Source organism: Neofelis nebulosa, chromosome 11 (genome assembly GCF_028018385.1).
Source record: "Neofelis nebulosa isolate mNeoNeb1 chromosome 11, mNeoNeb1.pri, whole genome shotgun sequence".
In the NCBI taxonomy this organism is placed as follows: Eukaryota; Metazoa; Chordata; class Mammalia; order Carnivora; family Felidae; genus Neofelis; species Neofelis nebulosa.
This window is the reverse complement of record NC_080792.1, coordinates 83,771,022-83,840,915: the sequence shown is the minus strand read 5'-3', so window position 1 is coordinate 83,840,915 and position 69,894 is coordinate 83,771,022. Positions and strand designations below refer to the sequence as shown.

At 52.1% G+C, this 69,894-nt stretch overlaps 5 long non-coding RNA genes across 7 annotated transcripts; 2 read left to right on the top strand and 3 right to left on the bottom strand.

Annotated features, from left to right (window-relative positions):
- Positions 1 to 15,544: 15,544 nt before the first annotated feature.
- Positions 15,545 to 24,477, top strand: LOC131489300 (uncharacterized). 3 transcript variants are annotated; one of them, XR_009250476.1, is made up of 4 exons: positions 15,545 to 17,254; positions 17,964 to 18,143; positions 19,330 to 19,508; positions 24,176 to 24,477. It is a non-coding gene; the product is annotated as an uncharacterized LOC131489300 (long non-coding RNA). The 3 variants fall into 3 exon arrangements; XR_009250475.1 differs by lacking the exon at positions 24,176 to 24,477 and adding an exon at positions 21,509 to 24,157; XR_009250474.1 differs by lacking the exon at positions 24,176 to 24,477 and having other exon boundaries at positions 19,330 to 19,964.
- Positions 20,352 to 21,466, top strand: LOC131489301 (uncharacterized). The gene is made up of 2 exons (XR_009250477.1): positions 20,352 to 20,802; positions 20,858 to 21,466. It is a non-coding gene; the product is annotated as an uncharacterized LOC131489301 (long non-coding RNA).
- A 9,469-nt stretch (positions 24,478 to 33,946) lies between the features above and the next one.
- LOC131489818 (uncharacterized) lies at positions 33,947 to 34,913 on the bottom strand. Its single transcript, XR_009250765.1, has 2 exons — positions 34,285 to 34,913; positions 33,947 to 34,215 (listed from the first exon to the last, which is right to left on the bottom strand). It is a non-coding gene; the product is annotated as an uncharacterized LOC131489818 (long non-coding RNA).
- An 11,411-nt stretch (positions 34,914 to 46,324) lies between these two features.
- On the bottom strand, positions 46,325 to 48,801 carry LOC131489298 (uncharacterized). Its single transcript, XR_009250472.1, has 2 exons — positions 48,170 to 48,801; positions 46,325 to 47,095 (listed from the first exon to the last, which is right to left on the bottom strand). It is a non-coding gene; the product is annotated as an uncharacterized LOC131489298 (long non-coding RNA).
- A 980-nt stretch (positions 48,802 to 49,781) lies between these two features.
- On the bottom strand, positions 49,782 to 53,326 carry LOC131489299 (uncharacterized). The gene is made up of 3 exons (XR_009250473.1): positions 52,932 to 53,326; positions 51,856 to 52,005; positions 49,782 to 49,975 (listed from the first exon to the last, which is right to left on the bottom strand). It is a non-coding gene; the product is annotated as an uncharacterized LOC131489299 (long non-coding RNA).
- Between the last annotated feature and the right edge of the window lie 16,568 nt (positions 53,327 to 69,894).

The window sequence follows — 69,894 nt, the reverse complement described above, 5'->3', positions numbered from 1 at the left end:
GTGAAGGCAGAGAGAGGCAGTGAGGGGCGAAGGGCAGGACACAGGGCGACGCGGGGGAGCGGGGGTCGAGATGGGTGAGAGAGCAGAGGGGGGAAAAGCAGAGAGTGGACACCAAGTGCAGAGACAGGGCGAGGCGCAGAGATAAACAGAGACGGGGAGACAGAAGCCTCCTTCTGGCGAAATGTGGGGGCCACGGGAGGCGCACGGGGGGGGGGCATGGCCCCGGGGCGACTGGAGAGGCGGCTGGGGGCCGGGGGGCGCACGCACAAGGCCCTGCCACGCCCCGGCCGCCCTCGGGCTCTATTACTTAACGTTTGGAGATAATCGAGCCCAGTATAAATGCCTGCATTAAATCACGATGGAGCTGTTCCGAGTGACCAGTTCCCGAAGTAGCTAGCCTCCAGCCCGCGGGGAATATGGTTTTTCGAAACCACCCAAAGCACCAGATACCAGCAACGTAGCAGATACGTTATCCTTCATTAGGGGTTTCCAGGGGCCCCCTACGAGGCCTTCGCGGTGGGGGTGGGGAGAGCGGGCCGAGAGCCTGGGAGCCAGCGGGGTGCGGGGAAGGCGCTGCGTTTCCCTCTTTTGCCAGTGGCCTGGCATAGAAGCCCCTCTCCTCCCCAGCACGCGGCTGCTCAAACCCACAAGGAGGAGGGTTTGGTTGGTGGGGTCTAGTTGGCCAAGAAGAGGAAGCATCCCCCACTCTCGACCCTCCCCAGTCCTCCTCCAGATTCTCAGAGTGCATTTGGCGAGCCGAAGAGGGGGAACAGCGCCGCGTCCTAGAGGCCCCCTCTGGAGAGGGATGGGGTGCCGTAAGGTGGGATGGCGGGGAGGAGACTCCGCTATTCGCGGGAAGGCAGATCGTTGCTCATGGGGTGGGAGGCTGGTGAGAGAGGAGGAGACGGGTTCCTGCTAGAGAGGAAGCTGGTTAAGGTGAAGGTCTCTTCCCCGACCGATCACTCCAAGCCGAGCAAGGAAGCCAGAGTTCCTCTTCCGCGTACCCTGCCTCTTCCCTTACTGGCCTCCTGGTCTGCCCCAGTGGGGGTTTTTTAAAGAACATTTTCATGGCAGCAACGAAAAAGATTTCTTTTCTCTCCCCCCCCCTCTTTTTTCCTTCCTTTCCTTGCCTTGCCTTTTTTTTCTTTTTTGTTGCAAAGGCTCGTGTTTGCTTTGCCTTAACAAACAGCTGACAGAGTTTGCTGTAAGGGAGCTTTAAAAAAAAATGTACCCACACGGCAGGCCAAGCATTAACTGTGAGCATGCACATTCGTGTGTGTGTGTGTGTGTGTGTGTGTGTGTGTGTTTAGGCCTCTTGAGCGGGCTTGCAGTAATGGGACCTGCTTCAGGTGCAGAAAGCTGGGAGGGGTAGTGGGAAGGAATGCATGGACAGATTTACACCTGTCCCTACAGCTGCCATCAACAACACTTACAGCCTCCAGAAGTGACCCTTGGTGCCGACTTGTCTGGAAGCCATCAGGGCTAGTTTTGAAGCAGGAATCCTCAAGTGGACCAGAGGGCGAGCTTTGCTCCCCCCCCCCCTCCGCCCCCTGTTGCCGTCCTCAAGTGCTGCCCAGTGGAGTAGTCTGGCTGCCTCGGCTGCCCACCAGCCCCTCCCTCCCCATTTCCTCTGTCAGACAAATACCATCATTGACTTTCAGCTGCCTTTGGTCCTGCCGCCTAATGAAGGCTGGGGGTGGGGGTGGGGGTTGCAGCCAGCGCATCGTGACCGCCCTCCACCCTCCCCAGGAGCTGGGTCTGGTCCCGGGAATCTGTGTGGGATTTCTGACTCCACCCTTCAGCCAGTTTCTGCCCCCTGCCACCAGCCCCACCCCACGCCACTGGCCAGACAGTTGAGTGACTGATAATATCCAGATGCCTCTGGAATCTTGCTCCCAGTCTTTCCAGCACTCTGCCTGGTCTGCAGAAGTGGGAGCAGTGGGCAGCAGGCGTCCTGCCCTTGAAACTTGTTGCCACCTCTCAGGGGCTAATGAAAGCCCCACTCAACCGGGCCCTTCAGGACGGGGGACCCTGGAGCCAGGACACTCAGAAGGCATGTTTGACACCCATGCTGGGAACTTTGAGTCCCTGGCTTTCTACCCCCGGCCCCACAGAGGTCTAGGAGGGCCGAGGAGGGGGCAGAGTGCAGGCCCCAGCTGCCAGAGAAGCCACAGGGGGAGGCCCTGCACTTTGCCTGGGAAGGCACAGGCTCTGGGGTGAGTATCTGGCCTCAGTTCCCTTACTGGTGAAACTGGAGGTGGGAGGGGGCATCGTGACACAAGCGCACTCACGCTTTACAGACCTTGGTGCCGCCGGCACAATTATTTCCTTAATGTGTATTTTCATAACCGGCTCACTTTTGCACAACAGCCAATTTGTCGGAAACGAAATCCTCATCCAGCTGGGGTAAATGAGCGCCCGTCTCACCTCCCAGCAGCAGAAGGGAAGCGGAAGGCGATAAGCAGAGAAATCAAGGCAATGTTACGAGGCTCCCTGCCGGAGGCCCGCTGTGGCCTTGACGATGATGCGGGACTGCGGTCAGAAGGTCCGATGAGCACCAGCCTCGGACTGGACTCCACGGGAGGGTCTGGAAGAACTGTTTTCTTGCTCTGTGATTCAGAGCCGTCCAAAGCCACGTTCAGCTCCTACGTGCGTACGTGCGTACGTACCTACGTACGTACCCCTTTGGTGTTTCGGGGAGCTTGCACAATGTGCTTTCCTGGAACTTTTTCAAGAGCACAGCGGCACTAACAATCATTTTGGGTTTCAGGGCTCCGCGGCCGCCTTCTGCTCAATCACGGTCAAGGCTTTGTTTCATTGGCTCCAACACCAGGAGGGACTTGGCCACCTGGTGGGGCCACGGACCCCTCGAGGCAATCTGGCGAAGCCTACGGATGCCTTCTCAGAATAAGATTTTCAAGAGGCATAGAATCACAGTTTTGAAACAAAAGCAATATTAAACCTAAGAGCGTCGTAACACGTAGGCGCCTAATGAGTACGTCCAATTGTGCAATCTACCGATGGCTATGGTATTGCCTTCGCGAGTCAGGATGAGCAAGACGACATTTCCCATTGCACCTGTAATAACATCGGTATGAAAATACCTGTGGTTTTCTTGGTGACCAAGTCCCGGCCACTGCCAATCCTCCTGGGTGTGGTCACCTACGTTTCTAATGGAAAGAAATCCTGATTTCGCTTCGAGTTCAGCAAAAATGAGAGTTGAGTGAAGGCCCAAGTTCACGGACCCCAGAATTCGATCCATGGGCTCCCGCGTTCCTATAGGAGCCTGTTGGAGGACATTAGGGCAAGAAGCAAGAATCTCTGAGGTGTGGATGGAATGAATTGGGCTCTTGGTCTCCGTAGGGACGGAGGAAGGGTCCCATGGGAAACAAGGTCCAGTTTTGAAAGGTAGCACAACCTGTTGGTATGTGGAGCAGGGAGGAGGGAAAAAGCCCTGATCACCTTTTCCAGGGATGTTTCTCAGTGGGCCCAGGAGGGAGCGAGGTCTGGCCTGGGGCAGTTTTGGCTCAGAGAGGGTATCTCGGGAGGGAAACGTCTTCTGAGAGTGCTTATCAATACTCCCATCCCAGGGCGCCCACCCTCCTGCCCTGGGTTCTCCTCTGAGGTGACGTTCAGCACGGCTCTGGCCCCTCTAAAACCTCAGTTTCCCCACCTGAATAAAGGATCCTTGCCTGCCTCCTTCTCTCTGATAACACCACGCACATTTGCAGCTCCTGTGCCCCCAGAGGATCCGTGGGCACGTCCCACCTCAGCAGTGGGTAAACCCTTCGTAAAGATTAAGTCAGGGAGCTGAGCCATTTATCTGTCTTGAAACAAAGCACAGAGTCAAAACATCTGTGCTCAGGGAAGGCAAGTTGCAAACGGCCCCCGAGGATAGTGGCACTCACTGCCCTTGGTGAAATACGGCTTCAAGAACTCCGAGCTCCTGGGACGAGCACTTGGAGGCCGATTTAAGGGAGAGCCAGAATTAAGAAAGCTGGACACTGTCAGAACTTTCGCAGGTTAAATTGGGTGCTTAAAGGTGAACGGAATAATCTCAGGGGATTCTATGTTCCCAACGAAACAAGTACAAAAGCACTGATGGACCAGCTACTTGGGGTAAGACCAAGTTCTTTGCCTGTCTTCAAGCTGCCATTGCCAGATCCAATGTTCATTCATTCATTAGCTCACTCATTCATTCATTCATTCCACAAAGGCCTACCGAGGGCCTAATAGATGTCTCAGGCTAGGGAGTTAGCAGTGAGCCAAACACCTAAAAACGACTGTCACCAAGGACGTTTGAGTGGGGGACTGAATGACAATAAACAGGTGGAAAAATGTTTGATGGTGAGGAGTCATATGGAAAACGAAACATCAGGAAGAAGGGGGTTATGAATGGGGGTTCATTTCAAGAGGCGGTCAGAGAAGGCCTCACTGAGAAAGTGCCTTTTCAGCCACCACTTTGGGGAGGTGGGAACAAGCCATGGTGATGACAGAGATCTATCCTTACTGGAGCACCTGTCACGCTCTGGACCCTGAGCCAGCCACTCTGTCCGCTGTCCTGACCCCTCCAGCAGGGCTCAGAGGCGGTTGCCATTTTCTTCTCTGTTTGATTTGAAGCCTTTGTTCAAAACGAACTCTTCTCATAGCACAAGGCAGAATACGAATTGGAACCCAGGACCCAGTTTTCCTTTTTCCTACACCAGGCCGCCTGTGACACCTTCCTGGGAAGATGGAAGGAAGCAGTAGGGCGCCTGGGTGGCTCAGTCGGTTAGGCGTCCTACTCTTGATTTCTGCTCAGGTCATGATCTCACCGTTTGTGAGTTTGAGCCCCTGCTTTGGATTCTTTCTCTCTCCCTCTCTCTCTCTCCCTCCCCTGTTCATGGTGTTTCTCTCTCTCTTTCTCTCTCTGTCTCTCAACATAAACTTAAAAAAAATAAATAAAGGAAGAAATGAGAAGGAAATGGAAGACTGGCAGAAGAAAACCTAAGAGTAAAATTTCCTTTTATGACTCATTAGCCTGGTCTTACAACTAGAGAAACTGAGACCCAGAGGAGAGGACAAGTACTCGTTCAAGGTCACAGAGAAAAAAATGAATAACTAGATGCCTTAGCTCACCAGCGGCTCTTTTTCTGGTCTTGGCACCATATGGCAAGTCACTTTGGTTCCCTGAGCCTCAGTTTCCTTATCTGTAAAATGATCTTATAATGGCCAAACCAATCATATGAATTCCCCCACAGCTGCTGAACAGGAAAGACAAGATTGTTCATGACAGAGAATTTATTCTAATGCCTGGCATAGAGTTAGCACCCAAGAAATAGATTTCTTCTCTTCCTCCTCAGCCAACCTGCTACTTGGCATTTTGGTCCAGAATGGAGTTGAAGTATCTGCTGATTTTCAAGGTCTATGCTAACGATCTCCAAACTTTTTTTTTTTCTTCTTTTTTAAGTTTATTTATTTATTTTCGAGAGAGAGAGAGAGAGAGAGAGACAGAGAGAATCCCAAGCAGGCTCCCCACTGTCAGTGCACAGCCCAATTCGAGGCTGGATCTCAAGCACTGTGAGGTCATGACCTGAGCCGAAACCAAGAGCCAGATGCTTAACGGACTGAGCCACCCAGGCAACCCCCCCGCCCACCCTTTTTAATGAAACATTTCCAACGTACAAAAAATAGAGAGACTGGCAAAGTGCAGTCCCATATACCGGCCACCTAAGTTCAATAATTATCAACTGGTTGTTTCATTGATCGCTACAATGGGTCGCTTTAACGCAAATCTGGACACCATATCATTTCATTGGTAGATATTTCGGTATGTATCTTCATAAGATGAGAATACATTTAAAAAAAGACAACCACAGGGGCACCTGGGTGGCTCAGTCGGTTGAGCGTCCGACTTCAGCTCAGGTCACCATCTCGCGGCTCGTGGGTTCGAGCCCCGCGTCGGGCTCTGGGCTGACCGCTCGGAGCCTGGAGCCTGCTTCAGATTCTGTGTCTCCCTCTCTCTCTCTGCCTCCCCCCCCCCCCCCCCCCCCCCCCCCCCCCCCGCTCATGCGGAGGAACATAAAAAAAAAGACAACCACAATACTGTTATTACACCCCACCCCCAAAAGACAATGATAGCACACGCTTATGAAATACTCGGTTAGGACTCAATGTTTCCCGATTGTCTTCATTCTTCTTATGATTTCATTCCAGTTGGTTTGTTTTACAACGAGGACAAGGTGTCTGCACTGTGTTTGATTTTGAATCTCTTACATCCACCATCCCCCACCCCCTTTATTTCCCCCTTCAGAAATTTTTAAATTGAAATAATGCAATCATTCTGGCTCTTTCTGTTTGCATCCCTGTGGTGTCCACCGTTTGTGTCTCTGTCCCCTGTATTTCCTGCAACCTTGTGGTTAGAAAGGGGATGTTTGAGGATTCAGCGTTGATGCTTTGGGCGAGCCCCCTCGACAGACGGCCGCGTATACTTCCCTCAGGAGATGTGTGCTCTTGCTCCCTTTTCTTCTCCCTTTGTTGGAAGCTTCTGATGACCATTTTCTAGACGGATCCACCATGCCGTTAGGGGGTTGAAAGATGGTGAGATTTTGCGCCTTTCATTTCTTTCTTCATCTATTAGACGGGATACTCCCAGATTTCTTTGGAAGACGCCACATCACGACAAACGAAGGTTTAAGAAGAACTTTCCAGTTTCTCTATGTTTTCGCGTTTCCAAATTACGTACCGCTTCTGCCCACTTGACAGATTGTATGTTGTCGAACTGCGCTTGCGTGGAAATTAAACCGGATGGCATTAAGAAATAGCTGCGCGCGCAAGTTCCTCCTGAGTGTTCGGTGGCCCGGCTGCCCAGTCCAGGGGCGAGAACCGCTTTATCAGGGATTCCTTTCTTAAATCAGCCAGGATGTCTCTCGCAAACTAAGAGAAAAAGGAGCCCGTAGAAACCCGGACAGTGTTCATCCATCCGATCTCCCCACAGTTCACTGATGCCGGGTGGGAGAATGAAAAGAAGATTCCGCCAAAGCTGGGTCCATGGTGGGGGGGGGGCGGGTTCTCTGCAATTAGGCTTTACAAACTGGAGACTGCGTTAGAGAAAGGCGTCCGCGTGTGTGTTTGATTTTTAATTTTAAAATCTTCACTCCCTCAGAGCAAACGGGAGGCAGGTCCATCGCTCAGCAGAGAGACTTTAAACAAACCACATTGCCCGCAGGTCTGCTTGGTGAAGGAGGGGATTTACTTATTTTTCACCCCTCTGCCTGAGGAGTGTTAACAGCGGAATTAAGGCTGGGGAATCTGGCAGGGCTAGCTTGCTGCGGGGGGAGGTGTGTCCTCTTTGCAAGGCATTAATCACTTGTTTATAGAGGGGGGAAGGAAGAAAAAAAAACACAACAGCAGGGGGAGAGGGTGGGGTGCTGGGGAATCACCCCATCCCTTCCCCATCCCCCCATTCTTCTGGGATCAGCTCAGCTTGCCTTTGTCCTGGGTTCCAGAGCAATGTGGGGGGGGGGGGGGCAAACCCTGGGGGGTGGGTAATGCGGAGGGTGATGATCCCTGCAGCGTTGGGCATAGAGCTGGTGGGTGCCAAGGGTTGGGCTGTCCCCCCCCGGCCACCGTGTGCACATCTGCAGGTCTGGGCTACCTTGAAGTATTATTTGTTTTTTTAATTTTTTTAAATCTTTATTTCTTTTTGAAGGAGAGAGAGACAGAGTGTGAGCAGGGGAGGAACAGAGAGAGAGAGGGAGACACAGAATCCGAAGCGGGCTCCAGGCTCTGAGCTGTCGGCACAGAGCCCGACGCGGGGCTCGAACTCACGGACCGTGAGATCGTGACCTGAGCCGAAGTCGGAAGCTTAACCGACTGAGCCACCCAGGCGCCCCCTGCCTTGAAATATTTAAAGTATAATGTACTCCTTCTCTTCTTCTCTTCCTCCCCACGCCACAGATACACCCCTTTTCATATATCTGTCTAATCATGGTATTTCTCAAGCTCACACTCTGGACCCATGTTCTGGGGAGTGGTGGGGAGCAGGGAACCCAAGCTGTTATTTTCACACAAATATTTATCTGGAGATACTGGTTTCCCACGGGGAGCTGAGCTTGGAAACCAGAGCTGGAAGGGGAACCTACTTTCAACTGTAAGCTTTTTGGGATTGTGCGACATATACGTGTATTAGCCACTGGTAAGCAAATTAGCACATGTTGTTTTCTGATTTTAAAAAAAGGTAAATACAGTCTATAGTGTACAATGTGCAGAATAGCTTGGTCACAATTCCAACAATGATCACTTTCCTCCCTCCCTCCGCCGGCATAGAGTTCATCAAAAATACCGTTTTCTCTTAACTACGTCCTATATGTACAGGCCATCAAATCTAAGAGGTAGAAAATGGTAAATGATGAGTCATCCTCTCTCCAAACTTTCCCATTTCCATTCCTCATAAGTGATCACCGATATCAACGTGTATCTGTATAGTTACGTTAAGATATATACATTAATATATATGTATCCTACTAGTTATAGTAATATATAGTGTATATTATATATAGCATATATAATATATGCTATCTGTATATACATTACTATCATAATGCAGATAGATCCTTAGATCTATCTACATTATTTACATTATATGCAGATATGTGTGTGTGCGTATATGTATGTTCATATATATGTGTATATGTATGTGTATATATACTACATATGTAGTTTCCCTGATGCATTCCTGTCTTTTATTGTTTTTGAAATACATTATTTAAGGGGCACCTGGGTGGCTCAGTCGGTTAAGCGTCTGTTTTATATAAAGGATGGGTTGTTTGGGCGGGGGGGGGGGGGGAGGGGGAGAGTATGAGCTGAAGAGAGGGACAGAAGGAGAGAAAGAGAGAGAGAATCTTAAGCAGACTCCATGCGCGGTACAGAGCCTGATGTGGGACTCCTTGCCACGACCCTGGGATCCTAACCTGAGCCGAAATCAAGGGTGGGATGCTCCAACTGACGGGGCACCCAGGCGCCCTAAAGGATGATTTTTTTATTATGAATTTATATACATGGAATGTATGTTTAATAATAATTCATATCGAAATTGACACTTAAGAAATCATCGCCGTAGAAAAAAAGAGAGACTAAATCAGAAAAAAATGGATGCTCCGCAGGGAAATGGCAGCCCGTGGCAGCCAGGGGTAAATTACAAATATCCTCTGCATACACAGTGAATCTGTCGGGCCAGGTGTTACCCAGACACAAGCCATTTTTCCTTGGCCTTTATCAATAATAAATGCACTACCCCATCAACCGGACCTCAAGACTTTTGCCTACACTGCTAGCCGATCTTGCTAAATGGACAGAAACTGCCCGGCTGAGCAAGTGTGTTGAAAACATTTACATCTTGAAACCCTCAGCAGTTTGGCCGTGTGTGTTATAAGCGCATCGGCCCTCGAAGGTTCCAGCTGACTCCTTCGTGCTCTTCTCTGGCAAGCTGTGCCACTTTATGGTGTCCGTGATGTTGGCTGGGTCTTAAAATGAGCCTTCCACGGTCCCTCCGTGGTCAGCTCAGTCCACTCCTCTGCTGTCTCCAATCCATTTGCAATGGCTGTAAAAGGCTGTCAGCCGCCCCCCTTGCCCCCCCCCCCGCCCCCCGCAGTAAATCTTCCCCTCCCATTCAAAAAGGCTGACAAGAGAGAAGCTGCTTGAATTTTCACCCCAGCTTTGCAAACTTGCAGCCCTGCTGTGCTGGCCTTGTTTCTCCCTTGTTTCTCGTGTGCCACTAAGCGACTAAGTAAGCCTGCGTTTGATCTCCCCCACGGTGGCTCCGGTGCAGACCTGAGCCGTGGATCTGTGGTTTCATGGTCACGGAAGAGAGAGGGTCAGTCTGTAGTCCTTGCTCTTCGGGCTGATCGGCTGATCGCTGTTCAGATCACATGGCCCCTCTCTCTCTGTGTCTTTGTGAAAAATTGTGAAATTGTGCTGGCAAACAGGTTTTTCTGGCTGATTACCCTTAAGATGGATGTTTCCCTTGACTGAGGGCAGCCAGTGACTTTCAGGAATGTTTGGAGGCAAAGGAGGTTCAATGGTGTTTGGAGAAGTTCCAGGACTCCTTTCTGAACCTACCTCTTAGTTTAGTCACTGTCCCAGCTCATCAAACAATTCTAGAAAACAGAACATTGGCTGGGCTTACTGATTGGAGTCTTGTGACAAGCAAGCAGGCAGAGAAGCCAGCTACGGGGTTTGAACGCAAAAAAAACTGGCCTCGGACTCCCCTGGTCCTGACGTTTGTGAATAAAGTCAGCCAGACAACCTCTCCATCCCTTTGTACTTATCCAGGGGCTGAAGCTTCCTGCTCTATTTCCTGGGGGCCTGTGGATGAAATCCTCGGCAAACTTTATTATTATTTTTAAATTTTTTAATGTTTATTTATTTGTGTGAGAGAGACAGACAGACAGACAGAGCTCGAGGGGGGAAGGGCCAGAGAAAGAGGGAGACACAGAATCAAAGCAGGCTCCAGGCTCTGAGCTGTCAGCACAGAGCCCGACGTGGGGCTCGAACTCACGCACCGCGAGATTGTGACCTGAGCCGAAGTCAGATGCTTAACTGACTGAGCCACCCAGGTGCCCCCAAATCCTCGGCAAACTTTAAAGCACAGCACGTTTGGAAGCTGGATGGTTACGCTGGCAGTGACAGCGATAAGGGAAGGAAAGCCTCCTGGGAGTGAAATTCATTGCCATTTGTGAAACATGCCGGAATCGTCCTGTTCTCCATGCTGGAAAAGTGTGAACTTCTGGGAGCTTGAGAAATGGATCAACAGTATTGTTGTTCTAGTTGATATATGAACAGGCTGATCTTCAGATGGGTGGAAAGATAAATCCTAGGGCTCCACATTCTCCAGGGAAGAGCTGGGCATGTAAGTGTGCAGGCATAAACACTTGCGCACACACACACACACACACACACACACACACACACACACTGAAACATGTACAGAACTAAAGCTATACGGTATGGGGAATTTTTATTATTTCTTACTGTTGTCTGCTGTGCTCTCTCTCCTACAGCACCCAGAGGACGATTTTAGAATCCAGACCGAATCGTCGTTCGGCACCTCGCTATAGATCTTTAAGAACTCCCCGTCGCCCTTCAGGGAGGGGCCAGAAAATTTTAAATAGACCCGTGAGGTGCTGCAAGGTCTGGTTCGGCCCTCTTCTCCGATTCCATTGGTCTCGAGTCCTTGGCCATTTTTCTTCTGCTCTTGCGTTGTGGCAGATTGAATGATTGAACCCAAACCTTCACACTGCTGTCTCCGTGCTCTTTGCCTCGTGTCTTGGCAGTTCATGTTTGTTTGCTTTTTTTTTTTGTTGTTGTTAAGTTTATTTACTTATTTTGAGAAAGAGAGAGAGAGACAGAGAGAGAGAGAGCACAAGCAGGGCAGGGGCAGAGAGAGAGGGAGTGAGACAGAATCTGAAGCAGGCTCCTTGCCATTGAGCCCAGCCAACCTGGGAACCAACCTGGGAACATATGAGAAACAAATGCTTCCTGTTGCTGCTGCTGAGGCGTGGTGGTTGTTTGTTTCACAGCAGTAGCTGACTGATACAAGACATCTTGCTTTAAAAAAAATTTTTTTTTTAATGTTTATTTATTTTTGAGAGAGAGAGAGAGACAGAGCGCGAGCAGGGGAGGGACAGAGACAGAGAGGGAGACACAGACTCCGAAGCAGGCTCTAGGCTCTGAGCTGTCAGCACAGAGTCCGACACGGGGCTCGAACTCACGAACGGCGAGACCATGACCTGAGTGGAAGTCGGACGCTCAACCGACTGAGCCACCCAGGCGCCCCATTTTATTTTTGTGGTTTTTTTTCATAGTCATTCTTCCCATGCTCTCTGTACCACTGGACTCAGGATACTGCCTCCTTATCACCTGAGTGACTGTCATTCATGCTTCAGATCTCAGCTCAAAGTTTGCTTCTCTTGAAAAGCCTTTCTTGACCCTTCAGATTAGGTGTAAACCCCCTGACGTACACCCTCTACAGCCCCGTGTTTCTCCTTCAGGGCCCTTATCAGAGTTGTACTTTATGTGATCATTCAGTTGTTATCTGTCTTCCTCCCTAAAACCCGGTGAGGTCAGGAACCTTCTGTCTGGTTTCAGTGTGCATCCCCTGTCCCTAGGACAGCCCCTTTCCAGGCGCATAGTAGCTACTCAGTACAGTTTGTGAGTGGGTCAATGAATGAATGGGTTGAGTGCGATTTCTCCAGGCTACAGATACTTTTCGGTCTAAGATGAACAGCTTTTAGTGTATGAAAGAGAGAACAAGAACGTGAAACAAATGAAGAAACATCTGTATACATCAGCATGTCCACAGGGGTGACAGGATGGACGTTGAGCACGAAATAAGAGTGGGTTGGCTGCATTCATCGTTGACTCCTTCAAGGACGTGCCAGGCCCTTGGAGTCTCCATAGGATGCCAGGGAAGACTTCTATTTAAAAAAAAAATTGGGGGGGCGCCTGGGTGGCTCAGTCGGTGAAGCGGCCGACTTCGGCCCAGGTCATGATCTCGCGGTCCGTGAGTTCGAGCCCTGCGTCGGGCTCTGTGCTGACAGCTCGGAGCCTGGACCCTGTTTCAGATTCTGTGTCTCCCTCTCTCTGACCGTCCCCCGTTCATGCTTTGTCTCTCTCTGTCTCAAAAATAAATAAACGTTAAAAAAAAAAATTAAAAATAAATAAATAAATAAATAAATAAATAAAAATAATAAAAAAAAAATTGGGGGGTGCCTGGGTGGTTCAGTCGGTTAAGCGTCCGACTTCGGCTCAGGCCACAATCTCGTGGTCCGTGAGTTCGAGCCCCGCGTCAGGCTCTGGGCTGACGGCTCAGAGCCTGGAGCCTGCTTCTGATTCTGTGTCCCCCTCTCTCTCTGCCCCTCCCCCGCTTACACTCCGTCTCTCTGTCTCTCAAAAATAAATAAACATTAAAAAAAATTTTTGTAAGGGGCCCCTGGGTGGCTCCGTCGGTTAAGCCGCCGACTTCGGCTCAGGTCATGATCTTGCCGTCTGTGAGTTCGAGCCCCGCGTCGGGCTCTGTGCTGACAGCTTGGAGCCTGGAGTCTGCTTGGGATCCTGGGTCTCCCTCTCTCTCTCTGCCCCTCCCCCACTCATGCTCTGTCTCTCTCGCTCTCAAAAATAAATAAATATTAAAAAAAATTTTTTAAAATTGTTTTTAAACCGGGCCATACAGACAAGTCGAATCCAACCAAGAGGCATGTAGCGGGGAGGGGAGATCTTCAGGACAGAGGGGGTGGCACCCAGAAACACACGGAAAGATGGACAGGGGCATGGAAATGTTCAGGGGATGGCAAATTGCCATCCATTGCCATTGATGGTACCAGCCAGGGAGGGTCAGGGTGTGAGTGCCTGGCCGGCTGGCAGATAATGAGGGTTAATATGTATCCAACGCTTATCCCGTGTCCGTGTCGTGTTCAACACTTGACACGTATTATGAGTCTCATCCCAACGTCCCGCAGTTCCACCACCAGGGAAGTTGGTGCTGTCATCTCCCCGGTTTACAGATCAGGAAACCAAAGCACAGAGAGGTTGAGTAACTTGCCCAAGGTCACAAGGCGAGAAAGGGCCAGGGCCAGGATTTGAACGCGGCCAGCTTGGCTGCAGACGCCGTGTCTCGTCCATCAGACAATTCTGCCAGCAGCCTGTGGACTGCCGGGCTTCGCCATCAGGACACCGCTCTTCAGGGAAGGCAGGTGGTGAAGGGGTCTGCGTGGGGGTGGGGTGGGAAGGGGGGGGTGGCATGCCACGGCCGGCCTTGGGAGCCGCGTTAGGGACAGTAGCTCAGGGCAGAAACAAAGGGAAAGGGGTTCCTGGCAGGGGAGGGGCGTGATGAGTCAATGCAGTTAGAGGCCAAGGTAACAAGTATCGAGGGCTTATGGAGAAGCTCTCGGAAGCCGGAGAGAGGAGGCTGGCAGCTGTAGGAGCAAATGAGAGAGGCAGAGAGCTGCTCAGGAAAAGATGAGGAAGATCGAAGTAAATATTTCAACGTGGGGGTAGCGGGGCGGGGGGGGGCGGGGAGCCTGGTGACTTCTTCTGCCCAGATCTCAGCGCGGGAGCTAATGGGAGAATGTGTAACCTGGGGTTACGGAGTATGGGCGAGGAGAAGTCAGATGGAAAAGATAGAGTATCAGAAGGGAAAGCTAATGCAACCACACGGGAGACATTAAAAAGCAATAAATCTGGGAGCCTGGAATTCTGTAGAGGGTGGTTAACTCTTAGAAACCCGCTCACCTGGGGCTGGGGCTGAGCACGGTGAGGGGTTGGGGGGGGGTGGGTCCCACATGGCCTGGAAACCGGGGCTCTGGACCCACCCCGAGAAGAACCAGATTCCAGAGATGTGTTTCCAGGCCCAGGGCAGCCCGGGGAGCCTCTGGAGACGGGGGAGGGAGCCCCAAATTGCGGGAGGCCGGGCCGGCAAAGGGAGTCCCGACACCTCAACCACTGGAGAACATTCTCTGGGAGCGTTAAGCAGCCCGTGGGGAAGAGAGAACCACAGGATATGATTTATTTACCTACTCCCTGACAAAATCTTTCCCAGGAGGCTGAGAATGGTAAATCTCTGTAATTATATCTCATTCGAGGTTCTGCAGGCTCTTAGACTCGTTAACTCATTAGTGCTCCCGGCACACCTTGGGGGGAGGGGAGAAAGCGGGGGGAGGGATGACCAACTTCGGCGGCCAGATGGGGGAAACCGAGGCACCCCCGGCGAGAGGTGCAGAACCAGAACTGGGGCCTCCTGGAGGGCAAATGCTTAAAGGGAGGAGAGGGAGAGGTCAGGCATGGGGTCTGGGTTCAGTCTCTCTTCTTCCTGTGTGCTCTCCTGTGTGATCTGGGGAAAGTCCCCCAGCCTCTCGGGGCCAGGGTTCCCTGAGCTGCAAACGAAGAGAGCCGGGTACAGAGGCCTCTACGGCCCCTGACTCAAGAGCCCGTTTGGAAATTTAACCTCCCGCCGAGTCATGGAGATGTGACGATGAGAGTGGCTTTCGGGTAGACCAGAAGTGGAAGTTGGTCACGTGGTCCACAGGAGACACGGCGAGGAAGGCTTCGTGACCTTCAGGGACCCGTCGCGAGTCTCAGGTTGAATTTATAGTATCGAGAAGCCATTCCATTCAGGGCTGTTGGCTGCAGGGGGGTCAGAAACGGATGTGGTGGAAAACTGGGGTTTTCTTGCTTCTAGAAACCCTGATTTGTCTCCCCTTTGGGTCCATGTGTTGACGGCTTCTTCTCCAGGTCCCGTTGGCGGGGGACATTCGAAAGCCATGCCCTTTCCCCTGTAAGAATTTCCACTGGCCGGAAGGAGGGAACCGAGAGCCGTGGAAGTTCTTTGGGAATCACGAAGTGATCCTCACGTGTTGGTGTGGCGATTGTTACATTTTCCCCTGGCCTTCTTCCTCATTGAGTCAAGGACAGAATTTAGGGAACGGAAGTGGGACGTGAGATCGGGGAGGAGAACAAGAGTTGACGGAGCCTCTATCTATTATGGTTCGAGGTACTATGTGATTGATCGTTTTCCGTCCGTCGTCCTGCCCGCTCAACAATCCTGTGAGGTACAGATCCCATTGTACAGACGGGCACATTAAGGCTCGGGAAGGTCGAGCAGTTGGGCCAAGCCTTCGCAGCCAGGCTGTGACAGAGCCAGGATTTGAACCAAGGTGTCTCTGGGTAGACAATAGACTCTGTCCAGTGGTCCGAGCTTGCGTGAAGAGAGAGAGGTGGCCTCTGAGGCCGTGCGAAATCTTCGACTTCTTCTCCCTCGCCTTGGCCCGAAACTGGTTTGGGAGAGAGGGAATGAGAAACCAGGATCTTTTCTTTCGGGTTCCACCTTGGGCTTTAGATCAGGGAATCTCTTGGCAGGAAATAGTCTGACTATTCGACCGGGAAGAGTTAACTGTAAGGGCTACTTACAAGGGGGCGAGTAGGGTTAAGGGACCCAGCAAGGGACACTAGAGTTCTCTGGGGCCAGCAACCGTGGGAGCCGTTATCCCCCTCAGGGCTGCAGGGGCCGGGGGTGGGGGGTGGGGGGAGGTGCACAGAGCCAGAGAGGGTTGGAACCACGGAGACGGGCTGTCCGCATGAACCACTGTCGTGGAGGGTGATGTTTGGGGAGGAGTAGGGACTAGATACCCTGACATGATCTTTCAATCCGCCCTCCCTCCTGTCCGTAGCCAGTGCCTTCCATCAGCCGAGTCCGATCAGCCAGGAGGGCAAGAGCCTGGTGATGAATCTTCAGCGGCTGGGTGTCTGGGGAGCGGGCAGAGCGGAGAAGGTCGAGCACAGATGTGCGTGATGCAGGCATAGACTTGGCCCCATCCCCCGTCCCTTTCGAGCCTGCCATCGGGGACACAGCCAGTGACCTTGAGACTGTTTTCTGCAGAGAAGGGCGACTCTTGGGTGCATTTCAGTAGGTGCACCGGGAATTTCTTGGAACGGTGGCGGGCCCACCAAATCCTCCCCGAAACACTCTCTCCACCTGTCAGCGCCCCGATAGGCTCAAGTGTGTGGCTGTCGCACTTGGAGAGGAATTTGGAGGGTGTATGTCTCCGGGGCATTCTCCAGCCCCTTTTTATCAGGAGTCTCATTTTGAAGGTAGTGTTTATTGGGGGCGCCTGGGTGGCTCAGTCGGTTGAGAGTCCAGCTCTGGCTCAGGTCGTGGTCTCGCAGTTCGTGGGTTCGAGCCCCGCGTCGGGCTCTGTGCTGACAGCTCGGAGCCTGCTTCGGATTCTGTGTCTCCCTCTCTCTCTGCCCCTCCCCCACTCATGCTCTGTCTCTCTCTGTCTCTCTCTCTCTCTCAAAAATAAATAAACATTAAATTTTTTTTTCAATCATAGAATAAAAGTAAAATGAGGAGATAGCGGAATTCATAATTCATCGAATGCTTTCCACGTGTCATGGCCTGTGATAGGCTCTTGCTATTTTCAGCTTCTAACTTCCCTGGAGCTCTGAGAGGTAGGTATTCTGGGCCTTCTGTCCTGATCAGGACATAGAGGTTCAGAGATTTAACTTGCCCAAGGCCAGTCACCAAGGAAACGGTAAAGACAGGAGGGAAACCCGAGGCTCGGCGGGCTGGGGCAAACCGTTTCCTGGCTACCGACGATGTGCTAGGTGAAGGAAAGCGAGACCACGGGAGGTTGCGAAGCTGCTCTCTGGGTTTGAACTTGCCCGTGACAAGACGGGCACGGACACCAAGCCACGTTCCCCACGCTCTGTGTGACTGAAGGTGAGTCGCGGCTAGTGTCTCCCTTATGTGAGATGGGCCAATATTCCACATGGCTGCGTGGGATTGTGAAGGGACCGGGAGGCCAGAGGGACCACGAGGAACAGGAGGTCTTAGGAGGCCATTTGGCCTGGCTCGTGAATTCCAGCCCCGCATCAGGCTCTCTGCTGTCAGTGCAGAACCCACTTCGGATCCTCTGCCCCCCTCTCTCTCTGCCCCTCCCCTGCTCATTCTCTCTCTCTCTCTTTCAAGATAAAGAAATAAACTTAAAAAAATGTATGAGTGAGCTTGGGCGGTCATAACAAAATGGTACAAACTGAGTGGCTTAAACAACAGAAATTTGTTTGCTCACAATTCTGGAGGCTAGAAGTCCAAGGTCAAGGTGCTGGGACGGTCAGTTTCCTCCGAGGCTTCTCTCTTTGGCTCGCAGGTGGCCACCTTCTTGTTTCTCTTCACATGGCTGTCCTTCTACGCACACGTGTCCTGGCGTCCCTAATGTGCCCTATTCTTTTCTTGTAAGGACACTAGCCAGATTGGATGAGGCCACCCTAATGGACCCCTCTAACGTAATCACCTCTTTAAGTACCCTGCGTCCAAATACAGCCACATCCTGGGGTGGGGGGTGGGGGTCAGGGCTCCCATGCAGGAATTTTGGGGAGTTGGACACATTTCAGACCCTAACAAACCTACTTATTTTTTTTTTTGTTTTTAGTTCCCACACGAGATGAGGTTGAACCTTATGAAATTGCCAGCAGCCAATCAAGTTCGAACTACAAAACGAGCGAGTCCCTTTGGAGCCTGTCCCGCGCTGCTGGTAGAGGACGGAGGTGCGGGGACCTCCTACCTCTGGCTGTGTGAACCCCTCAGGACAGATGTGCAAGAAAGACGGCAGGTGGGAAGAAACCTGCGGAGACCCCTCTCAGGTCCGGAACAGGGTCCCTCTTGCCGCCCCCCCAGGCTAATTCTGAGGCTGCAGATCTCCCTGTTCTTCACCGCGGTGTGTATCCTACCAGTGTTTCTTGCCCTACGGAAGTTCACTTTCTTCTTCCTTCCTTCGTCTCCTCTCCTCCGGGGAATCTGAGTCCCAGAGAGGATCTCATTATGGGAAAAGCAGGCAGGCTCACCTCATAGCCGTGGCTATAAGGGTCTAAGCATCTTACAAATACGAAGAGCTTTACCTTGAGGTCAGCCCTATGAGGGAGGTGTGGTCCTCTCCCCATTTTACAGATGGGGAAAATGAGGCTCTGAGACATTCTATAACTTTCCTAGAGTCGTGCGTGCTAATAAATGGCAAAGCTGGGCTTTGAACCCAGGCAGACTGGCAGTTCTAGATCCCATCCTCTTTTTTTTTTTTTTTTTTAATGTTTATTTATTTATTTTGAGACAGAGATAGGGAGCGAGTGGGGGAGGGGCAGAGGGAGAGGGAGACAGAGAATCCCAAGCAGGCTCCCTACTGTCAGCAGAGCCCAATGGAGGGCTTGACCTTACAAACCGTGAGGTCATGACCTGAGCGGAAATCAAGAGTCGGACGCTTAACCGCTTAACCGACTGAGCCACCCGGGCGCCCCTAGATGCTACGCTCTTGACCACTATGCACCTGCCTTTTGCAGGACTGATGAGTCCAGCCGGGGACATCAGAGTGAGAACCTGATGCGCTCCAGTTCCGACAGGTCATTGGGGACAGCAGCAGAAGTTTCTTTTTCCAGGCTCCATCCAAGGGACGGGACTCTGTGTCTTTGACCAGGATAGCCCTCAGTTCTTGCCGTCTCTTGGGCAACCTGTGGCCTCTCCTAGGGGACCGGAATTGACAGCTGAGACTGGTTTTGTGACGCGCCGTCACGGGAATCTGAGAGCATAGAGGCTTTGAGGTTGGCGGTAGTGACCCGCCTCACGGCCTGACGGGGAGGGTGCAATGAGGTAGCGCATGGAACAAGGTCGGCACAGAGCCGGGCGCTCAGAAGGCATGCTGCGCGGCGGCTGTGGTTGGCCTCGTTGATTGTTCTGTAGCCTGTTAATTCCTAAGACTGGGATACAAATTCGACGGTTTGCAGGGTGCCTGACGGAATCTGTTTTTTCAGGAGTAGACGGGAAGGAGGCATTGGGAGTTGCAGGGCACTTACCTAAGCCAGGCGCCCTGGGAATCGCTGGACGCACGCCGTCTCAGAATCTTTGCAAACAGCTCTGGAGAACACGATGCCCGTTTTACAGATGCAGAGACTGAGGTCCAGGGATGAGCTTGCTCAAGGTCGCTCAGCTGGTAAGGGGTGGATCACGGTTTCTGATGATCTTTTTTGCTTCACCTTTTCTCGGATGAACTTTTTTTGTTTAAATGGAGTGATAATTTTGCCTTTTGAAAAATTTTAAAAACGTCTATTTATTTTGAGAGTGAGAGAGAGAGAATGAGAGTGAGTGAGCGGCGGAGGGACAGAGGGAGACGGAGAGAGAGAGAGAGAGAATCCCACACGAGCTGTCAATGAAGGGCCCAAAGTGGGGCTCAAACACACATACTGTGAGATCATGACCCGAGCCAACATCAAGAGCCAAACACTCAAGGGGTGTCTGGCCGTCTGACTTTGGCTCAGGTCGTGATCTCACAGTTCGTGGGTTTGAGCCCCACGTTGGTCTCCGTGCTGACAGCTCAGAGCCCGGAGCCCGTTTCGGATTCTGTGTCTCCCTCTCTCTCTGCCCCTCCCCTGCTCACATTCTGTCTGTCTCTCTCTCTCTCTCAAAAATATATAAACCTTAAAAAAAAAAAAAAAGAGTTGGACACAACTGACTGAGCCACCCAGGTCCCCCGGTGGGATAATTTTATATACAGCAAAATTCATCTTTTTCGTGTGTATGTTTCTATGAGTTTGATGGATGCAAACGGTCATGTCACTGTCACAAAGATCGGGATTCCTGTTTCCAACAGCCGCCCAAATTCCCTTGTGCTCCTTTCAAGGCGGCCTTGGGGACCCCCCTTCCGTGTCACTGTTTCCTCCCCACCTCTCTCTGTGTCTTTTGGATACCCCTCGGCCTCCTGGATCTCCACACATTGGCATTTTCCAGTTCTCTTCTCATTAGTGTGTTTTTATTAGATGTCCATCCCCCCCCCCCCCCCCAACCGTGGTTCTACGACTTTCTGTGACAGCTATTTGCCAAGTTGCTAGCTCCCACCTCATCTCCTTTTCCGGGCTTAAACATTCATCTCACAGCCCACCGGCCTCTCCACGAGAGTTGGCATTTCGGAGGTCCCCAGCAAAACTCTTAGTGCTCTCCTTTGGCGACTTCTTTGTCTGGCATGACAACTTTCAGGGAAGGACCTCACCTCCTGCGGAGAGCCCTGCCTGGCCCCACACATTGGCTTCTATCTCTCACCTGCTCCGTGTGCTGGAAGCCAAACTCTCGCCTGATTCGGCCAAGCGGTCCTTCAAACTCTGCCTCCGGTCTGCCTGCTTCTTTCTAACTGGACAGCCGCCCTCGTTGCCTACTTGGAGACTGTGAGCCTCCCTGTGGTTTCCTGCTCCTCTCCTATCAATGTTTGGGAGATCTTGAGACTGTAAATGTAGGTCATGTTATTCCCCTAATGAAAAACTCTTGTTTTCCTTCCCAGTGCACTTAAAGGCCCTCCTTCCATCACACCTGAATGCTTTCCTTCCTTTCAAAAAAATTTTTTTTGGGGGGGTGGGGAGAGCATAGGCAGGGAAGGGGACCGAGAAAGGGGGACTGGGGATCTGCAGCGGGCTCTGCGCTGACGGGCTGACGGCAGTGAGCCCGACGTGGGGCTCGAACTCACGAACCTCGAGAGCATGACCTGAGCCAAGGTCAGACGTTCACGCGACTGAGCCACCCAGGTGCCCCCTGAATGTTTCTCTCTTCCGTGTGGATGGAGGACAGCATCTCGGACAACATCCCTGTTTCTCAAGAGGGTCAACACCATCACGGATGTGAGAGCATCGTGCAACCAAGTGTTATGCCAATGACCATGAGGATGACCAGTGTTGTTCCTTCTCCCAGTTTCAGAGAGGGGCACCCCCCCCCCCCACCTTTTGTTCCTTTTTGTGATTCTGTGTCCTCCTGGCTGCTTTTCACGTCCTTTTCCAAAGCCTTCCCCCTTCCCACCCAGGAATGCCACATGGTGCTTCATCATTCCCAGTGACAGCCAAATAATTGAATTGTTATTGGTTTGGAAGGGGGAGAAATGTTTGCTAAATTGTTCCTCTTTGGATAATGTTCACGTACTTCCCAGTTGTGATTTATTTCTGCTGTTGGCAGGCTTTGCTGTCTGGAAACTAATTCTTCGATGGGAATGCGAAGGGAAATTGATAGCGGCGGGGTGCAATGCAGTGCAGGGGGGTTTCCTTTTGGACATGAGATCTGGATGAAATGTCGGTCGAGTTTCTCTGGCTATGGGGAGGTGCAGGAGGTGGTCCGGGCATTGAGAATCTCGGGGTGCCCAGCTCTCTGTGAGCCGCACAGCGGGGTCTAGCCTCTTGAATCCGGGGGTGCGGGGGGGCCGTGCCTCATCATTTGCTATTTGTGTGAGCACATTCCACTTCCAGGATCACCCCTGAAAGCGTTCTTATCCGCATTTTGCAGATGGGGAAAGTGAGGCTCGGATGGGTGAAGGTCCCTGTGGTGGTTATCTGATGCTCCGGGACAAGCCACCGTGGACTCAGTGGCCTCAAGACCACTCATTTCTTACACTCACAAATTCCGTGGGTCAGGAATTTGGATAGGGTATAGAAGGGATACCTTCTGCCCCATCATCCTCTGCTCCATCATGTCTGAGACCTCAGCTTGGAAGACCTGAATGGCCAAGAGCGACTAGAACAGTTGGCCGGCTCATTCACGTGTCTGGCACCGGGGCTGGGTGGCTCACAGGCTGGGCTGAGCGGGGACAGTTGATTGGAACAACCCACACGGCCTCTTCCTTCAGCCTGGGATCGACTCCTTGTATCACGGCACCGAGATGCATTATAGGAAGTGGCTCATGTGATTACGGGGGGCTCAGAAGTCCCGGAGTCCTCCATTTGCAAGTCGGAGACCCAGAAAACCGGATGGTGACATTCAGTCCAAGTCTGAGGGTCTACAGATGGGGGCCCGATGATGTAAACCCCCGTCAGAGCCCCAAGGCCCGAACACCAGAAGCAGTGATCCTAGCTCAAGCAGAGAGCAAATTTGTCCTTCCTCTTCCTTTTTGTTTGATGGGGGGCCCTCGATGGATCGCATGATGCCCACCCACACTAGTGAGGAGTATCTTATTTAGCCAGTCCACCGGTCCAAATGTTAACCTCTTCTGGAAACACCCTCACAGATACACCAATAAATCAAGTTTTCCCAACCGCCTGGGCATCCCTTAGTCCCGTCAAAAAATTAGCCATCACATCACCTTATCCTGGATCATCATCCCAGCTTTTTATTATTATTTTTTTTTAAACTTTCTTTTAATGCTTATTTATTTTTGAGAGAGAGAGAGAGCGTGCGCGCAAGAGTGGGGGAGGGGGAGAGAGAGAGAGGGAGACAGAATCCGAAGCAGGCTCCAGGCTCCGAGCTGTCAGCACAGAGCCCCACGTGGGGCTGGAACTCACGAACCGTGAGATCATGACGCGAACAGAAGTCGGACACTCAACTGACTGAGCCACCCAGGCGCCCCCACCCCCCAACAGCTTTTAAAACTTTGTGTGTTTGTTTGTTTTATTAAGTTTTTATTCATGTTTTGAAAGACGGGGGGGGGGGGGGTGGCGGAGAGCATGAACAGGGGAGGGGCAGAGAGAGAGGGAGACACAGAATCCAAAACAGGCTCCAGGCTCTGAGCTGTCAGCACAGACCCGGACGGGGGGGCTCGAACTCACAAACCATGAGATCATGCCCCGAGCTGAAGTCAGATGCTTAACCAATTGAGTCACCCAGGTGCCCCTTAAAACTTTGTTTAACTGCCTGAAATGAACAGGGAAAAATGCCTGCTGGGGGTGAGGGTGTAGAATAGAGAGGATCGGGCACTGAGTTGATGGCAGGATGCATGCTGGGCTGTGGGCTAGGTTCCTTCAGCCCGATGGCAGCGGCTCCCTTCCAGGGCTCAGGGTGTCTGGTGACGTACCTCTGGGTGGCTGGCCCAGAGAGAGGCAGCCCCAGAGGCCACACGGTGCCTGAAGAGGTCCTAGCAAGGGGTGTGGATCTCAGCCAGGAACAGCCTCCCCTGTAGAACAGGTCCCTGGGAGAGGAGGGTGGAGCCGTGAGGACATTCCCCCCTCCCATTTCCCCACCGACTGCCCAAGGCAGAGAGACAGGTCAAAGGGTGGTTTCCTCCTGTGGGCAGTCCCCAGGTGGGGGCATCTCTCCCAAATCCTGGTTGGCCGAGAGGGCCACACACAAACAGACGGAGGAGGTTTCCCTGCAGTGGATGGTTAATTGTCTCCAGGTCGTAGGGACCTGCAGAATTAGGCCTTTCCGGACTGGACCAGGTCACACCGTCTAACCTCTTGAATCCGGTGGGCCCTGTCCCCACCCCCTGGCCACTCTCATTTCCTCGCCAGTTGTCCTGAAATCCAGGTCAGTTTCAAAGCCTGGGGCTCCAGGCTGCCTGAGCATGGGGTCACTTCCAGGGTCACTGACTGGACAAGGAGGTCAATTTCAGCAGGAAACCTACATGTAAGTGATGCTGGCTACATCAGGGTTCTGAACAAGGGGGCTTCAGCCTCTGCAATAGCCTGGCCTTTGCATTTCATTTTACAGCTGGGGAGCCCGAGTCCTCCAGAAACTAACATTCATCATTTATTAAACAAACATGCTTAATAAATGTGTATCTACCTACCAGGCTTACAAAATAACTATCATTTGCAAACCTCACAATCCTGAGAAGGAGATTTTTTTTTTTTTACGAATTCCCATTTTAATAGTTTTTTTTTTTTTTTTTTTTTTTTACACTTTCTCATTTAATAGATTTCCATTTACTAGATGCGAATAGTGAGTCTCAGAGTGGTTAAGAGGCTTCTTCTCCGAGGTTACTCAGCTGGCCACCATCAAGTGGAACTTGAACTCTTCCCCGGTGGCCCCCCCCCCCCCCCGTGCTCAGCCGTCTTTGGGATTTCACCTTGAACCTCTGAACCCAAAGGCTTGCCTGACAGCAGGCCGCTCTTTGGCTTCTGGCTTCCCAGTTGGGAGAGGAGGAAGCAGGGGCCCTCCCTCTGACCCACCCAGCCACCCACCCGAGGTACCATTAAAGTTAATTGTTTTTACTGCCAGTTTAACATAGTCTTGTAAATTTTTTTACGACGTGGCCCAGGAACGCCGAGCTGTGTGCAGAACTCAGGGACGGAATACAGTTTGAACACAGAAGCTGGGCCCCGCACCCCCCCCTCCCCCCCCGCTGGGAGGTGTAAGATGGCCGGTATCCTCAGCTCTCCAAGGGACCCCCTTTCCCTCATCCTGTGTTACCTGGCTGACAGTCTCCAGTGACACTGTGGCTGCACTTGGGAGATCCTGCACCCCACCCCCACTGACTGGATGGGTATCCCTCTTGACCCAAATTGGGGAATCCTCTGGAATCTGAAACCCCTAAGCCCTGGTAAGAGTTTCTGGACCTTTCAGAAAGATTCTGGGCAACTCCAGTGCAGACAGTGTGGCTCTGGGGGCGCCGGGTCTCTCCCAGCCTCGGGATGCACAGATGGGCTGGTCCAAGCAGGTGCAAATTGGGTGCTGGGGGTGCACATTCCAGATTGTGGGAAGCCTGGAGTTGCGGGTCTTGTCTTTTCTCCTATTGCCTCCTAGAGAGCCCAGCCTTCCCTGACTGTCCCTTTAAGACGGGTAGCCCCAGAGTTGAGAAGGCTGTGGTTGCCGAGCACTGGGCGGCACTTGGCTTCCCCACCGAGACTTTCCCTGAGTCTGGTGTCTCTCTCCATCTCAGTGCCTGGCATCCCCATCCTGAGGCTCTGTTTTGGCATCTGGCCACACTCGTATTAAACAAACTGCTACTTCCAGTGCCCTCAGAAAGGTGTCAGGCACACCCCAAACATGTGTAATGGGTGACTTATTTGGCATTCATGATTAAGCCCAAATACTCAGAAGGCCCTTACTCTACGCAAAGCCTTGTGGTAGGTGCGGGGGGCGGGGGAGGGGCGGGATATACAGAGAAGCCCGGCATCCTTGCATTTAAGGGGCTTTTAGTCTGGGCGTGAGCAAAATATGTAGACGTTAGGAATGGGAGGAACTTCGCAGCAAAACCCAACAGGTAGAGCGCGGGTTCTCAAAATGTATTCCGGAATCGGCCGCACCAGCAAAGCGCGCCCCGGGGGACCTGTTAGAAAATGCAAATTCTCCGGCCCCCTCGCTGACCTGTTGAATCGGATCTCTGGGGTGGGGCCCGGAAATCTGGTTCTAACAGGCCTTCCAGGTGGCTGTAATGATCACCAAGGTTGAGAACCAGTGATACAATGGATACAGGCAGAGGCTTTGGAATGAGGTTTGAATTTCCCTGTTAGTTTCAAGGTTTTGGCCAAGAAATTCGAAGAAGCTCAGTGGGGGCTGGGAGGAGCAGAGGGGGAGGAGAGAGCGAGGAGTGCGGGTGGGGGAAACTGGCCCCAGCCCGGTGAAGATGAGGGTGAGGGGAATCTGCAGCCCTCTCCCGACAGGGCCTCCTGGGTCAGCAGCTGCCCTTCTCGGCAGAATGAACCACTGGGCACGACCCAATTCGAGGAGGTCGGAGAGGAGCCTCAGGACGTGCCCACCCCATCTGGAGCCTGTAAACCCTGAGTTCAGCCCAACTCCGTCTCTGCTGGACAGCCTGCCTTTGGGGGCACCCTAACCTTTGTGAGAGCCTCGATTTCCCCAGTCTTGGGGGATCACTGAGACTCGGATAAGCCTAGAGGCTGGTAGAAATTCCTAGGAAGCTGCACAGTCCCGCGTCAGGACCAATTTCCAGCGTTACTCAGGCCAGCAGCTCATAGAAAGTTCCTCTCTGGTGGGGACCACGAAGCCCGAGCGAGAGAGGTAGGTGGGGGCGCACGCTGGCTCGGGGCTGCGGGTATTGGGGGTGATGGGGTCGTATATCTTTTAGGAGAATAGTCCACTTGGGGTGGCACGGCCATAAGGTTCACGTGCAGGCTTTTCTCCCAAGCGCCTGGAGTGATTGGGTGTCTGTATGGCTAATGAGTTGCTGAGCCTGAGGGCTGACTTGGGAAGCAGGGGCCGGTCGGCCTGGACCTTGTGGGGCGCAGGGGGCACCGCGTGGGGCTTAGGCGACCTGGGCCTTCTCCCAAGTGGAAGCAACTGTGATGTAGAGAGAATCCGCGGCAGGAGAGCTTGATCCTAGTCTGGAGGGTTCCATAGGCTTTCCCAGTGTTTTTTTTTTTTTGCGTAAAACGCAAACAATGCCCGACCTCCAGCATAGGATCCAATGAGCCAATGATCTAGCTCCTGCCTACCTTTCAGGACTCAGCTTTTACTAGGGCTCTGCCCGGGACTTTCCAATGGGTAGGTCCTCCCCAGACCCCAGGCCCCCGCTTCTGCCGGAGCCTGAACCACTCTCCCGACCTCCTTAAATTCCCGGAGGAGGGAGGGGGGCGAGAGGGCGGGGAGGCGCTCACCTCCCGGGGTAGAGGAGCTGGAGGCCGGGTGAGTTTCTCCCTTCCAAACTCGAATGGGAACAACCCCCGGGGGGCCGCGACCTTGCCCCGCGGCCACTGCCCGGCCCCTCCCCCGCAGCCCGGCCGGGCTTTGAAGAGCGCAGTTTACGAACTTTCCCATTTTCCTTCTGGAGGCGTGTTTGTTCTTCTCAATCACCTCGCTTTTTTTTTTTTTTTTTTTTTTTTTTAATGAGCTTCAGAGCTGATCTGCACGTTCTTCCCTCCGTGTAATTTCAATTTGAACTCTTCCCGGAGCGGCCTTTTCCCTCTTGTGGCCTGCCAAGTCGTTTGAAGGCTGCGCAAACATTCTTCCTCTCTCCTGTCCCGAATCTCGGTCTACACCCGCGAGGGGGAGGCGGGGGCGGTTCGGGTGGATCCGAGCTTTTCAGCAGACGCCTTCAGACAGTTTCGGAGGGCGAATTGGGGGAGGGGAGGTGAAACATCCGAATAATGGCCTCCCTCCATGGCCCGTTTTCATGATTGTGTGTGTGTGTGTGTGTGTGTGTGTGTGTGTTTGCGCGCGCGCATTCCCTGATCCGTATTGGGAGTCTTTCGAAGGTGGTGGAGACGGGAAAGGATTGGGGCTCCTGTGACGTCAATTTCCTTTCCATGGATTTCCTCATTCAACTTTTGCCATTTTCCTGGCGAGGGAGGTATTATGGTCATTTTTCAAGCGAGGGAACCTGAGGCTGAGCCATGAGGTCAGTTTCTCAGCCACCTTGTTGGAATTCAAATCTCATTTGGAGCAAAGCCCTTTTTTGACAATAATTATTAGTTATGACTTAATGTAACATCATTAAATTCTTACAACAGCTGCCTTTGCTAAGCAGCTATTATGTGCCAGCTACTGTTCTAAGCCTTCCACTCATTTATTTTCCCACAAGTCTCTTTTATAGTGCCCTTATGAATTATGTACTTTTCACACGAGGGAGAGGAAAATCAAGGCACAGAGGAGTCACCCCCAATTCACACAGCAGGGAAAAGCTGGTGTCGGGATTTGAATGCAGGCACAGGCACCCCTACCCTCCACTGTTCATGCCTTTGGAGAATTTTCCCCAACATTATTCTGAGTCATGTGAAAGAAATCCCAGGCTAACTGACCCTGGGCTGTGTTTTCTTCCCCAGGGTCACTCTGGGGACAAACAGGAAGATGGGGGGGGGGCAAGGAGTTATGTAAGGCGGTGGCTTCAAAGGCGGCCACCACTGGGGTGCATAGCCTTGGCTCTGGGCAGCTAGGCAGTCTACAAGCTAAGGGCTGTCCACTCTCCATCTCCTGAAAGAACCTACCTCCTCTTAGTCCATGGGCTGACCTGGCTGGGGAGTAGATCCAGGGCGCATCTGGGAGGGAGGCCTTGAAAGTGGAGGTGGTGGGGGGCAGATCAGGTGTTGCTAATAAGAATAAAAATAATAGGGGCGCCTGGGTGGCTCAGTTGGTTAAGCGTCTGACTTCGGCTCGGTCATGATCTCGGGGTTCGTGAGTTCGAGCCCCACATTGGGCTCTCCGCTGACAGTGCAGAGCCTGCTTGAGATTCTCTCTCTCCTCTCTCTCTCTCTCTCTGCCCTTCCCCCACAGGTGCTTTCTTTCTCTCTCAAAGAAGCTTAAAAATTAAAAATAATAACAGTCACGGTGCTACCCATGATACATAGTTCTTTTTTAAAAAATATTTTTAAAATGTTTGTTTATTTTTGAGACAGAGAGAGAGAGAGAGAGAGACAGTGTGAGTGGGGGAGGGGCAGAGAGAGAGGGAGACACAGAATCTGAAGCGGGCTCCAGGCTCCGAGCTGTCAGCACAGAGCCCGACGCGGGGCTCAAACCCACGAACCATGAGATCATCTTGAACCCATGAACCGTGGGATCATGACCTGAGCTGAAGTCAGTTGCTTAACTGACTGAGCCACCCAGGCGCCCCTCCATAGTTCTCTTTGTATGTGAACAGCCCTGGAGATAGGGACATTCAATTATTTCCTTTAAAGGACACAGAGAGGTTAAGACATTTGTTCAGAGTCAAAGAACCAGGAAAGTAGTGGGTACAGACCTTTTTAGGGGGATGGGGGGGCGGGGAGGCTCTCAGTGGGCTCTCCCTTCCTGTAAATTTGGCACCTGCTGATAGCAGTCATTTCCGACTGCCTCTGACACAGGCCACAAAACAGAATGAGAGGACCTCAGGGCAGTCATTCTAGCGGTCTTCCAAATGGGGAAACTGAGGCCTGGGGAGGGGTGGAACGTGACTTGCAGTCCCGTAGCAAGTTAGCTCGCAGACCCACATAGACGTGGCACACCCACACTCAACCACTCTCCTCCTCCTGCTCCTAATTCCTCTTCCTCCTCTTCATTTTCTTTTTCTCCTTCTCCATTTTTCTTTTCCCCCTCCTCCTCCTCCTTCTTTTCCTTCTTCCTCTTCTTCTCCTTCTTTTCCCCTCCTCCTTTTTCTTCTCCTTCTTCTTCATTATGATTATTACTGCTCTAATTTTTTTTAAACGTTTATTTATTTTTGACAAAGAGAGAAAGACCGAGCGTGAGCAGGGGAGGGGCAGAGAGAGAGGGAGACAGAGAATCCAAAGAGGCTCCAGGCTCCGAGCTGTCAGCACAGAGCCCGACGCGGGGCTCGAACCCACGAACCGTGAGATCGTGACCTGAGCCAAAGTCGGACGCTCAACCGACTGAGCCACCCAGGCGCCCCTATTACTGTCACTTAAGGGCTACACCTTCTTTAGCCCCCACCATAAGCCAGCCATGTTGCAATTTACCATACTGTATCTCCTTGTCCTAAATCTGGCACGGAGCTGGACCATCCTTGACACGATCACAGACACCAAAGCCAGAATCCCAGGAAGTGGATTGTTCCTGCAACGACTGGACGGACTGGTATCGTCTGTGCTGTGATCAATAGCTCCAGAAATGGGCAGATGAATGTCTTGGGACTGATTTATTGAGATGTTTCTCTTCCTAGTGACTCTGGGGAGGGCGGAAACAGAACTTTTCACTACGGAAATTGCGCCTTTTCCTTCTGTGCTCCAGAAATGGGAGGGTGATTAAGGGATGCCCAGAGGGGGCTGGTGCCCAAGGCAGCAGGTGGAGGTGGCATGAAGGCCCCAGCTGGGAGGAGCGTCTCAGGAGACCTGCTGTGGATTTCAGTCAATGCATCAACTACATTGGGAGCTGGGCACTCGGCTGGGTGTGGAACCAAGGGGCAGAAAGCCGGGTCAACCATTGTCCCCCCAATTAGAGTTGGAGGAGGCGCTTTGCATTAAGTGAAAGTTTGGTTGGCGAGCATGATTCGTTCCAGAAACATGCTTGTAACCCAGCGCGCTCTCCTATCAAAGCGAATTTCAAGAATCATTGGCTCGGTTGCCATCATGTGACCTTGGGCGGCTCGTGCGGTGAGGCTTCGCTCGTTTATCAAGTTAAAATTGATCAGAAATGTTTGCTCGTCTCGCGGAACACTCGCGGAACAAGGTACTTGCCATCCGAGGTTTGACTGTGTTTTCCAGAGCCAGAGAGGGGCCTCCGATGATGGCCGTGAACTTGACCTCATCCACACTGCAGGCTGCCCAGTGGAGCTTTGAGCAGCAGGGGCCTGGGACTGTGGGGTGGTGGACGTGGCCATGGGGGTGTCTCCCCGATGGCCCCAGGGGGTTGCGTGGGGGTGGTCCAGCTCTGAAGTTCATCCTCACCCCGTGCACGCGGGGCGGGTGCACATTTTTCCACATTATGGGCCGGAGAGACGTGCCTAAGCTCTCAGGCCTGGGAAGGAGGAAGAGAGAGCAGTCCAGGAGGGCGGGCAGTGCAGGGGAGGGAGCTGCGAACAAAGGGGCTTGCGCTGCATCAGGCAGGGCCGCTGAGTGACGATCCCCAGGCCCATGCTTGGAGCCGGCTGCCAGGAGGCACAGGGGGCGGGGAGGGAGATCCCGAGAGACAGGCGCACACAGAGACCCAGACAGAGGTTGGGAGGCAGACTGCCTGAGATGGAGAAGAGAACACACAAAAAGGAGAGATGGAGGTAGTTTTGGAGGTCGGCGGTTGGAGGGAGAGACACGGAGAGATACAGGGAGATAGGAAACAGAGACGGGGAAATCCGCAGAGAAGGAGAGACCGGAAGACAGACCCAGAGAGTCAGAGAAGACGGCAGAACCACGGGAGGGGGAGAGAAAGAAAATCGAAGGGGAGAAAAGGACCCGGAACTGATAGGGAGACAGAGAGAAACAGACAGACCTAGAGAGAGAGAGACAGACAGACAGAGAGGCAGAGGAAGAGACGGAGAGAGCGAGAGCGAGTAAAGGAGCAGAGATGGATGAGCCGGAGAAGCAGTCAATATGATTTGTGGCCGACAGTGGACAGAAAACTAAATCAATGTAAATTCATTTCAGAGCAGGGATCTGAGATTATCTGAGTGCTTGACAGACCCCCGCTTGACGGGTCCTGGGTCCGGAGACCGGTGCCTCTCGGGCCCCAGTGTAAGGGGCTTCGCACAGCCGCTCCCTGGGCACTCAGAATTCACGTCCAGCTGCAGGGACACGCGCGCGCGTGTGTGTGCACGTGTGTGCGCGCACGGGGTCACACAGCCTCTCCTAGATACACACATCCTCACCACATGTGCGCACGCCCTCATGCGAGTCCGCCATTCACACTCACCGTAGCACGCTCGTTTGCGCACACATGGATTCAACATCGCTTGAGCACCTACCACGTGCTCGGGCGTGCTGGGCTGGGCGTTCGAGATGGAAAGAAAGAGGAGAGAGTGGAGAGGATCCTCTCAGGCTCCCCCTTGAGGTGGGGGTGCCAGGGTGGACCGGGTGACCAGAGTGGGGGGGGGGAGGAGAGAGAGTGGGGGGTGGAAGACCCGGGAGAGGGGGTGGGGGCAGGGGTTTGGGCACTGGGACCGTCCCTCAGCGTCTAGGACATAGGGACTACCCCTCTGACTTTGGGAATGTCCAAATGCAGGGTCTGTGGCATGGGAGGGATGTCCAGCCCCTCCCTGTGGTCGGGGCCAAGACCACCCATCTTCGTGCAGGTGAACTTGGGACAAGTCAGGCCTCTCCGAATTTAGACTCTGCCCTTTCCTCACCCTCGACCGCTGATATGAGAAAGCAGAGGGCCGGGGGTCCTGTCCCTTCGTCAAGTCTCAGAATGGGTCCCCATCCGTATCTGTGTCTTTCGGGGAGTCGGACACAGGGGCCTGCCTGTCTCCATTGCCAAGTTGGGGACCCCAGCGTCTACCCCAAAGGGGATCTGTGGGGAGGGGGCAAAGAGGTGTGGTCTCCTTTCGTTTTTGCGTCTGTGTCCGGGGAGGATACACGGTGATCCGGGCAGAGGGTGATGACAATACCTGCTCCCAATACCAGCTGGTCGTTTTCATTTCTTTCTTTCTTTCTTTCTTTTTTAAAATTTTTTACCGTTTTTATTTATTTTTGAGAGAAAGAGAGAGAGAGAGACAGTGCGAGCAGGGGAGGGGCAGAGAGAGAGAGGGAGACACAGAGCCGGAAGCAGGCTCCAGGCTCCGAGCTGTCAGCACAGCTCAGAGCCCGACGCAGGGCTCGAACTCATAAACTACGAGATCATGACCTGAGCCGAAGTCGGACGCTCAGCCGACTGAGCCCCCCAGGCGCCCCTGGTCTTTTTCATGTCATTTCAAACATCCCAGTGACTGTAATAACAGCTAGTGTTTATTGAGCCTGTGCACCACACACAGGGTGATGTGCTGTGTGCGCTTTGCCCAGATGGAAACCTCACCGAAGGCTGAAAACAGCCCTGGGACGTGGGGGTGGGGAATGACTGCGAATCCCATTGTACGGATGAAGAGACTGAGGCCATTGGGGGTGGGGCGCCGGGAAAATCATATGGCAAGACTTGACACCCAGACAGGCTGTCTCCAGAATGCAAGCTTTTACCCAGCGTCCATCCTTGGAGCAAACAGCTCTCACCTACTCCTGCAGCCTCCAGAAACGGACAAGATGTGGTGCGCGCGTGCGCCCGTGAGCACGCCTGCACACGCGAGGGTGTCGTGGGTGGTGTAGATTCCAGGGGTCAGTCCGGAGTTGCCCTGGGACTCTCACGGCAGAGGCCCAGGCCAGGAAGAACTTTCCCGAAAAGCAGCCATTTCCTGACTGCAGACAGGGCCTTCCCTGCCCGAGCCCACCAGTTCATTTAAGCTCTGCTTTGGTCCTGCTGCGGGATTGCAGAGCGGCCCGGCTCTGTGCCCAGCCTGCCTGCCGTGTAACAAGATAGTTTATATTATACCGCTGAGCAGAAATAAAACTACTGAGTCAAACGTTGCAAACAGATGCCGCCGGCCAGAGCCCAGGGTCCGTGGCCAGATGCCGTTGCTGGCACCCTGGGAGGGTAGGGGCGGGGAGTCTGGTCCCTCCAGACCCTGCGGGTTGGGCTGGGGGTGGGGGGGTGCCGCTGGAATTGGAGGTTTGGGGGCCTGCTGAGAGGCTTTCGGAAATGGAGAGGGGAGGAAATAAAAGAAGGAAGGGGGGCATATCTTTCTTTCCCGGACTCCTTCCTCACACACATTCCAGCCCTTGTGACCTGCCAGTTTGTAGCTGTTAGTGGCCCCTCCTTGCATGAAGTGGTGAAGCCCAGAAAGCCTCCCTGAAATACCCCCAAATAAACACGCTCTAACCCCCCCCTCCCCAAAACCCCTTCTAAGAAGATTCAGCCTCTAAGCTCACCAGAGGGTTCTGGATCTTCCCTCATGCTGTCTCCTAATGCATCTCTCCCGCCACCCCCGGGTCCTCTATGTCATCTTCCAGACTGCAGCCCTCCATCAGCCCCGTACTGGTAAAGTCATGCTCTTACTCTCACACCTTCCTTGGCTCCCCATTGCCAGCCGCCATAGAGCTTCTCAAAGAATAGCCTGAGGCACGCATGCCTGGGAGGGTTTCTGAACTGCAGGTTCTAGGACCACACCCCTGTGCTCCTGAATCCACCCCTTTGGAGGCCAACAATCTGCATCTTAAACAATCTGAAAACCTTTCTGGAAGGAAGCCAGGGGAGATACATACACACACACACACACACACACACATATATATATATATATATATATATATATATTTTTTTTTTTTTTTTTTTTTTTTTTTTCCCCCAAACGAGCCCGTTGGGGAATGAAGAGGGTCAGTACAGCATTCCTCGTTCGGTTATCCGTCATCATGTTGGGAGCACCTACTGTGTGCCAGGTACAGGGGAGACTGCAGGCACAAAGTAAGCGTGGGTCCTGCGGTCTTGTAGTTCCAGAGACTTCACAGGAGGTGATGGCGATTCCATCCTCTGGGTGGTTCCGGAAGACATCCTGGGGAGGCATCCCAGGGCTGGGTATGATGGTAGGTTAGCCTCCAGGGTTCTGATCGGCGCTCCTGGTGGAAGCCTGGTGTTAGCAAAGGCTCTGAGGCAGGGAATTGTGAGACAGGAGGGAGGGCACTGACCTTTCAGCAGCATCGCAGACCTGGATGTGGGTGAGAAACGTTGAGGAAATGGGGAAAAGCTCCGTTTTCTCATTCTGGGGAGACTCCGGAGGAGGTGGCGGCTTATCTCGTCGTCTTTCGTGGAAGCCCCTGGAGGGAGGTGCCTGAGGCGCTCTGGAAATGTGGGTTGAATGAATGGAGGAAAGCAGGGTGGCTGGAGGGGAAGGTGGGGAAAAAAGACAAAAGAGAGGAGAGGGAAGGACAAAATGAGTAAGGAGATAGGAGAAGGGGAAGGAGGAAGCAGGAAGGAGACAGTTGGACCCACTGTGTGGTTGGTAAGCTCCAGCAACTACTTGGAGGAGGGTGAAAACAGCATAAGCAGGGATGGTTCCCAGGCGGAGGCTGAGCGTGTGTTCTGGGAAACCGGGAATGCGGACGAGGCTCCTACCCCACCTGCCATTTTCTCCCGTGGGGACGGGGGAGCTTCTTCAAGGGAGGCTGATAGAAAATGTGTTGCGGGGGGGTTGATATCAGGGTGGGCAGTCACAGAGGCTTCCAGAGAAAAGGCGATAGTGTGTGTGTGTGTGTGTGTGTGTAACAGGCAGAGACATTGAAAGCAATCAAAGTAACTCTGATTAACACTCCTCTCCCACCGCCTCCCTCCCAGATCCGTTTCCTCCCAGCCAAGGCCCAGGGCAGACACGTCTGACTGTAACCCTAAGAGGCAGGGGAAGCTTGAGCAATTATTTTTATGCTAAAAAAAAAAAAATAAAAAAACCCCCCAAAAACCCGAAACCCTCAACGATGCGGGTGTGCTCAGGGCCCAGCCAGCTGAGCCTTTTGAGACTTGGTGGAGGCCCGGCCCGGCCCATCCTTGAGGGTCCCTTCTCTCCTAGCCTCCATATGGTCTGGCCTCTATCTTCTGCCCGCCTGTGACAGACAGGCCAGGCCAGGCACCCCCTCCCCCGCCGGGGGCCTGTCCCCTCTGAAACTGATCCCTGGCCTTTGGATCTAATTTGTTTCTCTGTCTGCGGGGTTTGGGGGGGTCTTGCCTGGAGACGCGGTGGTCACAGGTGACATCAATCATGTCTGCGTCTTCCGAGGGCTGGGGATAGGATATCAGAGAGGTGACCAAGCATTTGCCACATGATTCAAATCATCTCAGCATTGATTAATTGGGTTCATCCTGAGATTCTGAATCATAACAACTGTTTTTCTCCTTCACGGAACATCAACAGGCCCTTAAAGGGGAAGGATCCATTTACCCAGGGCATGTGGTGCCTTAAGTTGATGAGCTCCTATTAAATGTTAAATGCTGGATGCATTTTAGACAAACTCGATTTGCTCAAGATACTTTTCAAAGGTTTTGTGATGATTAGACATCTCTCTCGCTGCCCCGCCTCTTCCTCTCTGGCTTTTCCTGGGACGTGTTTTGGCTTCAGCCTCTGACAGATGTGATGAGGGAACGTGTGGGCTGATAGAGAGGGTCTTTTGGAGGGGGGCTTGGGGGTGGGGGGAGAGCGCCCACAGGCTGTTTAAAAGTGATACAGTTTCTGAAAAGTTTAACAAGGCAGAAAACAATCCCGGATGCCAAATTTGCCTTCCAAAAGCTAAATATCCGGAATGCGTCCTGCCCCTAAATGGAGGAGAAAACCGTATTTCCAAGCCAAAAAAAAAAAAAAAAAAAAAAAAAAAAAAGAAAAGTGGTTTTCTAGAGAAAAGAAATTCAGTTTCTGCACTGGTATGGGTTCTGGAGGCGGAAATGAATGAATGTGCTTGGCGTGGAAACAAAACTCAGTTCTAATGCAAATCAGTGAAACAGGGGATCTGATGGGGGGGCCCCCGGAATGGAAATTCATGGAAGTTTCCTATTCTGCCTTTCCTACAAGTGAACAGGATACTCAGCAGGGCGCTCTTCATACTGGCCGTGTTACCTTGGATAAGTCACTGTATTGATCTGAATTTCAGTTTATAATAATAGAATAAATAAGATTCGCTGGACTGTTGAGAAGTATAAGCTCAAGGAAGGGTTAATGGATGGCTCAGCACTCACTGTGTTCCTGGTCGACACTCGGCAGAGAGCTGTGTGTGTGTGTGTGTGTGTTGGGGGCGGTGGCCATGCTGGGGCAGGGAGACCCTGGTCCCCCATGTGTGTGGATACGTTTGGTTCCTAAAGTTTCAAAGTGTAGACGAGCTCCAAGGTTTAGCCAAAGGAACATGTTGGGCTGTGGTAACCGGCCGAAAGACGATCGTTTAAGAGCCAGTTTGCAAGCCTGGGCTCCGCAGCTCCCAGCAATGTTGGAATAGTGAATTGGAAGTTGATTAGCACGTCTGGAAGGTTCTCGGGGACAGTGGAGGCTGCTCACGCCCACGTATCAAACTTCCCCAGAATCCTCATTAGATGTTTTCTCTCCCAGCAGTGCGTTCAGATACTGGGAATGACCTTGGTCCTCTGTAAGCCCAGATGCATTCTTATTGGTGGAGAGAAGATGACTGAGGCTTTGGACAAGGTCACCCAAACCTGGGTGCCTGGGGTGAGCTCTGGGTTGGGATGAATTGCACCAACCCAAACCACGTGTGCATGGCTGCTGCTGTCACCCCTGCTGAACTGTTCTGGGGGGGGAGGGGATGGGCCTTCCTGGTGCCCTGGGGGACAGAGAAGGGACCAGACTGACCAGAAAGAGAGGCAGAGGTGGGGTAGGGGGAGCCCAAAGAGAAACAGAAGGAGACAGAGAGAGAAAGGAAGGAAGGAGGGAGTGAGGCAGAGGGAGGGACAGAGAGCTTCAGGGAGCTGGACAGAGAGGAGAGGAAGAAACCCAGGGGTTAAGAGTCTGGGACAGCAAAGGGACAGCAGGGGAGAAAGGGAGAGACCGGGAAATGAGGGAGAGTCAGAAACAGAGAGGGAGGGAACAGGAGTGGGTCAGACCTACTGGACTACACGTGCAAAGAGAAACAGAAGAACAAAGACACGGTCTCACAAGAGTAAGAAATGGGGAACGAGTGGGCAGATGCTTGAAACATGGGGATACGGACCTTTTTTTTGTCCCCCAGAACATGGGATTCTCGAAGTCCCCCTCTAGCCCCCGGCACCCTCAGAGACACTGCTGGGATATCGCAAACGAGGCATCAGCGCTGCGGGGCTGGATTGCGTCAGGGGAGGGATGGTCCATGGAGAACATCAAAGGGAACCAGGGCCCTGGATTCATTGGCAGGACTCCCGGTAGGGCCCACAGGCCTGAATTCCTGGCCAAACCCCCAGGAAACATTCTGATGGGCAGATAGAGACACTCCAAGGAGGCTGCCTCCTCCCTCTCTCCCTCCTCCTCCTCTTCTCCCTCTTGCGTTTCGTTGCGATCACAACTGAGGGTTGGCCAGGGCTCAACTGAACCAAAGACAGCAGGGCATGCTCCTCCAAAGCCCCCCAGGTCTTGAACCTTCTAGTAACATCCGGGGGCTGCCTGACGGAGGCGTCCAAAGACCCTACGGAATGGTGCTCAGTGCTCAGGGGGCAGAGGAGCGTGTTGATTCGGCAGAGGCACCCGTGGGATGAAATCAGGCCGCATTCCTTGAAACTAGTCTGGGACATGGGATGATAGGGACACCTCCCAGGGCCCTAAGCGTGATCCCCGGTGCTAAGGCTCTGAGAGCCCAGCGCCTGGTGCCTAGTAACCACGGGCACATGGCAGGTCTACAGTGTCTAGAAGACAGAAGCCAGATTGCTGTCCTGGACAGGGGGTAATATATGGCATCGAGCTCCGGCCGAGAATTGAATTCCACCTCAGCTGGAGAATTAGAACATTGTGATTAGAAACGAGAAGAGAGAAGGGACGAAACAACCTGTCTTCAAGTGCACGATGACAGAGCACAGACTCTCCTGGCAGCCCAGGAGGCTGGGGAAGGACAGGGCAGATCATATTAATAACAATAAATTATATCTGCACCGTGATTTATGGCTCTGATGCGCTTCCCATTATGTTATCTTAAGCATCACAGAAGGATGCATTCTCCTGATGAGTATCCCAGCCGTTTTAACGTAATCATCTATCAGTGGCCACAATGGTGTCTGTGCCACCATGGATGGCTTGTCTCCTATTTTCCACATGGGAGAAACTGAGGCTCAGAGAGAACAGCGCCTGGCCCAAGGAAACAGCCGGAGCCAAGATTTCAATGCAGGTTTTGTCCTGCTGGGTCTTTTCCTGGTGCTCCATCATTTCATCCTGGGAGCCAGACAGGCTCTTTCTTCTTCCTCCTCCTCCTCCTCCTCCTCCTCTTCTTCTTCTTCTTCTTTTTTAATGTTTATTTTGAGAGAGAGAGAGCAAGTGGGGGAGGAGGGGGACAGAGGATCTGAAGTAGGCTCTGCACTGAGAGCAGAGAGCCCCACGCGGGGCTCGAACTCACGAACCGTGAGATCATGACCTGAGCCGAAGTCGGACTCAGCCAGCCACCCAGGAGACCCAGAGAGCCTCCTTCTTATCTTGCCATTTTGTCACCACCTCCGTGGAATCCTGGTTCCTCCTTTCCTGTGGTAGATTAGTTTTCTCTTCCACTCAGCCAAGGGTGAAGGGGGTGTAGGATCCCTCCTGCCCGGCCCTGAGGCCCTCCCTCTGCCCCACCACCCAGCACGCGCCCCCTCCCCCGCCACCCCCGTGCCCACGAGAAGAAAGAATCCCCCCCCCCCCCCCTCCAGCGCGCCGCAAGGGTGACCCGGATGTGGACTTGACCTTTCAGGTCCCCGCTCCTTGGCTGGCCTCACCTCTGCCTTTGAACCCAACAGCCGCCTGGCTGGCACGTTCACCCCACCCTCCCTCTCTCCCTCTCCCCTTCACCTCCTTCTCCTCTCCTTCAGGAAGCCCCCAGCCCGCTGCCTCCCTCCGGGGCTGAGCTGATTTGGGGACCAGGTTCATTTAGCATTTGCAGAGTGAGCTATTCCAAGAATGTGCAGATTTAGTCCTGGAAGTGGCCCTAGAAGGAGACTGGCTCGGCTTCTGAGGCTTCTGAGCAGGAGAACGAATGAGCCCCCTCCCCCCTCCTGCGATTTCCTTTGTCTCAGTCCCAAATCCCCCTTTACACGATCCCAGAGGCTTCCTCGTAAAACAGAACTGTAACTTTATCTAAGATGAGCGCAGCACCTGTAGAATGGATAAGGTGTAATTAATAACAGAAAATAATGTTTCCCCCCTCCTGACCTTTCACCCTCATATAAGTGTCTTAAGTTTTATGACAGCTAAGCACAAAATGAGTGTGTGCGTGCGTGTGTGTGTGTGTGTGTGTGCGCGCGCGTGTGCGTGCGAGGTGCAGGCTCCAGCGTGTGAGTTCGAGCTGAGTCTCCGTGGGGCCGATATGTCTGTCTGGTGAGTATTCACCTAGCCCTGGCTGGAAATGGTTTACGTTTCTGGCTAGACTGGCCTCTCGCTGAACCCAGGCACTGCCTGAAACCGATCTGATCTCTTCAAGTGAGGATTCCGTCTAGATCTCAAAATACCCGGTATCTATTTCCACGCAAAACTTCGGGTGATGCAAGAAGCTGAATATTAAAAAAAAAAAAAAAAAAGGGCGGGGGTGGGGGTGTGGCACGTGTGCACGTGTGCGCGTGCGCGCGCGTGCACACACGCGCGCGCACGCGCACATGCTCTCTTGGATTGTCAATTACATTTCAGAACCGAGGTGGACGCCGGGGAGGGGGTGTCGATGGTCACTGTGCCCGTAGCAGTGGGCAGGAAACCAAGATGCACATGTCCTTGGTCTCCATGCTGTAAATACTTGGGCCTGCGAGCAACTCATTATGGAAAATGTTCACCTAAGCAGTTACGGCCCCCGCCCCCAGAGTGGCAACATCCTTGCTGTTTATCTGGGAAAGAAGGAAAGATCTGTGCTTGGCCGTGCAGGTGGGGCTGGAGGAAGCAGGGGAAGGGGTGACGAGAGCCTACCTCCCAAGACTCTGTAGATTGTTTTCTGCAGGCCGAATGGAAGGGCCCTTGGACGGATACTGCCTGTCTCAAGGGTTCCACAACTATGTTCGTTTTGAGTAATACTATCTTGCTTTAAAGGTCACTGGGCTGGCCCAAGCTATTGGTTTCTCGTGCTTCATTCTGTTTGATATTCAACTTTTCGAGAAGTCCACAGCGCCAGCCTCTGGGTTAATGGAAGCCACACCAGCCACGGAGCCAGTAGCTTTGAATTCTCCCCGGATGGGGAGGCCTGGGCAGGGCGGAGTGAGTTGCCTCCTTTTGATCAGCAGCGCTGATGTGAACCAGAGGTCACGCATGTTCGGGGCCTGTGTGTTAGTTCTAGTAGACAGCAGCAACTGGGAGCCCCGACATTCCCTCGCCCCCTCCCCCCAACCCAGGGAGTTTTGTTTTCCATGCCTGTCCCTCTCTGGGCTGACTTTTCCAGGACCCCTGGGGCACCAGAGGGACTTTGTTTTGGAAGATCCGGAGCCCTAAATCATCAGAGAAGGCCCCTCCGTCCAGTCCTGGCCTGTCTCTTTCCATCTGTGGCTCCTTCGGACACAGAGAAACCAATTCCTGCTCCCACGGGGCATTCCTGCTTACCGCTGTTAGGTGACAGGTTGGATTTGGAGGGAGATCTCTTTCTCCCAGGGGAGTCATTGCGTTGTTGAGTTCTTTTATGGGCATGCTTGAACTCTGGAGGGCCCCCAAACTGATAGCCACCTCTGCTAAATTGATCGTAGATTTTTCTGTCTTTATGTCATCCCGTCATCCTTCTGCAAGTGCTTTGGTCCTGCCATATTTTTATGGCTCTTCTTCCAAGACTTCCGTGGAGGGTGGGTCAGCGTGATTTATCTACAAGGAGAAGGGAAGGAGAATTTCTTATCTTTGGTATCAGAAGGTGGGATTTCCCTCTTATCACCCTCTCTTTTGCTTTGGGGTTTAAAGGCAACACCAATTGGTTGGATTCAACTGTTTAGGGAGTTCTGGAGGCCACCAGCTTCGTAAAGTTGACAGTGACCAGAAACTGGGGACTCAACCAACCGTCTCCTAATTTCACCTCCTCCCAGATACTTAAGATCCCGGCACACAGTCCCCGAGTTTGTTGCCGGGACAAGAAGATCTTGATTGGATTAAAATATTTCCCAGCAGAGGTTTTGAGGCTTTGGCAAACATAATGAGCCGAGCAGCTCTTCAAAAACAGAACTTGAAAAATTAAACAAGTGATATATATTCATTATCGGAAAACGGGGAAAAGGCAGATAAGGAGGAAGAAGAAAATGAAAATCACCTGTAATCCCCCCACATGGGGCTAACTATTTGCATTTTACCACATGTCTTTCCAGTCTTCCGTGTAGAATAAATGCCTTTTAAACGGAAAATCGCAGCAAAAATATCATCTTGCACATGCGGTCGGTGACTGTTTTCAGTAGCCAAGATTGTATATACTCGTAGACCATTTAAATAATCACTGACAAGCACAGTAACAACAAAACCCAAAACTGCCACCCCTGCTGACTCTCCAGCGAACGTCCTTCTAGGTGTCTCTTTCCGTGCTGTTTGATAACGTGCTTTCAAAAAATCTGAACAACACAGCACGGTCTCCTCCGTGTCAGCGAATGAGTTTTCTCTACATCCTAATTTTCCGGTTGGGAGGGTTGGGGGTCCGTTCGCGGGAAGCGCCACGGTTTGGCTGATACATCCCCAGCAGGTGAACCGCTGAATTGTTCATAAACTCTTCTTGGGGCTGAGTCGGGTGGCCAGCACTTTATCAGGTGGGATTGGTGTCCCGCCCACCGCTCCTCAGATGAAGGTCATCCCCGCCTGTCAACGACTCTGCCTGGCGAGACAGAAATACGAATCCCTTCAGAGGACCTTCATTAGCACAGCAAGCCCGACTGACGGTGGTTGCAACAACGAAGGGTTTGTTTCTCTCACACGATGAGCGATCAGAGGTGCTGACTTTGACCCAGCTGCCCCATGAGGTCATCCCTCCTTAGCATTTTGACATTTTCTTCTTAGGCCTGTCTTCCTCCTGTTCGAAGATGGCTGCTTCGGCTCCAGGCATCACGGCTGCATTAAGACCGGAAGGGGAAAGGACTGGCGCCAGAAGGAAGGCTCTCCTTCCTCTGGAGCTTTCTCTTTGATAAGAAATCAAAAGTCGGCTTACATTTTACGGGCCCCAGCTGTGCCACGTGGCCGACTCTAACTGCGAACAGGCCGGGAAGGTGAATCTTTTCTTTTTCTCAGGGGGGCAGGAAAGGGAGAAGGATGTTGGGGATGGGTGTTTGGATCGGTGAACCGGTGGCTTAGTCATAGCCTCTAGAACGTTTTCACCAACAGCTAGACCTGTTTCGGGGCATTGTCTCCACTCCCCCCACCCCTGACCCCCACTCGCTCTGACTTCCCGTGTGCCTCACCCGTCTCTTAGTGTCTCCAAACCCCGCCCTCCACTCTTTCCCGTCTTGAACTGGGCTCTTGGTTTGGGAGATACACCCAGCCTCTGCCATGCTGGACTGGGCTTTTCACTCAGCTCCTGGCCCCTGTTGTCAGGACGCTTTCGTTTGTACAATGCTGGGTCCCTGGTTAGTCCACAGGTCTGCTAGATGCAGGGCTGGCCAAGAATGGCCTGAGTTAGATTCTTCCAGCGGTCATTTCTTTGGTGGCCCGTGCGACTACTTGATTTGACGTCCCTTTCCCAAGAGGAGACCCCTCCTTGAGGATTCTGCTTTTGAGTACATGTCATAGGAGACTTTTGAATTGGACCACGGTCCCGTGTGTTTCTTTGCCCTGCAGCCCCAGAGATCGTGAGCTGGGTGACAGCTGAAGCCGTGTGGCCACGTTTTGCTGTGGCTCTTAGAACCAGATCTAGGTTCATTATGACCATTTTGTGGGCACCAAGCCTAAGCCTGAGTAGGTCTGAAATCCCGCCTCCCAGCCTGTCCACAGACCCATGCAGACTCAGGAGGGGTAGGGCTTGAAAGAAGCCTCGGGAGATGCACTTTCTGGTCCAGACTGCTCCCCACTCACCCTGGAGAGAAAACAGAAGGGGAAAGGTAGAAACGCCTCTGAACGTGGCCGCCAAGTCAGCTGGTGCGTGGGGAGCACAATGTTCCAAACACAATTAAAACCCAATCAGAGTCCGGAAAAGTGCATTAATGGCCCTCAATCAAGCGGCAGAGCACATGTGGTGTAGGCGTCTCTCTGGGGACCTGCTCCTTCAAGAGCTGTCATGATGGTATGACAGCCCCCAGCCCCGCAGCACCCCTCGCGACCCTGCCTAGGCCTGAGCCTCGGGCACCGGGATCCCTGGTGTAGGGAGGAACCCCGGGGCCATCTGTGTCTGTGTTTTTAACTTTTGTTCTGTGTGGATGCCAGAGGGGGGAATCAGGTGAGTCCCCCTGAGGGTCCATTCGTTTTCGGGAAAGCATGTGAGAGGCTCGCTCGTTCAGTCAACAAGTATTTCATTCAGGGACCGCTTCTGTGGGCCCAGCACTGGCCTAGACCAGTGCGTTCTTGACCTGCAGGCAGTGTCCCCAAGGGACGCTGGGCAATATGTAGAGATGACTTCATTTGTCACGACACGGGGTGCATTGGATTTGTAGAGGCCGGAGATGCTGGCCGGCATCCCACAATGCATGGGAAAGCCCCTGTAATAAAGGGTTGTGTGGTTCAGGGGCGCCCGGGTGGCTCAGTCGGTTAAGCGTCTGACTTCGGGTCCCGTCACGATCTCGCGGTTTGTGGGTTCGAGCCCCGCGCCGGGCTCTGTGCCGACAGCCCAGAGACTGGAGCCTGCTTCGGATTCTGTGTCTCCCTCTCTGTCTGCCCCTCCCCGGCTCACGCTTTGTCTCTATCTCTCAAAAATAAATAGACATCAAAAAAAAAAAAAACCAAAAAACAAAAACCCCCAACTGTGTGGTTCAGAAAAGCAGTGGTGCTGTGGTTGAGCCCCTAGCGTGTGTATGTGTATATGTATATGATGTATATGTATATGGTGTATACGTATGTGTATATGGTATATATGTATATGATATATATGTATGTGTATACATATATGTATATATATGTAGTGATGAACAAGACAGATGTGGTCCCTGCCCTGGCTGATTGGAGTCATCGTAACTGTTTCTTTAAGTAGGCAGACTTGGACAGAAGTCTCTTTAAGAACAACATTGGTCTCTCTTTTGTCCTCTCTCAGGTGTGGGCCTGGTGGTGAGTGTGTATGTGTCTCCGTGCATGCGTGTGTGCGTGTGTGTGTTCAGAGCCGTGGGGGGTATATGTTTGGACTTGTGTGGTTGTCTGTTTACATCTGTGCGCATCGGTGTGGCTCTGTTCGTAAGAGAGATTTTTTTTTTTTTCTTGTCATTTCCTTCCTCTGTTTGCCAAAGAAGCCTGGGTGACTTGCTAGGACCTTCTGGGGTTGAATTCGTCACCAGACAAGATTAAGAAATCCTTAGGGACGACCCTTCTCTGCCCCCTTCTGTCTTCCTCGTCTCCACCCCCTCTCCCTTTGCTTCCCTCCCTGCCTCCTGCTCGGCGATAAAACTCTAGAGGTCAATAAACTTGTCTCTGAGTCAAAGCTTTGAACTTGAAGTTTGGTTTAGGCTAACTCTGCTGGGCCTGCAGGAGTATCCAGGAAACGATAAAAATGGTGTTCCAGAAGAGTCAAAGCACAACCATGAGAACAAGTGTTCCAGACAAGCGTTTTCCACCTCGGCACCAAGCGTTTTCCACCTCGGCACAATGGACATCCTGGGCCACCTGATTCCCTGCGGGGTGGGCTGGCCTGTGCATTGTAGGGTGTTGAGCGACAATATCCCTGACTTGGACCCATCAGAGGCACTGCAGCCATGAGCAACCACTGAAAATGTCCCTAGACGGTGCCCGGAGTTCCCTGGGGGCGTGAAATTCACCCTCACCCCTGCTAAACACCAGTGATCTACAAATGCACAGAACAACATGATAGAATCTCACCACTGACTTTTTTTTTTTTTTAACTGTTTTTCAATGTTTATTTACCTTTGAGAGACAGAGAGAGACAGAGCGTGAGTGGGAGAGGGGACAGAGAGAGGGAGACACAGAATCTGAAGCAGGCTCCAGGCTCTGAGCTGTCGGCACAGAGCCCGATGAGGGGCTCAAACCCATGATTCATGAGATCACGGCCCGAGCCGAAGTTGGATGCTTAACAGACTGAGCCACCCAGGTGCCCCTCACACACTTACTTTTGCACAGAAGATGCCAGATACTGAAGAGAGATACTGTGTGATTCCATTTATGTAAAGTACAAAAACCAGCAAAGCCGAACAGGATAGCGGTTGCCCTTTGGGGAAGCGGGACAGACAGAGCCTGAGACCTTCCAGGACATTGCTTTTTTATTTTATTTATTTTAAAGTTCATTTATTTATCTTGAGAGAGAGAGATAGCGAGCTGGAGAGAGGCAGAGGGAGAGGGGAGACAAGAGAATCCCAAGCAGGCTCTGCGTTCTCAGTGTGGAGACAGACCCAGGGCTCGAACTCACGAACCGTGAACATGAGATCATGACCTGAGCTGAAACCAAGACTCAGATGCTTAACTGACTGAGCCACCCAGGTGCTCCGCTTGCTTTTTTTGTTTTTGTTTTTGTTTTAAATCTAGATTCTGGGTACACTTAACGCTGTATGTGCTTTGCTGTATGTATGTTACACCTGAACTGAAAGTTGTGTGTGCATCGAGGAGGAGGCACATATTCAACGAACACATTTGGAGAATCAGAGAAGACTGTCTTCAAAAAAGAAAAATCCCGATGGCACAGGTTTGACCCCCTTCCCAAGCCCTGGAGTGGACGGTTTATGAGCAGCTCTGTTTAAATGATTCTTACACAGTCCCCCCCAGCTGTTTCTAAAGCTGTGAACAATAAGTCTACTGAGCAGTGATCTGATTGTGGAGAACACGTTGTCAGCCTCTATACAAACACACACACTCTCTCTGTCTCTCTCACACATACACACACACCCCAAACAGAGATGTCACGGGGCCTGTGTTGAATTGAGTTTCCTGCCTTTGTGTTCTCCAGGCAGCCCTTTCGGAGGAGAGCGACCTAGAAACTGACACATGAAATGGACCCATAGGCCAGGTTGAGACTTAGGAAAACAAATGGCCCCTTTAATCTTCTGGAGGGGGGAACAAATAATTGCCGAGTGCGACAATCAGCGTTTGCCTCTTTACGTTTTTTAAAGGAAAAACTCAGCCTTAGCCCTCTGTCCTGAGTCCTCAACACGCACACCAGCCCCATCTCAGCCCCGAGGGCCCTGGATTATTACCCGTCGGGCGCTTCGGGTCTTTACAAACAGCAGCACAGCCACGTGGGGTGCCCAAAGCAAAGGCTCCAGGGATTCTGTGTTTTCTTTAGCGCTTCCCTTTCAGGGAACCCCACGGAAGTTTCTGGAAGCAGGCAGGCCACAAGATGTGTCTGAGAGACCCCCAGTCTTCCTCCCAGAGGCCTCCTCAGGCATCAGCATTTGGGAAAAGCTGTGTGGATGTTTGCTGCAGCCTTCCCAGCTGGTCAGCGTTTATAAAGCCGAGCACATCTGTTCTTCACTGCGAGCGTGGCAAAGGGGAGAGAGAAGAGAAACCCCAGACACGGGGATCGATCCCACCTAGTGCCAAGAGAAAACTGCTTCTAAGTCGGAGTCATGGGGAAGTGCTTCATTCCAGGGCAGAGAGTTCATCAAAATGCCCCTCTTGGCCACCTTCCTTCCCGCCCCCGCCTCCCCCCTTTCTTCTCTCTCTCTTTTTACAAGTCTCCAGGTTCCAGCCCGTCTTGAGATTTATGATGTGTTTCGCTTTGCAAACACCCTAAGAGCGGATTTGGGTGACAAAGAGCGGAGGGGGTCTGCAGAGAGAGCCTGTTGGTTGGAAAAGAGAGTGTCAGGTATAAGGAACACAGGATATTTTGCAGCATACAACAAGTTACAAATGCCCCCACGCGTGTGAAAAGCTCACAGCAACAGCCTCGGAGGCAGTTCACCACCCACCCCCTCCCCCCAGCCCCGCCCCCCTCCGTCACATGCACAGAGAGGCGTGACGTGCTTGCAAACGCAGGCAAAAGACCCACGGGCGTGCGGAAGCGTGTTCCTACACGAGCAGGCCCACACCAGTGTAGAAAACCGGAGACAGACTCAACCCCGTTTGCAACATCAGAGCCGGATGGGGCTACGCGCCCCACGACGCAGGCACCTCCCCGGGGCTCCTCCAAAAAGTTGAAAGGAACGGCCTTGGAGGGAGCTGATTCGCTTCGTCGTCTTGTGCTTTGCTGGCAATGCAAAGGTCCTCGCCACGCAGTCCGGGGGCCCGCAGACCGCGCACCGTTCTGCTTCTTCATAAGACCCCCAGGCCTCATAACAAAGCAGAAACCTCCAGAAACGGCATCTCCCCGAGCTCGGAGCCCGGGCCTGGCCCCGGGACCGTCTGGAGGCCTCTGTGCCTGCCTTCACAGCTGCTGCAGTAAAGTTTCCAAGGGGAACTTGGCACCTCCACAGTGTCACCGGAGACCCTGGCAGAAAGCGAGCGCAGGGATCAATGACCCAAGGCCACGTGACGGAGCAGGCCCTTGCCAGCCAGGACGGGGAATTACATGGGGGTCTCTCGGAGAGACCACATAAAAACTGGCCCCCAGCCTTCCATCCTTTTCTCTGAGATCTAAGTACAGATGGCTTGACATTCCTTCTGCATAGAGTTTCCTCAAAAGATTTGCCAGGAAGGAACATTTGGAAACTGCGTTTTAGGTATAATCCCGTCGGGGAGCCACTCTCGCCGGCTGGGTCTTGGGACCACAAAACGCTGCACGACCGCGAGCGCCACGGACCCCACGTTGGGGAAACTGGATTCTCCACCCGCATCGTGTATCCCGTGCTGACCATGGCTTTTTGGCAACACTCGTGTCTCTGATCGCACGTTAATTACTACGCAGACATACTTACTGCGGGCACCGAGTTTCTGTGGCGGGGTCCTCTCGACACATGTTCACAATAAAAACACATTTTTTTCCCCCCTTCCCCTGACCCCTAGGGAAAAAAAAAAAAAAAGGATGAACAGTTTTCAAGATGCCGTTTTAATGGCATGAAAACGGAGTGTTCACTCTGCTTTGGTTCTGTTTTCTTTTCTACTTTTATTAAGAAAAAGCCTTTAAACCAAACATTCCTGGCTCGTGCTTGCGCTTCGCTTTGGCTTTTACGCGGAGAGAGAGACAGATTAGATTAGATTAAAGACGGAGGGACGCCTCGTGCGATCCATCTATAGGTAGTTGTGTCTATAGGGTGGGTGTGCACGCGCGCGTGTTTCTTCTTGTGGCTTTACTGACGGTCTTTTTACGGACGTGGTGTTCTGGTTTCTAGGAATGCATTTGTTCCTCCGGCTTCCTCCCTTCAAAAGTCTGCAGCCTTTGATTGTGGCCTGACTTTTAGGGGTCTGTGGCATTTGGAAGCAGGGGGGAAGGGGGATAGTAAATCTTATTAATTCTACTCTTTAGCTTCTCCCAACTTCTCCAAACATTTTCCAAAAGCAGTAGCAATTTCCTCGCCGACTGTAGATGAAAGGGATTGTTTCAGAGACCCTCTCCCCTGCCCCCCCCTCCCCCCAGGGCCCCAGGTTTGTCCGATGATGTCATAGAGGTAACCAAGGTAACACGCTGTGACATCACAACCCAAAGGCTGCTGACCTTGGCCTGGAATTCAAAGGAAAAGCAGCCCATAAACTTCTAAAGCAGGCAGGAGATAAATATCCTTAGTCATAAAAGAACAAACGAAGTTTGGGGTGGGGGGGGGTGCTGGGAAAAAAAAATAGAACTTTTTTTTTTTTTTTGTTTTGTTTGAAAGAAATACAGTAAAACAGTCTGCCAAATATTCCAGGAAGTGCCAGTGGCCATTTTGATGATGTGAACTAGACTTTAAAACAGAGGAAAAATGAACACGGTGAGGAAGGGTTGTTTACAGTATTAGAAATCATTAGGCAAAGCTTCCCCCAACTCTCATCTGTACAGTGAGCCAGAGCAGAGTAGAACAATAAGCCAACATCCGTTTCTGAGTGGGGGTGGGGGTGGGGGTGGGGGTGGGGTGGAGATCAGCTACCAGAAAAAAAGGGAGAACTTCAGGGAAGGTATTTGTCAGAAAGGGAAAGTGTTCCAGGCCACAGGGTAGCCTGGACTGGATCCTGGAACAGAAAAATGGGTGAAATTTCAATGAAATCTGGAGTTTAGCTAATAGGAATGGACCAGTGGTGATTTCTGAGCTTTGAGCAATGTCCTGGCTGGTCACGGGAGACGAGAACGTTAGGGGCAGCTGGGTGGCTCTCTTGGTTGAGGGACCGACTTCGGCCCAGGTCATGATCTCGCGGTTCATGGGTTCGAGCCCCGCGTCGGGCTCTGTGCTGCCAGCTCGGAGCCTGGAGCCTGCTTCAGATTCTGTGTCTCCCTCTCTCTCTGCCCCTCCCCTGCTCATGCTCTGTGTGTGTGTCTCTCTCTCTCTCTCTCTCTCTCTCTCTCTCAATAATAAATAAACATTAAAAAAATTTTTTTAAATGAAAGATATCTTTATTTATTTTTTTAACGGGCCGTTGTGCATTGCGTGTCCTGGAAAGTCTTTTCATTTCTTGGGTCTGGAAATTCTGCTTGTCTCTGCAGCCATGTGCCCACGTGCTGGGTCGCTGTGGTGGGCGATGAGCTCGTGGCAAGCAGGTGGCTGGTTAGACACGCAGGAAGGAGGCAGAGGCCGGGAGTTACCTCTGGGCACCTTAAGAAAAGCAAAGGAAAGCAAAGGCAGTCTCCTGGGCCATCCCCGACTGTTCTTGTCCTCAGAACCTTGCGTGCGACACCTGGCCCCGATTTCACAGGAATGCTTTTTTCTCAAGATGTCCAGAGGATAGGTTGATGACACAGCATGAGGGGCTGATCTCCAGACGCCCGTGGGGGTAGGAGGACAGCCCCGAAGTGGGAGAGGAGAGATCCCGTCCCTGCCTCCACACGGACTTGCCTAGGTATGGGGACAGCCAGTGCTGTCTGCCCCCCTGTTTTCCTTGCCTGCCAAATGGGGGTGTTGGACAACAGATCACATGGGCATATAGACTTCGTGTCAGATGCTGCTTTGGATCAACTGGCTGGGGCCCTCCTGAACCTGAGATCTGGGAGAAGGAGTGCTGTGATCCATTAGTCATGTCTGCCATGGATGTGGGAAGGGAAAGGGGAGGCATGTTGTCAGACCAGATCCCTGTATGCTTGGGCCCAGACTGCTTTTCCCAATAGGCTCTTGTGCCTTCACCAGTATCCGTGTGGGCCAGTACAGAGAACACAGACCCTGGAGTCAGCCAGCCGTGGCTTCCCACTCCAGCTTTCCTCCTCGTACTGGTGGTTGTGTGGCATTTGACACGTAGGACATTTGGGGTGTCAAATCTGGCAAAAGGTGGCATTTGATATTTACAAGTAGGAACCACGGTGTAGGAGACAAGGTAACAGGCAACAAAACCAATGATGACGTAGAGTGTTTTCAGAGTACTGAACGGGGTGACCTGACTCACGCCTAAGGGGCAGGCAAAGAAGACTTCCTGGAGGAAGTGGCACTTAAGCCAGATTCTGCAGGATGAGCGGGTATTCTCCTGGGGAAGGGAGCAGGGAGAGATGGGGTTGGAATTTGGCTGGGCTCAGATCAGGTGGGGCCTGCTTGGCCTTGTTGGGGGGAATTTGGGCTTTTTTCTGAGGGTAATAGGGAGCCATTGAGGAATGTTTTGCGAGGGAGTTTCGGCAACAAAAATGTCTTTCTGCCTCAGAGCTACATTTGGGGTGAGGGTAAGACCGCAGGCCATTTGTGAATCCAAGTAAGGAATGACGGCTTATAGTAGAAAGTGGAGCAGAGCAGGCAGACTGTTAAGTATTCGGGGGTTGGCTGGATGTGGGGGACTCCAGTCACCGAGCTCTCTGGACCTCATTATCATCATTTGTATGAAGTCGTTCGCCCCTACAGTCATTTGAGGTTTCAACGAGATGAGATGTTCACGGTGCTTACCATGGTATGCTGTAGGTGCTCGATAAATGCTAACCATATCCATTGCTTCCCAAAGAGTCCGGCAAGTCAACCAGGGATCCACAGATCCATTAGAAACAACGGTGAAATCGGGGGCACCTGGCTGGCTCAGTGGCTAAGCATCCGACTCCGGATTTCTGCCCAGGTTCTGATCTAACGGTTTGTGAGACTGAGCTCTGCGTCCAGCTCTGTGCTGTCAGCGTGGAGCCTGCTTGGGATTCTCTCTCTCTCTCTCTCTCTCTCTCTCTCTCTCTGCCCCTCCCCCACTCGCATGTGCACGGGCACGCTTTCTCTCTCAAAATAAAGAAATACACTTAAAGAAAATTGCCACAAAATGGTGAAATCAAGTTCCAGAGAGAGGGAAGGGATTGAGAGCCATTGAACAGCAAGTCAGTGGCATATTCAAGGTGTGACCCCAGCTTCTCCATTGTTCCTAATCCGGGGTCCCAATGCCACTCTCTTCCCCAGCCAGCCGGCCCTTCGGAGCTTCCTTGTGATCTGCGTTGTTTGTTGTTAGAGGAACGTAAGGTCTCTGTGCTAAGTTGAATTGCATGTCCCTAGGAAAGATATGTTCAAGTGCTAACTAACCCAGATACCTGTGAATGTGATCTTCTTTGGAAGTAGGGTCTTTGCAGATGTAATCGAGTTAAGGCGAGGTCATACTGGGTTGGGGTGGGTCTTAATCCAACGACTGGTGTCCTTATAAGAAGAGAGAAAGGAACATAGGCACCCATAAGGAGAACACCCTGTGAAGCAAAGGGACACAGTTACAAGGCCAAGGAGGGCCAAGGATCGCCAGGAAGCACCAGAAGCTAAGAGAGAGGCATGGAACGGATTCTCCCTCACAGCTTCCAAAAAGGAGCCAACCCCGTTGAGACCTTGATTTCTGACTCCTTGTCTCCAGGACCGTGTGAGAAGAATACATTCCTGCCGTTCTGGGCCCCCAGTTTGTGGAACCTTGTTACAGAAGCCCAGGGACACAAACGTAGTTCCCTAAGGGGGTGTCTCACTCGCAGATAGCATCAGCTACTGCCAACGTATTGGACCTGGGCTCTAGAGGACATTGGGAAAGGAGGGCAGGGGCCTGGGGGCCCGGGAGGGGGTTGTATCACAGGTGCTCTTAGAGTTATCTTGACCATGGCATGGTTTTCCGAATGTGTCCGTCAGCTGTCGGCAATGTCCAGCCCGTGGGATGACTGGATGGTCAACCTTGAAGGATGACCCATCAGAGAGAAATGCAGGTGATGGAGGGAGGGGAAATGGGCCACTCGTGTACAGATGAGAGGTTGCCCCTGGCCCGTGGAAGGACACGGCAGGAAAGCGATAGGATGACCGTCACGATAATAATCACAACAGCAAATCCAACTGTTGGCTTCCTCCTCCTTGGACCAAGCCACCTTCGCCTCCCACCTAGATGACTCAGCGGCCTAAGACTCCTCCCTGTCCGCAACCTGGACACACTCTTCACTGGCCTCTGTTCTGTTCTTGTTCTATTTTTTGTAAAGTCCATTTTATTGAGGTATAATGTATACACACCCACACGCACCCAGTTCAAGTGTGCGGTTCAACGAGTTGTGGTAAATGTATGCGTCCGTGTAACCACTGACACAATCAAGATACGGAACATGCTTCACTGCAGAGCTCCCTCCCGCCCTTCCCGTCACCTGCCCACCTCCATCTATACAGTCAGGGCCCGGGCGACCGCTGATTTGCTGTCACTGTGGATGCGCTTGGTCATTTCTAGAGTTTCAGTTAGTGGCATCATCCAGTGTGAACTCCTTTATGTCTAGCTTCTTTTGCTCAGCATTGTGTTTTTGGGATCCGTTCACATTGTCGCATAGATTGATGGCGAGTTCCTTTTTTTGATGGTTGGCATTCCATTATATGGAAGGGCTGCGGTATATCCGTTGACCTGTGGATGGTGATTTGGGTCGTTCCCAGTTTTTGCCAATTGTGAATAATGCAGATATGAGCATCCAAGTGTAAGACTTTGCAGGCGTATGATTTTTTCTTGGGTTGGTATCTGAGAGCTGAATTGCTGAGATGGATGGTTAAGTGTATGTGTAAGTTTTTTTTTTTTTTAATTTTTTAAATTTATTTTTGAGACAGAGAGAGACAGAGCATGAATCGGGGAGGGTCAGAGATAGAGGGAGACACAGAATCGGAAGCAGGGTCCAGGCTCTGAGCCATCAGCCCAGAGCCTGACGCGGGGCTCGAACTCACAGACCGCGAGATCGTGACCTGAGCTGAAGTCGGACACTCAACCGACTGAGCCACCCAGGCGCCCCTGTATGTGTAAGTTTTTAACCTAAGGTGAACGAAAAGAAAAACTAAGAAAAAACTAAGCCTAAGAGCTCCAACTGTGTAATTTCCAGAAGAAAGCACGCTAGGAAATCTTCATGACGTCGGTGTAGACACAGATATCTTAGGACGCAAAAAGCATGTAAGCCATAAAATACAAATAAATGATCAATGGGACTTCATCAAGACTGTAATTCTTCCACTCCTTGAAAGACCTTGTTGAGAAGTGTGATGTATGGAAGCGTTGAATCACTATTTCGTACCCCTGTAACTAATGTAACACTGTTAAGTAACAGGAATTAAAATAAAAACTTAAAAAAATAATAAAAATGTCCCTATGGTGACAAAGGACATGTATCCAGAATATCAAAAAAAATTTTTTTTAATGTTCATTTATTTTTGAGAGAGAGAGCGAGAGAGCACAAGCAGGGGAGGGACAGAGAGAGAGAGAGAGAGAAGGAGACACAGAATCCAAAGCAAGCTCCAGGCTCCGAGCTGTCAGCACAGAGCCCGACGTGGGGCTCGAACTCATAAACCTGGAGGTCACAACCTGAGCCGAAGTCCGACGCTTAACGGACTGAGCCACCCAGGTGCCCCCATATCCAGAATATTGAAAAAAGTCCCATCACTCACTAATAAGAAGGCAAAGGACCCAACTTAAAAATGGGCAAAAGATTTTAACAAACACTCCTCAGAAGATATGTGAGCAGTCAAAAAGTTCCTTAGAAAGTACTCAACACCAAAAGTCGTCGGGAAAATGAAAATCACAACGAGATACCACTATTCACCACTCCCACGATGGCTAAAATTGAAAAGCATGACCAGTCCAAGGGCAGACAAAGACGCGGGGCAGCCGGAAGGCCCAAAACCTGCTGGTGGGAACACAGAATGGTGTGGCCACTTTGAAAGACTTTGGCTTCGAGAAGGAGTATACCCAACTCTTGGAGTATATACTCTTGGAGTATACCCAGCCTGCCTGGCGTGCAGATTTACCCTGGGTGAGCCTCAGTTTCCTGCTCTATGGAATGGGGGAGATGATACCAAGGGCCATTCTGTAGCATTCTCCAATTCATTATGTGAGGAAACACGTTCAAAACAAGGCCCGCCCCCCCCCCCCCCCATGGAGTGGGGGCCGCTGAGCATCCTTAGAATGCGTCCTCGGGGACCAGGTAAACTCATTCTTGGAGTGGAGGGAGGCGACTCACGCCAAGTCACCAGGAAAGAGCAAAGAGCTGTGTGTGTGTCCAGAATCCAGAGTTCTGCCCTTTCACTTCCGGAGACTTTGGGCAAATTACTTCTCAGTTGATGGAATCTGTAAACATGGAAAAGCCACTCTCTTTTACAGAGTTACGGGGACACGCGGATGGCGAGGGGTGTTGAAAGGCACCAGGCACGGCGCCGGCACTCAGGGGGTCTGGGAGCAGAGGAAGTGAGTGGAGTTGTGCTCTGCCTGAGCTGTTGGAGTTTCTGAAACTGCCCACTTGGCTCCAGAAGAGAGAGATTCCCAGACGATTTAAGCGCCCGGGACATGCCTGAACTTGCAGGTGCCTTGTTGAATCCAAGGGGCCGTCGAGTTAAATGCATTTGGGGAAAACGCCTCTGTGCATCTCGTAACCCTATCTGGACCGATGCAGGTTTCCTCCCCAGCCCAGGGAGGGGAACAGGAATCCTGGGCTTTTACGAGCCTCTGGGACCTCACCCACCCTTTATCTCATCTGCTGGTCACAATAGTCTGGGAGATAGCCCAGGCAGATGCTAATGTCCCCAAGATCCCCTGGAGAGATAGCTGCGGACTTCAAAAGGGACTGCATCTGACTGGTGGGCTGGAGGATGGGTGATTGCAACAAGCTTGCAAAGCCGCGAGGTCCCCTGGCCAGGGGACTGACAGCTCTTGGGCATTCATTCAGAGGAGCGATTGATCAGAGATGGCGATGGGGCTTTTTTGGCTTCGCACGGGTCTGCCAAGATGCTAAGTGAAGGAAGGGAAGTTTAACTCATGACAGATGATTGGGAAGGAAGTAAGGAAGCTGACGTTTACTGAGTTCCAGCTATGTACTGCAGGCCCCGCGGGGTAGGGCTAAAGATACCCATTTGACAGATGAAGAAATGGAGGCCTACAGTGGTGAAGTGTCCTGCGCCAGGGCCATCCAGCTGTTAAGAAGGCAGAGACTGGCCCCTGTAAGTGGTGACCTACCTTTCACTCCCAAGTTTCACTGAGTTGCATTTAACACCTACTCTGCGATTATACTTGGGCGGTGGGGGGTCCCGAACTCCCTGACCTCCTGTTTCCATCTCTGGGTACTCTTGACCTTGTTCTCTGGATTCCGGCCACCACCCACCCCCTCATTCCCTTCTTTGAATAAACCCTGTTCTCTCCTCCCCTGACAGCCTTTGCTTAGAAGACCCCTTCCTACCGAGTGCCTGCTTATCTTTCAGATTTCACACATCTGGGGAAGTCCTCCCTGTTCTCCCAGACCCCAGGAAAAATTCAGATTTTTACTCCCGTGCCCATGACACGTCCTGTACTTCTCCACCACGAAACTCACTGCCCCAAAACATACCTGCGGCATCGTTAATGTTTGTGTGCCACGCTCGAAGACTCCAGCCCCACGAGGGTCGAGACCTCACCTGTCTCCTCTGGGGCTGTGTCCAAATACCGATGGAAAGGATGGGGAAGCTCGCGAGGGATCTGAGCCAAGCGAAAGGATCAGTGCACACCCAGATGAAGAGGAAGAGAGAAGAACCCAGAAGTCGGTAGCCTCCAAGAGGCCCTAGAAAGAGTCCTTCTCCTGCTGCCTGTCCCAGCTACAGCTACTCAGATTCCAGGCAAAGGTGAAGGGCCAGACATTCTCCAGGGCTCCCATTACGAAGCCAATATGTATTTTGTGTCCCATATGTTTATGGTTTTCCCTTTGAAGGCTGCCTGGAAAAGGCTAACAGTCATGGAAGTAACAAACACTTTGTCTTCTCTTCTCTTGCCAAAAGCAATCTTTAATCACCCCACCAAGTAATGGGCTCAGAATAGCATAATGGAAACAAAGTACTTAAAATACTTTCTTGGGTGGATAAACACAGCCGAGGGGGGAAAAAAAAAAACAAAAAACCAAGGCTGCCCAGCCCCAACCTTTTCACCGTACACACAGCTTAGGAGACGTGGAAGGAAGAGAAGAAATCTTTCCCAAACAAATAGGTAATTGTAAATAGCCAGAACACAGATAGTTTTTCATGATAGCATGGTGGGCTGTCTTAGTATTTGCTGAATTCGTACCCTGCCCCCCCCCCCCCCCCCGGCCCTCCCCTTTTAGCCCTGTCACCGAGTGACAAAAAGTGGGTCTGATGGGGGGGGGGATTCTCAGAGTCTTTGAGCGAGGTCTTTCTCAAATCTCTTTAGATGTGGGAACATTCTGGGAAGGGGACGGGTGGCGTTGGATGGATGTCCTTTGTGAATCTGAATGGTTGCCTTGTGTTTAGAAGAGGGGCATCTTTGCCGATCGATGCCCACTTTGGCTAAAGCCAAAGCCGGGAAGACAGTGGCAAACCTCTGTGGGTTATGGAATCCAGGATGCAGACTCCTACTCCTGGGATGCCGAGTTAGGTATGAGAGGAAACGGATGTTCGTACTGTGAAAATTAGACTCTGAAGATTACCAGCTCCTTCAAGTAGCCTTCCTGGATTTCCCCAGTTGGAATCCATCTGTCTCTAGGAGACAAACAAGACAAGAACTAGGAGGCTTCTTCACCAAGTTGCTTCTTCTCTCTGTACTTTGGTTTTTCTCTCTGTAACGGGGAGATGAAAATACCTCCTTTGTGAGTTTCCCTTGACATAAGATTCAATAGTTGGTGGTCAAGTTTCTTGCTCAGAGCACTTCACCCAGTCCGACTGGAAGTCAGAATTACCCAGGCATGTGCGAGGGTCCCTAAAAGTGGGTGGGGACAGGGGAGAGAGATGCGGATATGAAACTAGCATCTTTCCTCCGAGCTCTTGTGCCCTGGCCTGCGTTAGATCTCTTTATATACAATGTCTCTTGTGTTCCTCGTAATAACGGCATTTTCAAAGAGGTATAATTATCTCTGCTTTTCAGATGGGCCGACTAAGGTTCAGTGCGTTCAAATAACGTGGCCAGGGTTACACCGTACGTGATTGAACCCTGCAGGGAACTAGAACACTCCCCACCTCCCTCTTGGTCCCCTACTGTGGCGACAGTTGAGATGCCTCACGCTGCTTCTTCTTCTTCTTCTTCTTCTTTTTTTTTAATTTTTGAGAGAGAGACAGAGTCCGAGTGGGGAAGGGGCAGAGAGAGAGAGAGGGAGACACAGAATCCGAAGCGGGCTGCAGGCTCCAAGCTGACACAGAGCCTGTGGGGCTTGAACTCACGAACCTTGAGATCACGACCTGATCCGAAGTCGGACCCTCAACCCACTAAGCCACCCAAGCGCCCCTAGATGCCTCTTGCTTCTTGAATGCTCATTCACTGACTGATCATCTATGAATAATTGCAAACATTTTGACATTCCCCCCCCCCCCCCCCATATATCGAACCTGATTGTCAGACATGGACTATTTAAAAAAAAATTTTTTTTTAAACATTTATTCATTTTTGAAAGGCAGAGAGAGACAGAGCGCGGATGGGGGAGGGGCAGAGAGAGAAGGAGACACAGAATCGGAAGCAGGCTCCAGGCTCCGAGCTGTCAGCACAGAGCCCCACGGCTGGGGCGGGGGGCTGGCTCGAAGTTTCATAGAGAGCCTGATGCTTGCAGATCTGCTGGTACTTGGGTCTTTATGTCTGCGGTTAGGGCAGCCCAGGTGATGGTCTGACATAGTCTTCTCCAGCCGGCTTCCTCTTCTAGACCCTCCTTGCCCTCGGGCAAGGTGGAAACGTTTTGAGTTTTGGCCCCAAAAGAAGTGGGTTGGACTCTCCCAGTCTTGACATTTGTCACCGGATAAATCCCTTAATCTTCCTGAGCTATGGTTTTTCCCAGTCACGAAGAGAGCAATTGTCTTCTTGGGAGGCCAAGAGGATGGAGGTAAATGGCTTAGCACAGGGCCCCGGCTCCTCCATTCGGCTGAGCTCTTACTGTCAGGGTCAACATCAGACTCGTTCGTTCAGGCATTTATTCAGTGTGTACGGAGCGTTGCCTCCTTCCAGGTGCCATCATAGGTGCTGGCACACCCCAAGGAGCCGGGCAAAGGGCCTCCATTGCTTTGAGGAGGAATAGACAAGAAACGAGTGAATATTCTATCAGCGGGTGCCAGAAACCGGGACACCTAAAACAAGCAAGGGGCTAGAGATACTGGGAGGCAGGAAGTGCCGTCTTATTAAATTGTTTTTTTCCTAAAATTTTTTGAGGTTTATTTTTTATTTGTGTGTGTGCGGTGTGTGAGACAGAGAGAGAGAGAGAGAGAGAGAGAGAGAGAGAGAATCTGAAACAGGCTCCAGGCTCTGAGCTGTCAGCACAGAGCCGGACGTGGGGCTCGAACTCATGAACTGCGAGATCCTGACCTGAGCCGAAGTCGGACGCTCAACCGCCTGAGCCACCCAGGCACCCCAAACCGTCTTGCCTTTTTAAAAAGATTCCCTCTGGCTGCCAGGTGGGGAAAATACGTGCTGGGGGCGAAAAGACGGAAGGAGTAGACCAGCTGGGAGGGCCTCCTGCAGTTGTGTAAGCAAGAGTTTTGACCACAGCTTAAACTCTCTGTGTACATTATTATCTCAGTTGACAAACATCTTCTGGCTCTTAGAAAACTCCCTTCCCCTGGGGTTGACCCATCCCTTCTTAAGGAAAGACAGGATTGATAGGTGTTCTTTCTTATTCCATCCCGCTTGGTCAAAGGTTCTCCAAATCTTCTCAGTTGCAAATTTGCAAACAGGAACTTTGTAAATGGATGCTGTCAGTTAAGGCACCTTGTCCTCAAAGCGTTAGGCGAAATGGGAAAGGTCGAGAGAAAGATGAAAAGCTCTAAGTAGCTTTCGAGAGGACTGGGGTTGGGGCGGGGTGAGATGGAAAATACTCATCATAACAGCTCACGGATTTGAACACTTACTACCAAGGCAGACTCTGGCTTTCCACACCGTTTCTTACACGAGGCATGAATTATGAGTGTTCCCATTTTATAGAGGAGAGCTAGGATTTAAACCCACTGCATGTGCCTCAGAGCTGGCGCTCACCACCGTAGCTACACGACGTCCTTTCCGTTGGAAAGGACGGATAGAATAGATGTGATTGAGCAAACTGATTTTCTTTCCTTCCCAACAAGGTTGACCCCAGATTGGCCGACAGGTTTTCCGAAATCACCGTTGAAAGGGATACCGTTCAAAATGGCGACATGAGCTCAAAGTGGGGCGCGGGGGTAGGGTGGCCAACTCCTCCTGGTTCGCCTGGGACTTGGCCTGTTTTAGCACTGGAAGTTCCTGATGAATGGGGATGGCCAGTCATCCTACTCGTGGGAGGTGGTCAGCGTCCATGTGGAATGTTTCCATTTGTGATCTGGGTTGAGTGGTGGGTTCTCACAAGACCCTAGGAAGATGAATTTACCAGCCAAGGTGCTCTTTCAGTTCCTGCCCTGCTGAGCCTTAGAACAATCTGGATAAGATCCCCAGAGGAGCAAACCTAGCAACTTGCGCCGTTGGTCAGCTGGTATGTGAGGACACACTGGCAAATAAGGGTGCCTTTTTCTAGAAGGCCCAGGACCGTCCTTGGCTCTTCAATATTAACTGCAAGCTCTGGGATCCCGAAAGGGATTTTTTCTTTCCTCTACATAGACCGATGGCTCTTGATCACAGCTAAGCTCTCCTGACTCAATGGCCGTGAGCTACATTCACATCATTTCCTTTCTTATTTGGATCAGGACATTGAGTTGTTAAATGCTCTAGAGGCTTTGAAAGCTCATCACTGTAATTCTTCCCACCTACTAAGTAGATCATCAATGAGACCCTGGGTTGTAGAACCACACCCAGTCAGTCTGATTTCAGAGTCTATCGCCTCAAGCAATATGCGCCCGGCCAGTGACCTAGAGACACCGTAGGTCCAGGAGAACTTACAAAGAGGAAGAAGAAAAATAGATTTCAGTAGACCCTAGAGTGAGATGAACTAAAGGGAGGGAGAGAGTCTAGACTAGCTCTTCCCAAGCGTTCGCTCCTTGCCTCCCCAGCATGAAACTGCCTACCTTTCTAATCCTGTTTCTTGAACCATTCTTGGAGCTGTTGACTCGTCTCCATTCTTCACCCAGTATCTTGGTTCAGGCCACCTCCCTCTCTTACCTGGATTTCCAAGGAACCTTCTGATTGGCTGGTTATTTCCATGCTTCTCTGCACTGCCCCCCCCCCCCCCCCCCCCACACACACACACACACATTCTTCATCCACTGAGTGACTGGTCTTCTGAAATGCAAATCTGACTCTCTGGCTCTAAGCCCTGCAATGGCTTCCATGTGTGCGCAAGGTAATGTCCAAATCCTTCCAGGTCTGACCCGTGTCTCCCTCTCCAGGCCCATCTCTTGCCACCACTGGCTTGGAAAATATTTTAAGTTCCTCTGCTATCTCTTCCTTGGGTCTAATCGATCAAAGTTCCTCTGACTTGCTCTCAGATTTTCCACTCTCCAGTGCCCCATCCATGCAGGGACGTGAGCTTTCCGGGTGTTAATCACGTCTCCAGGCTTCGCTGTCCCCTGTCGCTGAGGCGGGTGCTCTCATGTTGTCCTGCGAGGCAGGAAGGAGAGCCACACCTTGAGGTGAACCGGGCATCAGCATGGTAGAGGTCCACCCATAAATTCAGCCACGTGCCCCCCGATGATGCCGGTCTCCCATAAGGGGGGCTCGAAGAACCAGCTTGCATCTAAACATCATCATCGGGTGGACCTCCAAGCTCAGCTTTTGAGGTCTCAGGAAGCGCCTAGATATGTACCTGAAATTGCACTATTCTTTCCCCCGCCTGCTGGTTGTAGATGTTATCAGCCCCTGGCCCACCGCTGGCCACCGTCAGTTCAATCACATACCATGTAGGATGCAGAACGCGCAGAATTCCTCTGCGTAACCAATCGTGGCCTCTAGCATCGGCCGCTTGCAAAAGCAGGCGACAGGGCCACTGCTAAGGGAGTCAGCGTCCAGGTCAGACCCTCAGGGCTTGATCAGTAGCCCTTACGCTGCATCCGGGGGCCTCTGTGGGGGCACCGGGGCAGCTTCGCTGTGCACTTTTCTGGGACACGCAGACTGAGGTCCTGGCCAACTCTTGTGGAAGGAGGAACAAAAGGGGAAAACAGGAGCAGATCCCACAAAGACAGTAACCAAAAAATGCCTTGGCCTTGGAGAGAAAAAAAAAAAAAGAGGGGGAAGAAAATTAGAACAGGGCCGACAGCAGCCTCGGCTTATGCTGTCACTGAGCAGAAACTCAATTTATTTGGTTTTTGCTGGGAGACGTAGCACGGTTTTTGACAGATGTGCTGAGCATCCTGTCATTAGGGCTGAAAGAGATGTCTCGATATGATTGGGAAAATTACAATTTTAATATCCTCTTTCCCCTTCAAGCCTTTTACATATTTTCCACTACACTAGCCTCTGGTTGCCTCACAGTTAAATATAAATGAATTAGGGCTGTTATTAGGGCTGGATTCTGTGTGTGTGTGTGTGTGTGTGTGTGTGTGTGTGCATGCGTGTGTGTGCGTGTGTGTATTTAATCTATGTGAGGAAAAAAAAGCGCAAAGCAACATATCAATGAGGAAGAAATAGGACAGAGGAAGACAAGAGAGTCGGCTCTGGAAGCCACGAATTTGATTTATGGGCATCGAGACCGTGGATTTAGCAACATCTACCGTACTTAACCACCTTCTCTGTGACGGATGTCCTATTATATTGGCATTCTTTCCAGTCTTTGACATCTGAACTGATACTTGTTTTCTATCCACCTTACAGATGAGAAAACTGATATTCAGTGAGATCACCATTTGCCCAAGGTCTGGAAAGTGGTGTGTGATCTGTAGGTACGCAGCTCCGTACCTGGAACCGTGCTTCTTTGCCGCTGTGAACCAGCAGGGCATAGACAGTGGGCGGTTTCCTCTGCTTAAGGTCCCCCATTTATGGAACTCATCCCAGTTTCCCCTTTGGGGACTGCTTCTATGCTCTGCTTCTTGGCGTGTGTCCATATCATGAGGGTAAGTCTGGACCCTCATCCCCAAGGTCCAGGGGCAAGCACCTGACCAAAGCCTGAGTGATCCGAGCGTTGTGACGCCTGGCCAAAGTGATGATTGATTCACGGACGGCCATGTGATCCAAGCCAGGACACCGGGACTCATTTCTGAGATTCTTAAACGGGATGGTTAGCGCACTGGAACACATTTTCGGCTGAGGTTGCTAAATCGGTAGGGTGTTAGCTTCAAGCCTCTGAAGGTCTTTGCCACGACGAGGGAAGAGCCTGTGTGGACGAAAGTCCACTAAATGAGACGTTCTGCATGGCGTGGTCTGAATGTACCGATCTGGCTCTGCTGGGGACTAGAGAGGATCCGCTCCTCTGGACTTTGGAGTTAACAGAAGTCATTACTTTCCCCAGGTTGCGACCAAGATCTTGGACAGGAGGGCTACCTATCACCAGTGACAATGGGGACCCAGTGGGGCAAGGGGAAGCGTCGGTGATGACAGTATTGTAATTTACAATAAGAATCTGGTCCTTGTCCCTGTTTCTGTCACAGAGCTACTGTAACCCTTGGCATTTCCTAACTGATGAGAGCAACAAAGGTGACTTTTGGGAGCTCTAAGGATGGGGACTGGAGGCCAGGGGACCCACCCATGGGTTCAGAGGGCTGGAACTTTCAGCCTTACCCCCGTGACCTCCGGGGAGGGGAGCGGCTTGGAGACCAGAACATCAGCCAGTGGCTGATGATGTAAGTAAGCCTCCTTAAAACCCCAAAGGGACAGGCTACTGAGAGCTTCCAGGTCAGTGACCATGTGGAGATTTGGCGAGAATGGTGCCCTCCGAGGGCTCGTAGATGCTCCACGCCCTCTGCCCACACCTTTCTGTCTGTATCTCTTCCGTCTGGCTGTTCCTGAGTTCTGTCCTTGTATAATAAACTGGTAGCCTAATGAGGCAATGGGTTTCCTGAGTTTTGAGAGCCGCTCTAGCTGGTCGATCAGAAGTACGGGCAGTAACCTGGGCTTGCAACCTGCATCTTGAAGTGTGTGTGTGTGTGTGTGTGTGTGTGTGTTGGGTGGGGGAAGGGAGGTGGGCAGTCCTGTGGGACTGTGCCCTCAACCTGTGGGATCTGATGCTATCTCCAGGCAGACAGGGTCAGAATCGAGTTACACTGTCGGACACCCAGCTGGTGTGTCCGGAAAATTCCTGGTTAGTATGAGACACCCTCCCATGAGGTAGAATTGGGATCTGGACACCTGTAATATGGTACTGCCGATATATTTGCCCGCTTTTAACCTATGAAGCTTGCAAATCTCCGATTGCATGCAACAGAAAGAGACTTTCGTTGACTCATGCAAAGAAGGAATTTGCTGGAAGGATATGTGCGAGCCCGTAGAATACAAGAACAAGGTCTCTCAAAAAACAGGAGCAGGGGGAGCTGGGTAGTAAGAATTCATGCACTCAGCCGCAGGCCAGAATATGCTGCAAACCTTCAGTCCTTGCTTCAAATGCAGATTCCTGGGAGGCAGCATCTGATGGGCTGAGCTCGGGCCATAAGCCTGCCCTTTGGCGGTGACGTCACGATTCACAGCTTCACTAAGACTATATCCCATAAAAGGTCATTGGTTTTCCCAAAGCACCTTTGAGAAGCTGGCGCCCCGATAAGAAATACTGCTGATGCAGGGCTGCAGGGAGAGAAAAAGTACAGCCTCTCTGTCCTCCCCACCAGGTGTAGATTGCTTTCACTCTAGAACACAAGTGGTGGGGTTATAAGGTTTGCATGAGCCCTCTCAGACATAATACTCAGAAATTTTGATTCAGGCCCGAGAGACACTAGAAAAAACACATTTCTGGAACCAAGATCTTGCATTATTGTGTGTGGAAGGAGCCAAAAGATGTGACACCAGTTTTCTCCGCTTAGCCTCCCTGCTACCTGGCGGGCGGGAGGAGCGGGGAGACTCTGGCATTGAGTGGCCCTCCCAGCTTCACTGCCCTCATTTACACGATGGGCTATCCCTTGCGGACAAGTTCCCTGGTGGCCAAAAAAGAGAAACAGAGCTGCGAGGTACGCAGTAATTATTATGTGTCAGGGGCTGAGCTAGGAGCTGTGGACATCTCCCATCGCAGAAAGGAAGTAGGCACCCCAGTACCCGGCAGGAGCTTACTAAACGATTTTTCCTTCCCTTTGCTTCTGGGCAATGGTGTGGCTTCCTGAGAGCCGTCTTTCCTCTCCTGTCCCATCCCCACCTCCTCCCTACCCCTTCTCCGTCCCTGCCAGCCCAGCTGTTTGGATGAAATTCTTTTTTTTGTTTTTAAAGTTTATTTATTTTTGAGAGAGAGAGAGAGAGAGAGAGAGAGAGAGAGAGAGAGAAAGAATGAGTGGGGAAGGGTCAGCGAGAGGGGGACAGAGGATCCAAAGTCGGCTCTGTATTGACACCAGAGGACCTGACGGGGGGGTGGGGGGGTGGGGAAGGGGGGCTCGAACTCACGAACCGTGAGATCGTGACCTGAGTTGAAGTCAGATGCTTAACCCACTGAGCCACCCACGGGCCCCTGGATGAAATTCTAAAGTCTGCCGAAAGTGACACCTATATCGATGTCCCTCTCCCTCTCCCTGAAGCCAGTCTGGACAAGAGATCAGGTGTAAGTTCAAGGGTAAGAGGGAAATTCAGGCTTTTGGCGTGTGGAAGCTTCTGGAATCTGCCAGATAATCTATTGAGAGGGTAGATCCCTCTCCCCCCCCCCCCCCCCCCGCCCCCATTCCTTTCCAAAGTCCTACAATTGACATGTTTGGAACTGGCCCGCGCCCAGCCAGCAGAGGCCACAGCTGGAGCCAGAGCATTGGCTGGGTTTCTTCCAGCTGCAAACGAGGGGGTCAGCACCTTGAAGGACGCCCCCCCCCACAAAAGGTCCTGGCACCAGCTGGTGGAAACGGTCCCCGAGTTCATAAAAGCTGAAAGGAAGGCAGGGGGGATTTATTGTTTTAATTGGCAGTTGTCTCTGGATTCTGGTTTAAGAGAGCTTGGAGATGAGAACCTGGGCAGGTGTGAGTGTGTGCGTGTGTGTGCGTGTGTGTGCATGGATGCACGTGTGTGTCGGGGGAGGTGGAGGGACACTGTGCGTCTGAGAACGGAGAAGCTCCCGCCAGAAGAGGCAGCTGTGCGCGTGTATTGGTGGGGAGGTGAGGAGGGCCGAGGCCATCCTCCGTCCGTGGTGTGTGAAAGGGGGAGACACAGAGAGCAGGGGGAGGGCAGGAACAATCTGTTTTTAAAATATATATATATATTTTTTAATATTTATTTTTGAGAGACAGAGACAGTGCACAAGGGGGGGAGGGGCAGAGAGAGAGGGAGACACAGAATCCGAGGCAGGCTCCAGGCTCTAAGCTGTCTGCACAGAGCCTGACGTGGGGCTCGAACCCATGAACCGTGAGATCATGATCTGAGCCGAAGTCAGATGCTTACTCGACCGAGCCCCCCAGGCGTCCCCCAGGAACAATCTTTATTGTGTGTGTGCGCGCACATGCATCTATGACGGTGGAAGATTCTGGATCGGAGAGCAGGAGAAAACCCCGAACGTGTGGCGGTGGAAGGAAACCGCGCGTGGGGCGTGAGTGGGCAGGAGACAGACCCCCGAGCCGACCTGGAACGAGCCAGGGCACCAGCAGCAACCTCCTGCCCGGCCAGAAATAGTTTCCGGGAACCGAGCTGCTTTCCCGGCCCCAGCTCTGGGCCAGCGGAGAGATAAAGCCGCCCGCATCGCTTGTCTTGGCTGCCTCTCAGCTGACACCGCTGCTGGGCCACTTTGATCTCGGGCTATCAGGGTCTAACCCTGTGGCCCGGGCCTGCTCTGCCAGCTCCCGCCTGCCCTCACCTCTGGAAAGGTCACTGCTGGGGCCGGGGTGGGGGGCGGGGGCCAACCCAGCCCTCCTGCCTGGCTGGCCTTGGAACCTGGGTGCTTGACGCCTTGAGGGCACCATCTCCGTTTCTCTAGCACCGACGAGAAGGGGGCCCAACTGGAGAAAGGAGGCCCAACGTGGAGAGCACGGTTGACCTTCATGTGCCTGCATATCTGTGCTGGCCGGGCCTGGCCCCGCAATGAGCGGTGGCTGGAAAGAAAAGGGGAAAGGTGGCCGGAAAACTTGCTTTCTTGTCTTAGGACTGTGGCTGAGTCATTGGCGACCTTGGGCAAATCCGACTTCTCTCTGGACCTCAGTTTCCACCCGCCATCTCGTAAACGAAAGCCCTCTTATAGCCGTGGAAACCTCCTTTCAAATAAAATCACATGCAGAAATGCCACACGGAAAACCGATTAAAGAAGTGTGGAACTCGAAGGGGTATGGGGACCTGGTACCCCAATACTCAGCTTTGTCCTTGACCTCTGTTGTGGTTAGGGTGTGAGATTTCTAGGGTTACCAGAACAAAATCCCACAAAGCGGGTGCTTGAAACAATGAGATTTTGTTGTCTCATGGTTCCGGAGGCCAGAAGTCCAAGATCAGGATGCGGGCCCAGCCGTGTTCCTTCCAAGACCTGTATGGAAAGAATCCCCCCACTTGCCTCTTCCTAGCTTCGGGTCGTTTGTCGCGACTCTTCGGCCTTCCTTGGCTTTGCAGATGCATCACCGAATCTCCCCATGTTTCCACGGCCTTTTTGTCCCTTCGCTTCACACTGTGTGAGTGGGTGTCCACATGCCTCTTTTTTTTTTTTTTTAAACGTTTATTTATTTTTGAGACAGAGAGAGACAGAGCATGAACGAGGGAGGGTCAGAGAGAGAGGGAGACACGGAATCGGAAGCAGGCTCCAGGCTCCGAGCCGTCAGCCCAGAGCCCGACGCGGGGCTCGAACTCACGGACTGTGAGATCAGGATCTGAGCCGAAGTCAGACGCTCAACCGACTGAGCCACCCAGGCGCCCCTCACATGCCTCTTTTGATAAGGACATCAGTCCTATTGGACTGCGTGCCCCTGAGGAACTCTTGTTAGCCCGAGTACCTCCGTGAAGGCTGTTTCCAAATCAGGTCGCGTTCTGAGATACCGGCGGTTCAGGCCTCAGCTTTTCTAAATTTCTGATTCAAAGGATCTGGGAGCATTGTGATGTGGTGGCTGTTTTCCATCCCAGGTTTCAGGGCAATTTGGTATTCATCCATAGTAACTGCAACAGGTGTTCAAATGGAAAGACTGTGAGCTCAAGCCAAGCACCTCCCCTTGGTGTGTGTGTGTGTGTGTGTGTGTGTGTGTGTGTATTTTTTTCCCCTCCACTTGACATTTTAATCCATCTGATTGACTTCTCTGAGCCTGGTTTCCTCATCAGAAAAATGGGCGATTTTCATTGCAGGAATATCTCTCAAGTTCCTGGCATCCTGGTCGGCCTTCGAGAAGGCTCTTTCCTCCCTAGGCTCTCTTCCTAAATTACCCTCCACCACAACGCTCCTGGGATGTTTGGGAGCACATCTTGAGTTTCTGAATTCTGTGGGAAGCCCCTGGGTCCCAGGAACCAGATCCTTATTTCATGCCTACTTGGAAGCCCTTCTCCGCTCCGACTTTCAAGACAATTTAGTCTGAGCTAACCTTGGTTTTTTGTTACCAACGAGACCCAAGCCTCCTGCGAGGGCTCCTCCGACATCAAACAGCAGCGGCCCTACTGCCTTCGGAGGGGCTGAGCGTAAAGAAATTGAAACCATACCCACTCCCTTTCCCTGTAAGCGCACACGCGTAATTTCATTACAGCCGGAATGATGTGCCGCGGGCCAAACGCGTTTGGGGCTTGGCTGAACCCAGCACGGTCTTGGAGGACCCGGATCTGCGGGGCCAACAACCAAGGGGAAACTTTGTTTGGTTCTTTCCCTCCGCCCTGATCGCTGGGTGATCCGCGCGCACGGCCCGGAGTCAGGGCCTTTGGTGTTAGAACGCGTGCCTGGGTGGTGGACTTTGTTTTTTTATTTTTATTTTTTCACTTAAGAAAAAAAAAAAAAGAAACCCGTGGTAAGCTACATACGTAACACAAAATCGATCATTTCAATTATTATTTTTTTCAACTTTTTTTTTTTTTTTTTTTTAATTTATTTTTTGGGACAGAGAGAGACAGAGCATGAACGGGGGAGGGGCAGAGAGAGAGGGAGACACAGAATCGGAAACAGGCTCCAGGCTCCGAGCCGTCAGCCCAGAGCCTGACGCGGGGCTCGAACTCACGGACCGCGAGATCGTGACCTGGCTGAAGTCGGACGCTCAACCGACTGCGCCACCCAGGCGCCCCATTTCAATTATTATTTTTTTTTTTTAATTTATTTATTTTTGGGACAGAGAGAGACAGAGCATGAACGGGGGAGGGGCAGAGAGAGAGGGAGACACAGAACCGGAAGCAGGCTCCAGGCTCCGAGCCATCAGCCCAGAGCCTGACGCGGGGCTCGAACTCACGGACCGCGAGATCGTGACCTGGCTGAAGTCGGACGCTTAACCGACTGCGCCACCCAGGGGCCCCCATTTCAATTATTTTTAAGTGTTCAGAGCCGTGGCCTCATTCCCACCGTTGGCGGCCGTCACCACCCTCCGTCTCCAGGACTTTTTCGTCTTCCCAAACCGAGACTCTGTACCCACCGAACGCTAATTCCCCATTCTCCCTCCCCGGCCCCCCTGGTAACCACGGCCTTTCCTTCCACTTCGTCCCCGTGAGTCTGATGGCACTAGGTCCCCCATATCTGTGGAATCATCTGATGCTTGTCCTTCTGTGGCTGGCCGGTTTCGTGTAGCCTGGTGTCTTTGGGGCCCATGCACGTAGCAGGTGCCAGAATTCCCTTGCTCTGTATGTGTATACCGTTCTGCTGTATATAAACACCACGGGTCGTTGATCTATTCATCTGTCCGTGAACGTTTGGGTTGTTTTCCCTCTGTGGGTCATCGTGAGTCATGCTGCTGTAAACATTCGTGTGCAAATACCTGTTTTGGGTTCCTGCTTTCAGTTCTTTGGGGGGCATATACCCAGAAGTGGGATTTCTGGATCAGGTACAGATGGATATTTTGAGAGTGCTCAGCAGCATTGAAGATCCTGGATGCCCTTGGAGAATTGGACAGTAGCTCTGTGAACTCCCCTCCTCTCTCAGTGATGCCACCAAATGCACCCGCTCTCCAAATTTCATGCAATATTCGTGGCCCAAAATCTCCCTGAAGCTCAGGTGCAGATCTCACGAACTGAAAAAGCCATGGGGCACCCGGGTGGTTCA